The sequence below is a fragment of the Salvelinus namaycush genome, chromosome 29, assembly GCF_016432855.1.
Source record: "Salvelinus namaycush isolate Seneca chromosome 29, SaNama_1.0, whole genome shotgun sequence".
NCBI lineage: Eukaryota > Metazoa > Chordata > Actinopteri > Salmoniformes > Salmonidae > Salvelinus > Salvelinus namaycush.
The window spans coordinates 1,905,958-1,978,046 of record NC_052335.1 but is presented as its reverse complement, the minus strand read 5'-3'; the positions used below and the strand labels follow the sequence as shown (position 1 = coordinate 1,978,046).

General features: G+C 43.4%; 1 protein-coding gene across 1 annotated transcript; it reads left to right on the top strand.

Annotated features, from left to right (window-relative positions):
* Nucleotides 1–33,161: 33,161 nt before the first annotated feature.
* LOC120023920 (sterile alpha motif domain-containing protein 5-like) lies at nucleotides 33,162–60,668 on the top strand. The gene is made up of 2 exons (XM_038968023.1): nucleotides 33,162–33,668; nucleotides 60,597–60,668. The coding sequence occupies exons 1-2, from the start codon at nucleotides 33,162–33,164 to the stop codon at nucleotides 60,666–60,668; spliced, it is 579 nt and encodes a 192-aa protein (XP_038823951.1).
* Nucleotides 60,669–72,089: the final 11,421 nt, after the last annotated feature.

Genomic DNA, 72,089 nt, shown 5'->3' with positions numbered 1-72,089 from the left:
GAAGTTTCCATAGAGCAGAGAAGAGGTGTGTATACACACATGTACCTTGTGGGTGCTGCTAATCCAGACTGAGACATTTTGGCCCTACAGGGAAATAGAGACATCATCTGTTCTTGATCCCTGTAAGCATCCCAGTAAAATACGTGGCTGTGATCATAGCCTCTTAATACTCAGTCATGTACACATTATATGGTGTTTCGAAGAAAGTGTGTTGCATGTTATTAAAGGAGGTCACATGAGGTTAGATGGCCAAATCAAACCAGATCAAACTGAAAGTACATTCGACATTGGTGCACAACAGGCCCACCGTAAACTGTTTGGCCAAGGAAAGACTAGATGTAAAATGTTCATTTTTGTGCTGTTTGAATTATAAATGGACTGTCAGATAATATATAGCATGTTAACAGTAGGGGCAGAGTTTATTCTAGATCTGTAGGACATGCCCACTCTCTCCTCTAATCTGGCCCTCATGAGGCAGGGGATTTGCTCCTGTGTGATTGTGCATATTTTACACACCTCCAAATGAAGTTGTATTACTCGTATGAAGCCACACAGATCAGCTGTAAATAATGCTTCCTCTTCAGGGAAGGGCCTTTGTGGACAGGTGACAGAGCTGATAGTGGCAGCTTGAATTAAATGGCCCTCTTTGTTCTCCTTGATTTTCTCACAAGCGGATTCTCCTTCTCTTGACTAGCTGTCCATGTGACAGATTGAGATAGCACTGGGAAAAAGACACGAGAAGGGCTATTATTAACATTTCAATGTGTGACTATTCATTATACAGTTAACCTGTTCTTTCACTGCCAACATATGTACTTGGTTGCATTTAGCCTGAGATCTCTGTACAGTAAATGTCGTTTTGGAGACTTCAAAAGTGTTCTGGAGGAGAGGCTATTGAAGTTGTTGACTGCGAAATGTCCGTCCCCACAATAGTACTGCAGTATCATTGGTATTAAAGGTGAAGATTGGAGAGTCTAGGTCTTCCTACCCCTCTCTAGTACAGCCCAGCCCAGTGACTGCTGTACTTCTAGGGCTCTATGGATCTAGTGCATCTGACCAGACTTTCTGTGAAGCAGAGATGACACACTCTCTTGCCCACATTCTACGGCCAACCGTTGACTCACCAGTCTTGCTGTACTCAGTCATGATGCCTATCCATTCTGCTTTCGAGTGCCTCATTTTCTACTGGATCCATGCAATCATCAGTTAGTGATAGCTGTTTATATCACTGCAAATCTAGGCATAAAAGACGAATCAATTCATTATAAACATTTAGCTCAACATAGCCTTGTAGGAAATGGCGTAGATGATTTTTCTATCCTGTTTTCCTTAAGAACAGTCTGCTATAAAGCCAGCCACAGCTGCAAAAGCCATTGAAGGAATCTCTTTAGATAACAGACGCATTCTTGAAACAGACTAAGGCGATGTGGCGCTCAGGGCAGTATTTTGGAATGAGACCAATATTTTTACATTTTTCTTTGACGAACCAACAACAACAAAGATAGGCAGAGAAGTATGAAATTGTTTCTTCGAAAAAAGGGGAAATTACTTTTTTAATGTGAAGTACATTGCCTTCTACGAGTGACCTCTTTAGTATACAGAAATTCACCATATCGGGGTTAAGTGAAAGATCATTACAAATGTCCAAAATATGGTTAATCCTCAAAAAGACAAATATTCTACACTACTTAATTAAAGGGTTAGTTAGACAACAAAATGAAAACAGTGCCATCCGTTTGAGATGCCAAACAGTAGAAACTCACTGGTCGTTCAAATCATAAGCCTTCACATTTTAATGAATGGGACAGCCAGCAGCAAAGCATTTACAGTATTTATGCATTAAATCAGAATATTTTTATAATGTTGGATTGGTCTCATTTAAAAGCCTGATGATCCATCAGTCGGTTAACTGTTCCATTTCCCACTGATGTGTCTGTAATTGGTCAGAGGGTGCTGAATCTTTGTCTCTGATCGGTTAGGGTTCTGGATGTATGTCTGTGATTGGTTAGAGGGTACTGATATGTGTCCGTAATTGGTTAGAGGGTTCTGGATGTGTGTCTTATTGATTATATGGTGCTGGGGAATAACAGTGAAGACAAGTGACTACAAGATCCCGGTTGCTGAGGGTGTGTGAGAGCTCCACCAGACTGTTCAAAACCATTTCTTTGCTTAATCATGAAGGATGTTTAAAGGAGCTTAGCTGAGCAGAACATTAGATACCAAAGTCATTAGACTCATACATTATCTATAAGCAAGAGGACTGGGCGGGCTGAGAGCACGGAAGAAAGAGGTGCTCAAATACATTAGGTACTGTAGGAGATGAGGAGATCACACAACAAGCACAGCACTTACACAAATGACTGATGATGGGCTGAGAGAAATTGATGATAAAATGATTGTGGGGGCTGTCTTGTTCGACTTCATGGCAGCTTTTGACATTATCGATCATAGTCTGCTGCTGGAAAAATGTGTGTATTATTGCTTTACACCCCCTGCTATAATGTGGACAAAGAGTTACTTGTCTAACAGAACACATAGGGTGTTCTTTAATGGAACCCTCACAAACATAATAAAGGTAGAATCAGGAAATGTTATTAGTCAAATGTGCCGAATTCAACAGGTGTAGACCTTACTGTGAAATGCTAACTTACAAGCCCTTAACCAACAGTGCAGTTCAAGAAATAGAGTTAAGAAAATATTTACTAAATAAAGTAAAAATAAAAAGTAACACAGTAGAATTATATAACAATAACGAGGCTATATATACAGGGGGCACCGGTACCGAGTGAATGTTTGGGGGTACAGTTTAGTCATGGTAATTTGTACATGTAGGTAGGGGTATAGTGACTATGCATAGATGATAAACAGCGAGTAGCAGCAGTGTCAAAACAAAGGGGGGGGGGTCAATGTAAATAGTCCGGGTGGACATTTGATTAATTGTTCAACAGTCTTATAGCTTGGTGGTAGAAGCTGTTAAGGAGCCTTTTGGACCTAGACTTGGCGGTCCGGTACCGCTTGTTGAGCAGTAGCAGAGAGAACAGTCTATGACTTGGGTGACTGGAGTCTTTCACAATTTTTGGGGCTTTCCTCTTACACCGCCTGCTATATAGATCCTGGATAGCAGGAAGCTTGGCCCCAGTGATGTATTGGGCCGTACGCACTACCCTCTGTAGGGCCTTACGGTCAGATACCGAACAGTTGCCATACCAGGCGATGATGCAACCAGTCAGGATACTCTCGATGGCGCAGCTGTAGAACCTTTTGAGGATCTGGGGACCCATGGCAAATTGTTTCAGAGTCCTGATGGGAAAAGGTGTTGTCGTGCCCTCTTCACGACTGTCTTGGTGTGTTTGGAGCATGATAGTTTGATGGTGATGTGGACGACCAAGGAACTTGAAACTCTCGACCCGCTCCACTACAGCCCTGTCGATGTAAATGTGGGCCTGTTCGGCCCTCCTTTTCCTATAGTCCACGCTCATCTCCTTTGTCTTTTTCACATTGAGGGAGAGGTTGTTGGCCCGGCACCACACTGACAGTTCTTTGACCTCCTCCCTATAGGCTGGCTCATCATTGTCGGTGATCAGGCCTACCACTGTTGTGTCATCAGCAAACTTAATGACAGTGTACGATAAAGGTCGACCGATTAATCGGCATAATTAGGGTCGATTTCAAGTTTTCATAACAATCGGTAATCAGCATTTTTGAACGCCGATTATGGCTGATTACATTGAAGTCCACGAGTAGACCGCGTGGCAGGCTGACCACCTGTTACGCGATGTGCAGCAAGGAGCCAAGGTTAGTTGTTAGCTAGCATTAACCTTATAAAAAACAATCAATCTTAACCTAATCACTAATTAACTACACATGGTTGATGATATTACTAGTTTAACTAGCTTGCCCTGCGTTGCATATAATCAATGCAGTGTCTGTTAATTTTTCATCGAATCACAGCACTGTCGTTGCACCAATGTACCTAACCATAAACATCAATGCCGTTCTTAAAATCCATACACAAGTATATATTTTTAAACCTGCATATTTAGTTAAAAGAAATTCGTGTTAGCAGGCAATATTAACTAGGGATAATTGTGTGTCTTCTCTTGCGTTCCAATGCAAGCAGAGTCAGGGTATATGCAACAGTTTGGGAAGCCTGGCTTGATGCGAACTGTGTGAAGATTTCATTACTTCCAAACGAAGATCGTAATTAATATGCCAGAAATGTACATAATTATGACATAACATTGAAGGTTGCAATGTAACAGCAATATTTAAACTTAGGGTTGCCACCCGTTCGATAAAATACGGAACGGTTCCATATTTCACTGAAAGAATAAACGTTTTGTTTTCGAAATGATAGATTCCGGATTTGACCACATTAATGACCTGAGGCTCGTATTGCTGTGTGTATATTATATTATAATTAAGTATTTGATATTTGATAGAGCAGTCCCAAGATTATGCTGGCAATACTATAGTACCTAGAAGAACATCCAATAGTCAAAGGTATATGAAATTCAAATGGTATAGAGAGAAATAGTCCTATAATTCCTATAATAACTACAACCTAAAGCTTCTTAACTGGGAATATTGAAGACTCATGTTAAAAGGAACCACCAGCTTTCATATGTTCTCATGTTCTGAGCAAGGAACTTAAACGTTAGCTTTTTTACATGGCACATATTGCACTTTTACTTTCTTCTCCAACACTGTGTTTTTGCATTATTTAAACCAAATTAAACATGTTTCATAATTTATTTGAGACTAAATGGATTTTATTTATGTATTATATTAAGTTAAAATAAAAGTGTTCATTCAGTATTGTTGTAATTGTCATTATTAAAAATATATATATATAAATCTGCTGATTAATCGGTATCGGCTTTTTTTGGTCCTCCAATAATTGGTATCGGTATCGGCAATGAAAAATCATAATCGGCCGACCTCTAGTGTACGAGTTATGCTTAGCCACGCAATCGTGGGTGAACAGGGAGTACAGAAGGGGACTAAGCACGCACCCCTGAGGGGAAATGGTGTTGAGGATCAATGTGTTGTTGCCTACCCTTACCACCTGGGGGCGGCACGTCAGGAAGTCCAAGATTCAGTTGCAAAGGGAGGTGTTTATTCCCAGGGTCCTTAGCTTAGTGACGAGTTTAGTGGGCACTATGGTATTGAATGCTGAGCTGTAGTCAATGAACAGCATTCTCACAAAATTGTTCCTTTTGTCCAGGTTGGAAAGGACAGTATGGAGTGTAGTGTGATTGAGATTGAGATTGCGTCATCTGTGCGTCTGTTGGGGCGGTATGCAAATCGGAGTGGGTCTAGGGTTTCCAGGATGACGGTGTTGATGTGAAACATGACCAGCCTTTCAAAGCACTTCATGGCTACCGACGTGAGTGCTAAGGGGGGGTAATCATTTAGGAAGGTTACCTCCGCATTCTTGGGCACAGGAACTATGATGGTCTGCTTGAAACATGTGAAGACACTTGCCAGTTGGTCCGTGCATGCTCTGAGTACACGTCCTGGTAATTCAGAACAGCTGGTGCTTTCATGCATGCTTCAGTGTTGCTTGCCTTAAAGCGAGCATAAAAGGCATTTAGCTTGTCTGTTAGGCTCACGTCACTGGGCAGCTCGCGGCTGGGTTTCCCTTTGTAGTCTGTAATAGTTTGCATACCCTGCCACATCCGACGAACGTCAGAGCCGGTGTAGTAGGATTCAATCTTAGTCCTGTATTGACACTTTGCCTGTTTGATGGTTCGTCTGAGGGCATAGCGGGATTTCTTATAAACATCCAGATTAGTGTCCTGCTCGTTGACAGTGGCAGCTCTAGCCTTTAGCTCTGTGCGGATGTTGCCTGTAATCCATGGTTTCTGGTTGTGATATTTACGTACAGTCAATGTGGGGACAATGTCCTCAATGCACTTATTGCGTAGCAAGGAATAAACTAGTCCTAAATCATTGACTAAAACCTAAATTTTAACTACATCTCGGAATGAATAATGTGGAAATTTAGCAAGTTGAGGTGACTAAACTGCTTGAAGTAACCCTGGATTGTGAACTGTCCCGGTCAAAAAACATATTGATGCAACATTAGCTTAGATGGGGAGAAGTCTGTCCATAATAAAGCGCTGCTCTGCCTTCTTAACAACACTATCAACAAGGCAAGTCCTTAAGGCCCGAGTTTTGTCACACCTAGACTACTGTTCAGTAGTGTGGTCAGGTGCCACAAAGAGGGACTTGGGAAAATTGCAGTTGGCTCAGAACAGGGCAGCATGGCTGGCACTTAAAAGTACACGGCGAGCTGACATTACTGACATGCATGTCAATCTCTCATGGCTCAAAGTGGAAGAGAGATTGACTTCGTCACTACTTGTTTTTGTATGAGGTGTTGACAAGCTGACTGCACCGAGCTGTCTGTTTAAAATACTAGCACACAGCTCGGACACCCATGCATACCCCACAAGACATGCCACCAGAGGTCTCTTCAGAGTCCCCAAGTCCAGAACAGACTATGGGAGGCGCACAGTACTACATACAGCCATGACTACATGGAACTCTATTCCACATCAGGTAAAAATACACCTTATGGAACAACGGGGACTGTGAAGAGACACACACAAAGGTACAGACACATGCATACGCATACATTGTGATATTGTTGTATGGTGGTATTAAACATTTTGTGTTGTAGATACTGTATGTAGTGGTGTAATAATGTTATATGATGTACTGTTTGATCTTTGGTTTTATATGTAATGTAAGTGCTTTAATATGTTTGGACCCCAGGAAGAGCAGCAGCAGCTAATGGGGATCCCTAATAAGTACAACTACAAATACACACAGACGTATGAGCCTATGTTATTAAGAGTTGGTGAGGAGCTGCATGTATGATGAAGTGCTTAAACTAGAAGCTATCTATGAGAGTATCATTTATGTATCTGCCCATGATTAGAATACCACTTGGTAACCTATTCAAAGACACACTGGCTTGTGTTTGTGATAATTACTTGATTTCAGTTAATTATGTTAAATAGAAATCTAAAGTCAAATTAAATCTTGAATTATTGGATTCTTTTTCAAGGGAGAGTGGGGTAAATTGAGTCACAGGGTTAGTTGAGCCACTCAATTTTTCTGGGAGACCATACACAAAATGTATCATGTGATCAAATATTTAGGAAGAGGTCATCATTTCAGGGAGGCTGTGAAGGAGGAAACCACATGGAAAAAGTGGAAGGTGTGTTGTACGGCATTGAAGCTCGTCTGGAGGTTTGTTAACACAGTGTCCAAAGAAAGGCCAGAAGTATACAGAATGGTGTTGTCTGCGTTAAGTCAAATGTATGTATTGGGTTATAGGTTTTATGATGCTGGTATCTACACTATTGGTCAAAAGTTTTAGAACACCTACTCATTCAAAGGTTTTTCTTAATTTGTACTATTTTCTACATTGTAGAATAATAGTGAAGACATCAAAACCATGAAATAACACATATGGAATCATGTACCTGGAATGCATTTCCATTAACAGGTGTGCCTTCTTAAAAGTTTGTTTGTGGAAATTCTTTCCTTCTTATTGCGTTTGAGCCAATCAGTTATGTTGTGACAAGGTATGGGGGTATACAGAAGATAGCCATATTTGGTAAAAGACCAAGTCCATATTATGGCAAGAACAGCTCAAATAAGCAAAGAGAAATGACAGTCTATCATTACTTTAAGACATGAAGGTCAGTCAATTTGGAAAATGTCAAGAACTTTGAATGTTTCTTCAAGTATAGTTGCAAAAACCATCAAGCGCTATAATGAGACTGACTCTCATGAGGACTGCCACAGGAATGGAAGAACCAGAGTTACCTCTGCTGCAGAGGATAAGTTCATTAGAGTTACCATCCTCAGAAATTGCAGTCCAAATAAATGCTTCAGAGTTCAATTAACAGACACTTCTCAAAATCAATTGTTCAGAGGAAACTGTGTGAATTAGGCCTTCATGGTCGAACTGCTGCAAAGAAACCACTACTAAAGGACACCAATAAGAAGAAAAGACTTGCTTGGGCCAAGAAACACGAGCAATGGACATTAGACTGGTGAAAATTTGTCCTTTGGTCTGGAGACCAAATTAGAGATGGTTAGTTCCAACTTCCATGTCTTTGTGAGATGCAGTGTAGGTGAACAGATCTCTGCATGTCTATTTCCCAATGTGAAGCATGGAGGTGGAGGCGTTATGCTGTGGAGTGCTTTGCTGGTGACACAGTCAGTGATTTATTTAGAATTCAAGGCACACTTAACCAGCATGGCTACCACAGCATTCTGCAGCGATATGCCATCCCATCTAGTTTGGGCTTAGTGGGACTATCATTTGTTTTTCAACAGGACAATGACCCAACACACCTTCCGGCTGCGTAAGGGCTATTTTACCAAGAAAGAGAGTGATGGAGTGCTTCATCAGATGACCTGTCCTCCACAATCCCCCGACCTCAACCAAATTGAGATGGTTTGACATGAGTTGGACCGCAGAGTGAAGGAAAAGCAGCCAACAAGTGCTCAGCATATGTGGGAGCTCATTCAAGACTGTTGGAAAAGCATTCCAGGTTAAGCTCGTTGAAGAATGCCAAGATTGTGCAATGCTGTCATCAAGGCAAAGGGGGGCTATTTGAAGAATCTCAAATACAACAAATATTTTGATTTGTTTAACACTTTTTTTGGTTACTACATGATTCCATATGTGTTATTTCATAGTGTTGATGTATTCACTATTATTCAACAATGTAGAAAATAGTAAAAATAAAGAAAAACCCTTGAATGAGTAGCTGTGTCCAAACTTTTGACTGGTACTGTATGTACTTGTAGGCGGGGATTAGGAGAAATTGATTGGTAACAGGAACCATAATAATAATAATAATAAAGTAGTTAACAGTAATAGATGGATAAACATAAAAACAGGGCTGAAAAGTGACTGGTAGCAGGAATATATAAATACTATGGTAATATACTAATGGTAATATATACAGTACTTGTAAACAGGAGTAATAGTGACGAGTAGCAGATTCAAATAGATAGGTACTAATGGTAGTAGTAAATCTAATCAATAATAATTTTAGCAGCAGCGAATGTGTGAGGTGGAGCAGCAGTTGTTAGCCATTTAAGTCTTATGGCCAGGGGATAGAAGCTGATTAGGAGTCTGTTGGTCTGGGCCCTGATACACCGGTACAGCCTGCCAGACGGGAGCACGGGTCCATATCTCGGGTGGCTGGAGTCTTTGTCAATTTTTGGGGCCTATCTCAGACACTGCTTAGCATGTACGTCCTGGATGGCTGGGAGCTCACCCGCAGTGATGCGCTGGGAAGTCCGCACCACCCTCTTTAGGGCCTTCCGGTCGAGGGCGGTGCAGTTGCCATACCAGATGGTGATAAAACCAGCCAGAATGCTCTCGATGGAGCAGCTGTAAAAGGTATCTAAGGATCTGAAGGTGTTGAGGGTCAGCGTAGCGGAGGTGTTGTTGCCTACTATTAGCACCTGGGGTTGGCCAGTCAGGAAGTCCATGATCCAGTTGCAGAGGGAGGTTGTTCAGTCCCAGGGTCCCGAGCTTGGTGATGAGCTTGTATGCTGTTCAGTGTTCACTCCCTCCCTAGTGTTAGAATAATGGTTTATTTTGATTCAGTTGAATTAAACAGGGACAATATACAACAAAAACATAAGTCTTAGTACACTTGAGAAAATATGCTAATAACTCATTTCCGTCTCTGTAGGTGAACTACAGCGCTTCAGAAAGTATTCACACCCCTTGACTTTTTCCACATTTTGTTGTGTTACAGCCTGTATTTAAAATTGATTCAATTGAGATTTTGTGCCATTGGCCTACACACAATACCCCATAATGTCAAAGTAGAATTATGTTTTTAGACATTTTTACAAATGAATAAAAATTTAAATCTGAAATGTCTTGAGTCAAAACGTTTTCAACCCCTTTGTTAGGACAAGCCCAAATAAGTTAAGGAGTAAAAGTCACATAATAAGTTGCATGGACTCTGTGTGCAATAACCTGATCAACTTCTTCAACTTGATTTTTGAATGACTACCTTATCTCTGTACCCCACACATACAATTATCTGTAATAGGTACTAATCAGTCGAGCAGTGAATTTCAACCACAAAGACCAGTGAGGTTTTCCAATGCCTCGCAAAGAAGTGCATTTATTGATGGATGGCCCAAAAATATATACAGTATGGTGAAGTTATTAATTACACTTTGGACGGTGTATCAATACATCCAGTCACTACAAAGATACAGGCGTCCTTCTTACCTCAGTTGCCGGAGAGGAAGGAAACTGCTCAGGGATTTCACCATGAGGTCAATGGTGACTTTAAAACAGTTGAATGGCTGTGATAGGAGAAAACTGAGGATGGATCAACAACATTGTAGTTACTCCACGATACTAACCTAAATGACAAGAAAGAGTGAAAAGAGTGAAAAGAGTGAAAAGAGTGAAAAGAAAGAAGCCTGTACAGAACAAAATATTCCAAAATATTCCTGTTTGCAATAAGACAGTAAAACTGCAAACATTTTGCAAAGAAATTAACTTTATGTCCTGAAAAAAAAGTGTTATGTTTGGGGCAAATCAAACAGAACAGTCACTGAGTACCACTATTCATATTTTCAAGCATTGTAATGGCTACATCATGTTATGGGCAATGTTCCCTCTACTGTATGCTGCGAGCGTGCCATTTTGAACCATTTCATGTGTCTGAAGGTGCAAACTCTGCCTTCCCGGTGGGCCCAGAGAGCAAATCAAGTGCACTATAGGCCTACCGCTGGCCAATCGGATGGCTCAGATTACCGTGTCTGCAGTAACATAGCAGGCATAAGAAATCTACAGCAAAGTTGATACTTTGAGATTTCAAACATTTAAAACCATGACTAGAGAGACTGTCAACGAATACAGCAAAAATATGCTGTTTTTATAAGTGAGTTTATGTTTAAGTTCTTACTCAGCACTGTCAACACTTTGTATTCATCACTTTTATAAGCCATAAAATGCGCGTTCTTCCTATTTTCACTCAGCGCTACAACAACCACTGCAGCAGTAAGGAATGAGTAGTAAAGTGTATCTATAGGTTTGCGTGGTTGTTATTATTAGTGGATTGGGTCTTTTCTTAATATTGAGGATTATTTCACTTTCTCTGTTCACAGGAGTAACAACATGAATTTGTGCATGAGGCAGAAATGCTGCTCTCTCCCTCCCCTGCGACTGACCATCAGATGCAGGCACCATCAGCTCAGTAAAATAAAAAATAACAAGCAAATTATTGAAATGTATGCTCACTCAGCTGTGCCTCACAAGTAATACAACAACGTCTCTATTACAGGTGTGATCATACAGCCTACCTCAAATTTTTAAGCACAATGAAAAACAAACTGGCTCTAACCAAAATAGAAAGAGGAGTGGGTGGCACCGGTGCACAACTGAGCAAGAGGACAAGTACATTAGAGTGTCCAGTTTGAGAAACAGACGCCTCACAGGTCCTCAACTGGCAGCTTCATTAAATAGTACCCGCAAAACACCAGTCTCAACGTCAACAGTGAAGAGGCGACTCTGGGATGCTTGCCTTCAAGGCAGAGTTCCTCTGTCCAGTGTCTGTGTTCTTTTGCCCATCTTAATCTTTTATTTTTATTGGCCAGTCTGAGATATGTCTTTTTCTTTGCAAAAAAAAATTGCTTTTCTTTCAAAAACAATGACATTTCTAAGTGATCCCAAACGTTTGAACGGTAGTGTAAATTGAACGCCACACATTGGCTGCTACTGTAGGCTGAATGATAGAACAGTTATTTCCATGTTACAATGTTATGGGATGCATTTTCTCCATTGCTTTTGATGGTAGGCCACTCTGGTAGGCCTACATTATGATCAAATAGGCACAGTAGCCTACATGGCCACTGTTAAAACTGTAAATTAAAGCGGGTACAGCCTCAGTGTTCACAGTAAACACGCCTTGGAAGTTGCACACAATTTTCACAACGTTCAAGTTTGCGCTCAGCAGACCTGAAATGTGCTCAGTGCCGAAAATATCTTGAGTGAACATTGGCCAAATCTACACTGGAGTTGCTTACCAAGATGACATTGAATGTTCCTGAGTGGCCTAATTACAGTTCTGACTTGAATCGTCTTGAAAATCTATGGAAAGACTTGACAAAGGCAGTCTAGCAGTGATCAACAACCAACTTGACAGAGTTTGAAGAATTGTGTACAATATTGTACAATCCAGGTGTGTAAAGCTCTTAGAGACTTACCCAGAAAGACTCACAGCTGTAATCTCTGCCAAAAGCGATTCTAACATGTATTGACTAACATGAGATATTTCTGCATTTGATTTTTTATAAATATGCAATCACTTATAAAAACATATTTTCACTTTGTCTTATAAGGTATTTTGAATTCAGGCTGTAACACAACAGAATGTGGAATAAGTCGAAGGGTATGAATACTTTCTGAAGGCACTGTAGATCAGGTCTTTTTTCACTGCCAGGTGTTTTCCCTGAGAAGTCTTGCAGGAAACAAATGATCCTGTGTTGCACTCTACCTCTGTGTGGGCCAGGAGAGGCTCTAATTGGCTCCCTTTACTCAGGAAAGGGATATGTTGGCTTCCTCAACACAGGGGCACGGATCCATAAGCTGTGTGGGAGAGTCTAGTCTACAGAGACTTGGTCAATACCTTCTCATTGGGAGAGACAGAGGGGGAAAAGGAGAGAAAGGAAGAGAATGGTGGGGGTTGTTTCAATACAACGTGGGTGAACCCTGAGCTGAGGGACCATCAAGCATTCATCGCCATATTCTCATTTCTCATTCATATAACAGTGGGGGCTTTTTTTCTCATAGCGGTACAGCTTTTAAGTCTCTCTCTCTATCTCTCTGTCTCACTCTCTTTCTCCTTCTCTCTCTCCCTACCTACCTTCCATTCCTCCCCTCTACCATACATACAGTGCATTCGGAAAGTATTCAGACCCCTTGACTTTTCCCATATTTTGTTTACGTTTCAGCCTTATTATTTAATTGATTTTTTTATGTCGTAATCAATCTACAAACAATACCCCATAATGACAAAGCAAAAACAGGTTTTTAGGTATTTTTGCAAATGTATTAAAAATAAAAACTGAGATTATTTACATAAGTATTCACACCCTTCACTATGAGACTCGAAATTGAGCATCCTTGAGATGTGTCTACAACTTGATTGGAGTCCATCTGTGGTAATGTCAATGATTTGGAAATGCATACAACTGTCTATATAAGGTCCCACAGTGCATGTCAGAGCAAAAACCAAGCCATGAGGTCAAAGGCACAGATCTGGGAAAGGGTAGCAAAAAATCTCTGCAGAAGAACACAGGGACATCATTCTTAAATGGAAGAAGTTTGGAACCACCAAGACTCTTCCTAACTGAGCAATCGGGGAAGTAGGGCCTTGGTCAGGGAGGTGACCAAAAACCCGATGGTCACTCGGACAGAGCTCCAGAGTTCCTCTGTGGAGATGGGAGAACCTTCCAGAAGGACAACCATCTCTGCAGCACCACCAATCAAGCCTTTATGGTAGAGTTGCCAGACGGATGCCACTCCTCAGTAAAAGGTACATGACAGCCCGCTTGGAGTTTGCCAAAAGGCGCTTAAAGGACTCTCAGACCATGAGAAACAAGATTTTGTGATCAGATGAATCCAAGATTTGAACTCTTTGACCTGAATGCCAAGCTTCACGTCTGGAGGAAACCTGTAACCGTCCCTACAGTGAAGCATGGTGGTGGCAGCATCATACTGTGGGGATGTTTTTCAGTGGCAGGGACTGGGAGACTAAGCACACAGCCAAGACAACGCTCCCCATCAAACCTGACAGAGCTTGAGAGCATCTGCAGAGAAGAATGGGATAAACTCCCCAAATACAATTGTGCCAACCTTGTAGTGTCATACCCAAGAAGACTCAAAGCTGTAATCGCTGCCAAAGGTGCTTCAACAAAGTACTGAGTCTGAATACTTATGTAAATGTGATATTTCAGTTTTTCTTTTCAATAACTTTGCTAAAATTTAAAAAAAAACTGTTTTTGCTTTGTCGTTATGGGGTATTGTGTGTAGATTTATGAGGGAAATGTTTTTTTTTATCCATTTCAGAATAAGGCTGTAACGTAGCAACATTTGTAAAAAGTCAAGGGGTCTGAATACTTTCCCGAACGCACTGTATAATCAACTAATCTCTGATAGATTTGTCGTTCTCCTGTTGTAGGGAAATGGTCCTTGCTTTGTTAGAATCCCTACACTCTTAGAAAAAAAGGTACTGTCTGGAACCCAAATGGGTTCTTCGGCTGTCCCCATAGGAGAATCCTTCAAATAACTATTTTTGGTTCCAGGTAGAACCATTTTGGGGGTGATGTAGAACCCTTTCCACAGATGGTTCTACATGGACCCTGGTTCGATTCCAGGCTGTATCACAACTGGCCCTGAGTGGGAGTCCCACAGGGCGGTGCCCAATTGGCCCAGCATTGTTAGGGTTTGGCCGGGGTAGGCCTTCATTGTAAATCAGAATTTGTTCTTAACTGAGTAGCCTAGTTAAATTTAAAAAATAATATAACTTTTATATCCATTCCATCTGTTATACTGTAACTGTCAGACAGTAGAGATTCATAGCTGTTCGCCTCTGTGGTTGATAATCCATTTACTGTCCATCATCTCTTATTATCTGGAATCCTGTGTTTTGTCAATAGATACTGTAGTTATGGATGTTTGATTGTTCATTAATACGATACGTATATCTTGAAAAACCTAGGGATTTCTTTCCCTCCAGGTCAGTAGTTGTATTGTGAAGAAACTCTTGTATGAGGCCCTAAGAGCTAAGAATGAATAAATCAAGCAAGTCAAGGGACACTGGTGTGGTTGGTTCTATATACTCTGGAGGTGGAGCTGTGCTTGTGAGGGAGTTTTTCTCATTCAGCAATGGCTAAGTAAGGAATCCTGCCTCTTCACTCAAGGATGGTTCTCTAACAATGGAAGCCAATGGTATGGTGGCCTATATAACACGATCCATCCAGTCCCTACCTCATTCCCATTAATTTGGTGTTTAGCAAGTATTTTATGTTTTCAATTTGATTTTTTTAGTTGGAATTAATTTTTCTCGCTGTAGAGGAGTGTTTTGTCTTCAGTTTCCAGACGATATTGGTCATTCTGGTATTGCTTCCGCTGTGTGATGTTTTGTCTCTTTCTTCAATCATCTTGTCTTAATTATTAAGGAGAATGAAGTCTGTAGAAAGAGAGCTAATCTATATTAATTGGAATTTCTGTGCCATTGGGTCGCTTTGGGGATTGGTATAAAACATTCTCTGAAGCCACATGACAACAAATATTTCATCAATTAGCCTGGAAGCCTGGAACGCACACGCGCACGCACGCGCGCACACACACACACACACACACACACACACACACACACACACACACACACACACACACACACACACACACACACACACACACACACACACACACACACACACACACACACACACACACACACACACACACAGACCACTAAGCAATTTGTTCACACTACAGACATGATGTTTCCTTCGTGATAGCAGGTCTTAACATTTCCCATATCAACATGCCTGAAATGACATAATGAGTTTCTAACGTAACAGTGTACAAAACAATGGCTAGACAGGCAGGAAAATGGGCATCATACATTTGTTACAATAATTATAATTTCTCTTGTCATTGTCCACTAAAACAAAAACAAACAATAAAATAAAATACCCCCCTTAGCCCCAAAGAAAAAAATGTAAACGACAACACTGTGTACACCCAGCAAACCAAAATTGGTTAACATTTGTTAGTTTGCAGCAAATGCTCTCGTAAGACAAAAACTGTCCAGTTATGCTGATGATTATACAACGTTTGTATAAAACATTCGCCTGACGTTGCAAGAACATTCCCAAAACACATTTTGTCTGTTATTTTAAAGGTTCCCAGAATGTTTCATTAGGTTTTGGGAAAAGTCAGGTGGGAACATTGTGGGGACATCACAAGAAAATATGTTCCCAAAATACAAAAACTGTCCGGTTGTGATGATGATTACAATGTTTCTATTAGGTTGAAAAAAACAGTTGCCTGATGTTGCAAGAACGTTCCCAGAACAAATGTTTTATGCTCTTTAAAAGTTCCTAAAACATTTCTTTAGGTTGTGGGAACATTGTCGGGATAGTTTGATAGCTTGTTTTTGGTCGCAGGTTCAGGAATGGCTGAAGAATTGCAACATTTACCTGGAGCTAACTCTGCAAATAGCAGTGCTGGGTGATTTAAAAAGTAATAGCAAAAAATGTTTTCCTCATTTACAATACATAGAATCTATGAGAATAGAAAGGTTCAGAACTTTTGTGAAACATTACAGCACAGTAGAAATCAAAACTGGATGGTGTTCAGAGATAGATGGCAGAGGTTGAGTGGAGCTGAAGGATGGGACTAAAAACAAACAAAATATAACTATTGTAAAATATATTGTAAAAATATATGTCCGTACAACGTATATAGTATGTATAAGCTGGAAGTAGAAGCCTAAGTGTTGTTGTCCATCCATTTACTTCAATTAGGGGAGGGATGGTAGGGTTAGGGGAAATAATAAAAGAAAATACATATATATTTACAAAAAATAGATGGGGGATTGGAAATGATGCAGGCAATTATATATTAAAGCTGATCAACCCCCCCCCCCCCCCCCACCCCCAATAAAACAAATAAATAATTGAATTATTTCCCAAAAAACATCTGTCCAGTTGTGATGACATTATTACAATGTTTGTATCAGGGTGCACAAAACATTGCCTCAGTGTTCCTTGAATGCTATTCCTCTGTTCCCAGAATGATAAAATTAAGATTTGTGTTAGTGTTATCTTACTGGTGAGAACGTTAGGTGTACAACGATCCATGTAGAAACAGATATGGCAGTTATCTGGAATCACATGACAATTTATTAAACATTTATTGTAAAAACATAGTTTTACCATATTTTGTTGATAGTCACAAGTGGGGGTTGAACCTATGAGCTTTGGACTGTTATCTCTGGATTTAATCCACAAATGGAACTAACACAAATATAAAGCTGTTTACACCTTTAATCTGTATTCCAGGTTGTGGTATTTGTCTTTGCAAAAGAGAGGGTACCTACATCTTGAAAAATAAGTGTCCTCTATTATGTTCAATCTTCTATAAAAACTATGAAGTTGGGATGTTTTCCCTACGAACTTTATTTCAGAAATCATGTTAACTTATTTGCCTGGCAGATTGTGGTGAGGTGTACATAGATGTGCATATGTACTAAGACATATAGACAAACTGTGGATCCTAATTTAAGGATTTCAGTACAAAAGGAAATCCATGAGAAACATTAGGTTCCTGGTGGTGCAGCAGACTAATTCGCCTACAGGGCTTGAAGATGGCAAGATTGCAGGTTCAAGTCTACTTGATTACAATTCATAAAACAAGTTATAGCTATGTTTGGACAAGACCCTGATAAAATAATGATGTAAGAAGATCAAAATGAAATTTCTTTAAAAGTTTGGTATCTTCATATTATAATGTTACATTGCATATCAACATTAGCAGAACATTGCAGCAGTGTGTTCTACTTCCATTATCGTTGAAGTATGTTTTTAGAACAATATGGGATCATCACAGTTGTAAATGAGAACTTGTAATCCAAACAGTTGTAATGGTTCGTGGGTACGTAAAGATCAATTACATCAGATCAGTTGTGTTTTGCGATCTCATGAAGGACAGTATAACAACATAACAGTATCTCTGAATGTATATATTTCCCAGTTGTCAGGGTCACACCCAAATGTTAGGGAACTTATATGATTAAATATTAAACTATTTGTGAGAAGATGTAATGTGATGTTAGCCTTTTTTCATATGAAGTCTTAACCAGTCAGTGACCACACCCATATGAGCACAGACATTACGACAAAAGGAGGGAACGCCCCTTTTTCCCCGAGTGCTTAGATAGGACTCATGACAAAATCTACATTAGGCCAGCGAGACCGACAGCGTGAACTGAAAGGTACGTAATGTCTAGAAACTCTGAAACTTTCTAGAGTGAAGAAGATGAAGGCTACACAGGAACATTCAGTCTGCAGCTGTTAAAGTACTTTAGTCTGGTAAACGCGACCAAGAAGCACCGGGTGGTACTCTGAAGGATCCATTCTAAAAAACATTCCCATATCAAACGACCATTGGTACGTCTGATGTATCTATTATAACAGAGCTACGACTATGAAAGACTTTGATCTCTGGTGGATAAACCAGAGACTTTCTGTCAAATTACTCCCCAGACGGATCAAGTGTTTTCAACGGAGATAAAGGAAAGACATACACACATAAATATGTGCATTGCAATTCTTTCAAATAAGCGGCCGTTCATGTGCGAAGTATTTGCATTTCCATGAGCATAGTTCTCAGCTGTACGTAGTGGGTCCATTCTGTCTTTCCCGCTCTTTATCTGGCCCCACCCCTCTCCATTGTCTACCAAGCCTGTTATATCGGGTTTAGTCCACTAGGGACTTTTCATTGCATTATGTAGTAATCAATGTGTAAGCTATTCTGTTTGTGTGTTTATGTAATTCTGTGGGATTTTTTTGTTAGTTAGTAAATAAATAATTAAGCCAATTTGAATATCGCTGATTCATCATTTATGCTAGGATTCATGCAGATATCCAAGGATTTTGCGACATTCAGAATGAGACCGATAGAAGGTAAATAATAATTAATTAATTGATTGTGAATGATGTAAGAGATATTTATATCTTTAGAGTTTAGGCGGGACATAGTAACTCGTTAAATAACTTTTTACATGGTGCCCCAGATGACTACTTAATTAATTCTTACATGAGTAATTTAATCGTGTAATAATTTAACGTGGTATATAATTGTTTTATAAAATAACAGTCAATCACATTAATGATAGTCAAGACACTACACTATTGATCCTTATAGTGTTGGGTTTCTCTCTCATCTCTCAGCGTGTCATTAGGCTGGCAGGGCAGGGCAAACAGGACAGTATACCTCCGGGTGCTATTATGTTTACGACTGCGAATAGATCACCAGGTGATGTACCCGTTGTCTGTCTTTCAATTGCTTTACTCCAATATCCCAGAGTCAGCGATTTCAAGATCCTCTCGTAGCACACATAAAACACTCACAAACACACACTCACAACTCATCGGCCCCTCCAGCCTGTGGCCCAACCCCTGTCCTCTGGATTATCCATCTGTCAATGATCTCAGGCAAAGCTGTGCATGGGTGAAGGAAAAAGGAAACCGCACACTGCTCTTGATAGTAGCACTGATCTTTAATAAGCTTACATATCGTCCTCACGGCCTTCGTCAGAGCTTTTGTGAGTAACATTTTTTTTGCACCCTTATGTAGACCTAGCCCCACCCACATCCGTTCCATGCTGTGAAAGGGGTTGGAGGCGAAGGAAAAACAAATAAGTGCTTTTACTTGTATGCTACTACTGTACTACCTGATGTAGAGTGTGTTTATTTGTGCATGCTGTCCATAATTACTGTAGATATTGATTGTTGACAGTTGACAGTGATCGGACGTTGACAGGGTTGACTGTGAGTTGAGTGTAGGAATACACGTACTCTCTGAATCTCTCAAACCGCCTTCTCCACTGCTGGAGACACAGGTCACAGGTTAGACTGATGCTATTACACAACTAACTGCCAGCAGCCACAACACAATCCCTGTCTGTCACTTCTTCCTCACTGGATGTCTGTTGCAAGATGTTTAAGACCTCAAAAAGCAATATGATTGTTTGACTCAAAGAGTTAAACTCTCTGATGCATTGAAGAAAAGCGTGCAATTTGATGGCAAAACTTGAGTGTACAGAGACAGGGCTGTTGTTCTCTGCTGCTGTGTGATCGTTAGGAGTGTGTAGTTTAGCAATCACTGGGTAATTAGAACTTCTGTCTGAGTGAAGCTCCTGGTGAGATCACCACCCAGCTCTCTGATTGGATAAGAGTACAGTTCAGTAGAGTACAGGCTTAACGGAATGAACAACAAAGACGGAAAGCAATATGACAATTTATTAAATAGTTGGCCTGGTCTCCCAGGGAAGATCCTCAGAGACAGATTTTTTAAATTTAATTTGAAACTTTATTTAACTAGGCAAGTCAGTTAAGAACAAATTCTTCTTTACAATGACAGCCTACACAGGCCAAACCTGGACGACGCTGGGCCAATTGTGTACCTCCCAATCACAGCGAGTTGTGATACAGCCTGGATTTAAACCAGGGTGTCTGTAGTGATGCCTCTAGCACTGAGACGCAGTGCCTTAGACCACTGCGCCATTCGGGAGCCCAAATGAGGTGATGTCAGGTAGCCCTATGCAGGGCCGCTGGCATCTAAACTCCCCCGCTGGGGGAAAGGAGTTCCTATGATGGGCTACAATTATGCATGGAAGATAACGTTCTCATGTCAAATATGAATGACTATGCCCACAGACTTTAGGAAACATGTTGTCTCTGATTATTATACCATGAAAGACACACCGGTGTTATGTGGCGTTCAATATGTTCTTATATAACCCCGAAGGTCAATGTCCGCGCCCCAGCGGAAATCAAATTAGCAAAATACAAAAATCTCCATAAAAATCGGTCAGTTTAAGCTAGAGATATCTGTTTTTGCATTGGATGTGCCTAAATTCTACGGCATTTTCCTATGTCGCTCTTCCGCATCTGCAGTGAAAGGTAACAGATATGAGACATCCCAAAAATGGGTCTTTCACAAATCGTCTCTAGCGATTATGACCCCTCTGTGGAAAGAGGAGACTCTCACGAACACGGTGGTGTTCTCCGTTTTGCTCTGTGATGAAAAGGATACTCTGTAGCCTAGCCTTTTTAAATATGACTGGATAGCCGCCAGCACCGGGTCATTGGTAGCTGAGGAAAAGCGGGCCCGGGTGGAAACGATCGAGGTAGATGCAGGGTGGAGGAAGAAGGACCAGCCTAATTGGAGACAGCCATAGGCTTCGGTGGTGGTCGGTGCCATTTAAGATGAGAGAGGACAATTTTCTTCATGAGCATGGCCTTATTTCTATTACAGCAAATTGGATGACTGCCATTCATATTCACCCAGTTCAATGTAACATCAATAGGTTTGGGCTAGTACATGATACTCAAATTTTCCCCATACCCGTCATGAGCTTGCTACAACCTAGCTTATGAAATACATTTTACAACATAGGTGCACACAGGTCGAGAGAAAGATTTGAGGTGACAGACAGTGACACATTCAATACCGCCCTGCACACTCTTGCCTGCAACTAGCTGATCTGTGTAATCTTTAGTCCCACAGTTGCAAACGAGAGTTTCTATTGGACAAATTCAGGTATGTTTATCCCCGTTTCGTTCCGTTTGCTTATGTTTAAGAAATGTTTTTCAACAGAATCGGCGAATGAATACACCCCGGATCACACGCAAATAGTTCACTTTCATTTCCACATATGAACAGCTCATTGTATTCCTTCTTGCATCTATGCGTTCTCCTCCTCTCACCTTTTCACTTCGCTTGTGGACTTTCCAAGCCAAACCTTCATACCATAACCGCTACACACAGCCTTCATTGTTGTCACCATATTAGCTAAAGTAACGTCATAGTCAACATAGCTAATTTAACTAACGCGTTAGTAAACCCGCTACAATCATGCTGTACAGTGTACAGCTAGTAAGCAGCTTAGCAGTTACACAGGTGGGCCCCGGTGGCAATACATTTGTAAAACCAAAAGCTTACCTTGACTTGGAAGAGTTCCAGTGTTGGATAGTCATAGCCAGCTAGCTAACATAGCATCCCTCTGTTTGAGCCCGGTGTTTGAGTAGGCTAGACTAGCTAGCTGCATTTGCTAGCTAAGTAAGTGAAATTGAGAAAAAAATTACAAAATATTGCTCTCATATCTCTCTCGCTCTCTCTCTTGCTCCTCCTTCATTTTTGAAGAAATACATTTGCTCAAAACTGTTCAACTATTGTCTTTCTCTCTCTTTGAGTCAACTACTCACCACATTTTATGCACTGCAGTGCTAGCTAGCTGTAACTTATGCTTTCAGTACTAGATTCATTCTCTGATCCTTTAATTGGGTGGACAACATGTCAGTTCATGCAGCAAGAGCTCTGATAGGTTGGAGGATGTCCTCCGGAAGTTGTCATAATTGCTATGTAAGTCTATGGAGGGGGATGAGAACCATGAGCCTCCTAGGTTTTGTGTTGAAATCAATGTACCCAGAGGAGGATGGAAGCTAGCTGTCCTCCGTCTACACCATGGTGCTACCCTACAGAGTGCTGTTGAAGCTACTGTAGACCTTCATTGCAAAACAGTGTGTTTTAATGAATTATTTGGTGACATTAATATATTTAGTATAGTTTTATCTAAAAAGGTTTCACTGTTTTTATTTTCAAGAAATTCTCTGAGGAGGATGGCCCTCCCCTTCCTCTGAGAAGGAGCCTTCACTGATAGACTCACATATAGCGGTTTTCCCCCTCGCTGACAAAGCCAATATCTGGAGCTTTTTACTCCCTCTGGGAGAACCGACCACTTCTCCCGAGGAAAGGATTCCGTCATCTGGGAGTTGTAGAGATGCACATTAATAGTAGCCAGTTGAAGGAGCTCATGCCTAGAACCACTGTGATGCCCTTTTCGGCCAGGATTCTCAAAAGTTGAGGCTCAGAAAATGGGCCCACTTTCCTACTGGCAATTCTCTCACTTCTTGTCGGGGAAATCACAGTCTTGGACGATTCACCTGGATCGCATGGGAGTGTGTGTTGATCGATCGCTGGAACAATGGACGTATCCTCTCCCTCGGGAAATTTTGCTGTCTGACAAGACTAGCCAACACGAAAGGTAATGACCGTCATTTGAAAACTTTTAATGAAAAAACGAGGGTATGAGGGTAAGTAGAAATATAAATACCTTCAGTGGTGACCCATCATTCTTTTCTTTTTTTTACTGTTTTGCATGTTATTTTATCATTAATATGTGTCATACATCAGTTTGCAAACAATGTAAAAAATATGTATTTTTGAGTTAATAAAGCTGCATACAAACATGCTCTCTTTTTTGCTTTCTTGAGTAAGGCAGCTACAAAATGCAGGTGTTTCAGCCTACCTCAGTGCATTCTGTGGTGGTGAGGCAGCCAGCTGAAAATACTGAGCGTAGGGGTTAATGTTCTATACTTGGCCGTGATTGGCTCAGTGTTCTGTCACTCATGAGGACACTACGTCACCGCAAAATCTATAGGTAGAGCTCGAAAATTCAAGCCCCTTGGGTGCTGCCATCGAGTTACATTAGAAGTGCCCATCCAAGAAGGCTAAAGGTCATTGGCCACAGATAAATTACATCAAATCACGTAATATATACCGTAGCTTTACCGTAGTATGATCAACATCATACTTTCAAAATATTTTCTAGCAAGCTAGCAGACATCATCATAAATCGTGTCGACAATCTACTGGAAAATAATTTAAAGAGAAATTATAGATAAAACGTATCGGTGCTACTGGACATAAACATTACACAATTCGTTGGAAATCGCAAATTCAACAATGAGTGGTTTGGAAGGAATCAGTGGCTAACTGCAAGTGTTGCAAAGCAAACACTAGCCTGCTATTCAGTGGAGTGGGTGTGTGGTCCAAGTCTGGGTTTAAGGTTCTCTTTTCCAAGCTTAAAAGGATAAACATTCAACACCATGGGCCATAAAAGGTTGAATACATTAGCCAGGCTGTCAATCCAGCATGACTTCTGCTGCGTTCAAAAGAACTGGAAAATTTGAACTGGGAAATCTCAGACTTCAGTGAGATCAAGTCAACTGGGAACTCTTGCACTGAGTTGCAGTGTCGTAGACCACTGCGCCATTTGGGAGCCATGACCTTCCTGTTCAAGTGGGCACAGCACAACAAGGTGAGTCCAAAAATCTATTCTTCTATATTGCTGCATAAAGGATGTAATATGCCAGGGAGATATGTATACTGTAGCTAAGAAAGTCATACTAAGTGTGTGTAAACTGTTAGATGCCCATGTGCCTCACTCTAATAATTTGATCCCTTTCCACCTCATAATTTAGCTTACTGTTCTGACTTGGTTGTGCACATGTAGCCTATAGCCTGTTTGTCACCGTTATAGTGCAATTAATGTATTGTTTAGTGTTTTGTTTTGTTGTGTTGTGTAGTGGCTTTGCTGGCATGCATCTACATATATTTTGGGGAGTTTGGTCCACCAAGATTTACATGCTAAAATCACCACTGAATTACATTCCAAGATTTACACTCATTGGTTGAGAGAGAGGAAGGTTAAACAGCAAGTGTGAGGAATGTGAATTATTGTGCTTTGCTTATAGGCTATTAGTTAAATAGGTGAATGACATTCTTCACATGGAGAAGAAATAAGACGCTGATGATGATACGTTTGTATTCATTCCCACTATATCCGTATAATAGGAAACAAAGTGAATTACGTTATGCTTACTGAATTAAGTTAAACGAGCATCCAGAGCAGCCTTCCTGATTGAACTTGAGCTGCAGGGAAATGACAAACATTCCCAAATAGGATGCCAAAAATGTAATATCTTTTTCTCTTTTGGTCTAATCACTTCCATTGTGATCGTGAAGGTGGAAACAAAGATGGGAAATTGGCTTCCGGAAGGTTGTGATTCTGATGGATTCTGTCGGAATGATTGACAGCAGCTTATGGCCCCTTGTGCATAGGCATGTGGCTCACTGCATTAACCATACTCTGCCCTGAGTGAGGTGAGCTCTCTCTTACTCCTTTCTATGCACAGAAAACATTTGACCTTTTATGAACACATTTCATGCAATTTTACTACACTTTATATAACTGGACACATCAACAGAATATTTATTAATGCGACAAAAATGACTGGGTAGCCTACTCTACTGACACTGACAAAACGATCAATTAAAGCAACACTGTCTGATCCATATACTGTAATATGCCTACGAGAAGTGGAGACAAATACAATATGATTTCCGTCTCACCGGGAGGAGGAAATTATTGTCCAAAAACAAACATTCAAGTGGCACTGACCCAACAAGGGATAAAGAGTAAATATGCACACTCAATGGTGATATGGCCGATGCTCTCCACTGGTGCCAATAAGACACGTTATACTGTTCACTTAATTATGTTGAGAATTTTGATAACTAAAAGACAGATTAGAGCCTTCTCTTTACAGCAATAGCCATTTGCTTTCCAAACTACAGTATGTTTTCCCACGATTGTATTTAGAAATATTGCAATAAGCCTGGCTGGGCCTCTACTTTTCATTGACAGTCAACTCATTTTGCGGGGCCTTTCCGACTGTAGGCAAAGCGATTCAAAACAAATGACAGCTTATTTGATCATAGAAGCTAATGATCGTCTGTGGCCAAATCATGCTTTCTGGTTTAGTAGCCTATTTTGAATGATTGTGTTTATTTCTGTATAGACAGGAGTAGGCTAATTAGGCTATATAATAATGGACATTTAATTCAGTTTACTGTCGAGGAAGCTTAGCTTTATGGACGCGCCCCTCTGCCAGTTGGTCTCTGGGGATTAGAACCCTCCCAGCTGTGTGTAATTAAAAGAGCATAAAGACAGATCAAGTGCTTTCCTCAACTCCCAGTTCCAGTTCAATGTACTGGGAGGCTGATAGAGAATCCACTGGGTGCCCTGTCTGTCCATGACGCAGAATGGGAAAATATCATTTTGTTTTGATTCGTTTATCTGAGTGAAGGGTAGCTAGCTGTCTCAGGCCCTGCTGTTTTACCCTGTGTTTTCCTTTACCCGTGGGCTATTTTAATAATGCAGTCAGTGAGGGGTTATATATTTAGCAAACCTATTATTCAATTTTACTCGAAGGACTCTTAACCCCCAGGCAGACCTCTCAGCAAATTAATTGGCTCACATTTTTAGAATTGAGTGGCTGCAGACTATTCTAAGACATTGTCAACTTTTATTATTAACCCACTCAAAAAGACAGCCAGAAGTTTGTTGAATTCCCAATGTGTTATCATCATGCTTTCAACCATCTAAAAGCAAAATCAAATTCCAATAGAAATAAAATTGTCATCGAAGTTGAAATGGGAATATAACTTCAGATATTTTGTATTTACAGTATACAACAACTTAATTTGTTATCATTGTGCTTCATCTAATAGCACACCTGTCACGCCCTGACCGTAGAGAGCTTTTTATGTCTCCATTTTGGTTTGGTCAGGGTGTGATTTGGGTGGGCATTCTATGTTCTTTTTTCTATGTTTTGTATTTCTTTGTTTTGGCCGGGTGTGGTTCTCAATCAGGGACAGCTGTCTATCGTTGTCTCTGATTGGGAACCATACTTAGGTAGCTTTTTCCCACATGGTTTTGGTGGGTAGTCTAATTTCTGTTTAGTGTTTTCACCTTACAGGACTGTTTCGGTTATTCTCTTCTTTATTTTTGTTATCGTGTTCAGTGTTAATAAAACAAGCATGAACACTCACCACGCTGCGCTTTGGTCCGATGATTCCTCTTCTTCAGACGACGAATATCGTTACAACAACCAAATGACCTGGATTGCAGTTAAGGTTACACTAAACGTACATAGTGCAAGTGATCAATGCTGTTCAAGATATTGCGCAGATTATTACAGCAATTGTGAAGATCCCCACAGACCTGTGACCTTTGCATGCTATCTTGAACATGCACGCTTTCAATGATTGCTTTCATAATTACAGTAAGCTAACCTCAAAATGTGGCCATTGAGGTGTTACTCATTTTAAAGATGCACTATGCAGAAATCGCTCCGCCATTTCCTGGTTGGTACAATTCTAATAGTTCATCTAATTTCAGTTTATGTGACAAAACAAGCAAGTATAGTGCAGAGAATCATTGTACCATCTAAACTGCTGTGAAATATATTTTCCATAACCAAAATCGTTGTATTTTTAGCTGTTTGAAGCTGGTGTACAAAACCTAAAGTAAAATATGCAAAAATGAATTTAAGAATAGGAAGCAAAGAAATAGTGCACATAGAATAGATCTAACGCTTCTTAAACGTGCTTTCAATGAGAATGACAGATATATAACAAACATTTCTATGTGATTTGGTCGAGTCGCCCCTAAAAAGTTACACATCGCAGCTTTAAGGTTGAATAAAAAGGGGTACTGTTACATTAGGTTGAAAGAAAGCCTTAACTTTAGGCTATTTACTGTATTAGAAAAAGATTGTGGAATTGTGTTAGGTTGACAACGCATGGTAGTTTCATCTGAGTCACTGGCTTAATACTACTATTCTTTAACTTTTTTTGATTTAGTTGGAGACGTGAATCTAACATATATTTTGTTAACTTTTCAATAGGTTATTTACTGTATTGCAAAAGCGATATTGAATTGTGTTTGGTTGTCAACAAATTCCAGTTTGTCTACAAATTTAAAAAAATGTATCTCAACCAAGAATCAAAGTTAAAGAATAGGATCACTACCTCAAAACACAACCCGAAAGAACAATCCTTGGATAGCTTTTCAGAATTCACAGATAAATTGGTCAACATGGAAAACTAAAGGCATAGAAATCAGAAATTACTTTGTAACAGGGAATACATTTATTTCCATGAGAGAATTAAAAAGCCATTTTGGACAGACCAATGTAGATATTTTCAAATGCATGCAACTTAAAAGTTACATATCACAAAATTGTAATTTGAAACCTTTTGGACATCAGAGCAACCTTGAGGGAATTTTATTTGAGTCAGAAAAGGATGTTGATATGATAGGTAAGATATACAAAACCTTGCAGAGAGCCTATCCAACTGACAATCTCTTTGAAAAAAATATAAACTATTGGAACCAAGACAAAAAGAACTGATGTTGGCAAAAGAAAATGTATGCTTAATCCAGTATAAACTAAACTAAAATTCACAAATGCTACAACGGCAGAGTCTTGTCTTAAGTGTAAAACTAACAATGACTCAATAATGCATGCTTTTTAGGAATTCTCCAAAAGTTATGGGCGTTGCTAGAAAGGTGGCTGTCAGAAGTATTGCAATGTAAACTTACTTTTAATCTGTCTGTCTTCATATTTCAAGACATGGCATAAGGAGAGCTCTCCAGTAGTTACCAAAACATTCAAAGGCCCTTTTCTCAAAAGTGAGTTTACAAGTGAATCAACTTTCAAAGCAAGATTACTTTCCCATTGTTCCTCAAAAATGCAGAGTATGATATATCATTTTGTAACTCTGAGTCTCTACCTTTTACCAATGTAAAAAACCCAATTTAAAATGTTGATACATAAGACTGAATCCAGGTGGCGAGTCACATATGGGGGTGTAGTGAGATACCCAATGGGCTGGAAGATTCTCTTCTCATCTTGAAAAAAATGTATACTAAAAACATGGAAATCAAGTAAACCGCCATCATTAACACGATGGAAAAATCGAACGATTGATTATTGAAATATTGAAGTAGCATGTGTCATGTGGCAGACAATAATGCAGGAACTAGGGATGGGGTTGTGAGCATGTGGGTCTGGACAGATGACATGTAGCCGTTGTTTGTGTGCGTCTTTAAGTTGCTTGTATGTGTATGTTCGTATCTGGTGTGAGAAGAAAAAAAAAATATATAAATAAAAAATATATTTTTTTTTTAAAGACAAAAGAAACGTTGACAAAGTGTGTAAATGATAAGTAGGAGACGTGAAGGGAGGGGGAAGATGAGCAACAGCTACTTACAAAATCTATGTAGAGAATCCTGCACAGAAGCTTCGGGACCTTTAGCCCCCCCCCCCCCCCCCCCACAATGGCCTTTTTTTAGAAACTATTTCCGTTTCTCATTGAGCTGCTACTGTGCATATGCTGAGTAGAATATGCATGCTTTTTTAGAAGAGGACAGTCTTTTGGGGAATTCGTATCACATTAGCTGTGGACGATCATTTTTAACCAAACGTCAGCCCTGTATGTAGAAATGGAGCAGAGTCTAACAGAACTGAGGCAGCAATCACAGGCAATAATCAGCTCTGGGAGCCTCTACACTGGCCTGGGCAGCCCCTGGAGACACTACCGTGGCAGCAATCATAGGCAATAATCAGCGATTTGATATCTTCTCCCACAAAGGAGAGCTCGGATACAGCAGGGAGCCACAGAGCATAGCAGCATACCATGCGGCAGGGAATAAGAAGGACCTAATCCACATGCACCTGTGTGGGAGAAGGTTAAGGACTTCTCAGGCGATAACACACCTCTCTTCTGACATCTCTCTCTAACACTCCACCATCCACTCTGAGTCAGATTGCCTTCTCCCGGCTCTGCCAGAGTAACGTCTATCCTTCACCTGTATGGATGATAGAGACCCACCAGTGAAAACCAAGAGAACTGCCCAGCAACATGCACAACGTCATTCATGGTCTTCTGAAAAGAGGTGATTCTTGGGGTTTCAAAGGGTTTCAGAATGAGGTCATTCAGGGAATTCATGGAGGGTTTCACCAATGTATCTGTAGCCAAGGAGACCCCAATCCTCTCCACTCCTACCATCAAAATGAAAAGGCACCAGACAGTACTATTAGCGTGGTAGAAGCCTGGACTCTGCTTGTCTCCAGTCCCAGGCAGCTCCTCTCCTCTACCCTCAGGCTGCGTCTAATAGATCTGGCTGCTGTTAACCTGTCTGACCCACTCTCTCTCTCTTCTGTCTCTCTTCATTACCACGACCCCATCCTTAAATCACCATCCCCACCACCTCTCCACCACATCCGTATTTACCAGGCCTTATGCTAATATGGGTCCCCTCATTCTGAGGTGGTTAAGGGAAGGTTAGAGAAGCGTTGTGCTGATGTGACAGAAGGCTTCTCTCCTCCAGGGCAATGGCAATACACATCTGCAGTTCTGGAAGAATGTGGCTAATGCATAGAACAGGCCTTTCACAGTAGCCTACTGTATATGGACTCGAAGACACTAATAGCAACACTGTTGTAATGGTATATCGGAGCTGTGAGTCAATGTATGGTTCTCTGTACCCTGATTTGACTATATTGTGCAGATATCAAGGAAACTAGTCTAGGCATTGCGTAAAAATAGATGTACTGTAACAGTTAGATAACCTGTCCTTTGGAGCTCAGTTGGTAGAGCATGGTGTTTGTAACGTCAAGGTAGTGGGTTCAAGTCCCAGAACCACCCATATGTAAAGTGTATGCATGCATGACTGTAAGTTGCTTTGGATAAAAGGGTCTGCTAAATGGTATTAAGTATAATTGTATTACAGAACTGAACATCCTAATTAATTATTTACAGTATAGATACAGAGCGATGAAGAGTGTATGTGTACTGTATGTGTATACTGTATGTATTGTGCAATAGCCCATGCAGTCTGCTCCTACATCCTTCCACTGTGTTCCACCTGGGTAGCGGTATGGAAACATGGTATTCCTGGCACTACCAGCACTGCCAGCCTTGCGTCCTGTGTCCTGCGCTCTGAGTCCACCCAGCGTGGCATGCACCATGTCCCGTGTCCCATCTGTCACTACGTGTCCTATAATCCTGTGTCTGTAACTGATCTAATGATACTCCAATGTCACTCAGCTCCTATGACAGAGGACTGAGGACAGGAAGGGGAAGAGTAAGTAAAGCGAAGCCCTGTGGATGAGTTGTAATCCTGGCTGTCAAGAGATAACAAGCTTTTTTAATTGGACACGATTGATATTTACTGTCGGTTGATGTAAAGGACGGTGTCAAACATACAGTGAACACACACAAACTTTATTGTGTAAGCACCAGATGTCCCTCCCTCTTCTTTACTAAGACTCCTTAAGCAGACGTCAATATTATTGAGTACCTTTGTACCAGCTCTTGGCCGTGTTCTGTGTTCTGTCTCCTGAAAATCCTGCTTTCAATACGACTCTCCCTAATTTCCTCCCGTGTATGCCTGGCATGTTTCTGACATTCCGCTCCAAGACGAGGTTATTTGAAATGCATCTCTTCTCCCCCCGACTTGTGTGTTGTGCTTATACTACGCAAATGGCATGTCATGAAGCGAAGCACAGCTCAAATCACTCCCAGGCAGCAGCAGCACAGTCGTGGTGATTGTATCAAACTAAACTCTAACAAGCTGTCAGCTCTGGTTTGATAGAGCATGCATCACTGCTGATGGGCTGGGCTGGCCTCCACATGGACAGACAGGTCTCATTCGTAACGTGTCAACCAGTTGTTTCCTCTCTGTCTCTCTCTCTCTCTCTCTCTCTCTCTCTCTCTCTCTGTCTCTCTCTCTCTCTGTGTCTCTCTCTGTCTCTGTGTCTCTGTGTCTCTGTCTGTCTCTGTCTGTCTCTGTCTGTCTCTGTCTGTCTCTGTCTGTCTCTCTCTGTCTCTCTCTCTCTCTCTCTCTCTCTCTCTCTCTCTGTCTCTGTCTCTGTCTCTCTCTCTCTCTCTCTCTCTCTCTCTCTCTCTCTCTCTCTCTCTCTCTCTCTCTCTCTCTCTCTCTCTCTCTCTCTCTCCTATCCCTTCCTGTTTGGTTTCAGCAGTGTTTCCTTCCGCTCCAATATTGCGTCTCAGGTTGATGCTGTCCTGTGATGCAGCAAAGGCATGCAACTAGACAGGGAGGGAAGAGCACTGCACATTGGATTGGAGATAGGGAGTCATGGAGAGAGTGGGGAAATGAGAGAAACACAGTCAATAGTGTCATACTGGCAGCCGTCCATGTATGGGAAGGGCCCAGTGTGTGTCTTTCCCTGTCTGTCTGCAGGGGACTGATCCTATGGGCCAGGGTCAACAAAAAGGCAAGTAAAATGGGAGCAAACAGTCAATATGGCCCTAAAGTATTTAATTCCCTGATTTGGTATGGAGAGAGAGAGGCAACGTAGTGGTCAGCATCTGAAAGCCTTTGGTGAGGCAGAAACCTGCTCACTCTCTATCTCCCTCCCTTGCAATAGCAACATCAAAACAAAGAGTGTAAATAATTATGTAGTCACCATTTTCAATGTAATACCAGTATCAGGTAATAATATAGGAGACTGTGGGCCTACAACCTACAACCAGTATTTCAGTACCTCGGCTGTTAGACAGGGAGTGCTAGTGCATGATAAGAAACGAGACCAGGGAAATACTGAATGAGAGAGTGTGAGCGAAAGAGAGAGAGAGAGAGAGAGAGAGAGAGGGAGATGATAGAAAAATCAGACAGTAAGGGGAGAGACGTGAATCAAACTAGCAACGAGACTGCTCGTTTAAACTGTATGAAAGGCAGATGAAATGAGCTCTAATGAGCATCTTTCTCTGCCTCTCGTGCTAAACTTTGGACTCCGTGTGGGGGGATTCGTTGACGGTGACAGGTTGTAAAAGAAGGAATTCCATCACTATTTTTAAAGTCACACGCGGATCTGGGGGGCGTGGAAGGCTGAGCACACAGACCATTTGGCTCGTGGAACACCACACTGAAAGTGGTTTAGCCTATGTGGATTGTTGTACCGCTCGACCTGCTTGTAGTGCTCCGGCATACCCAAAACCTTTGGACACAACGCGGTTCGTGCGGTCGTGCTCATTGGTACGGTATTACTTTGTTTTCAAATGATATTTTCTGTCAATTTCCCATCAGTGTTAAAGCCTACGGCTATACTTTCTAATCCCACTGTATGGAACAATTCTTCGTTTTGACAAATCGTGTTCTCTGCCTAAAGCTATTGTTTATGGTGACCACTTGTGAGCCAGGCATGTCAATATGGACGAGTAACATCGATGACGAAATGACTCCGGGGATTTAATAGCTGTCACCGCAGCCGCTGAAATCATATCCTGAAAATATTGGCAGGTGACAAATTCACCTGAAATCAGCCTACTTCTTTTCACTGAACCTTTTCAACAGACGGGTGTATTGGATATAGCACAGGGACCGCATATCTTCCATATTCCCTAAAGGAAATAGTACGATTTTGAACTGCATACAGTTTATTGGGATTGAGTCATGGATTACAACATGTGCATTGTCCATTATTCGTGTGTTCTCGATGCTTAGACCGCATTATTTGCCAACAGATTTGGTGATTTTCATTTGCATTCAACGATGAGATTTCAAATCCGTTTGGGAAAGTAATTATAGGTGAAGTGCTCTGTTCTGCATTCTCTACATTACTTACAACACCCAAACATGACAAGCACCGGACCCGTTATCGTGTTTGAGTGGTTGAAGACCCTCCAGCTCTCTATGTATGTGGAGTCCTTCGTGGATAACGGCTACGATGATCTGGAAGTTTGCAAACAAATTGGAGACCCCGACCTGGATGCTATCGGTGTATACATACCGTACCACCGGCAACGGATCCATGACGCGGTGAAAAGGCTGAAAGACGAGGATAAGGAAACGGCGGCGGGGCTGTATTTTACGCTTGAGCCGATGCCCCCGGCGTCTGAAATGTACACCAGCCATCTGGTGGACCAGTACGATTCCAAACTGCGGGCGTCCAAGTCTTGGACCGAATCGAACAGTGACCGGGTAGGGGGAAAAGGGGGCGCGTATCTGGGCGCACAGAGGAACCTGACGCTTGGCAAGCGGAGGGAGTTGGTGATTTACCCCAAATTGAAGCTGAAGATCATGATTAGAGATAAACTAATCAAAGATGGAGTCAACCTCGCCAGGCCGCCATACTCAAACAAGGTAAGATCACCATCAAGGCTACCTCTTACTGGAAAGCTTTATAGCCAATGCATAACAACCTTATACTCAATCTCATGCCACTCAAAGGATCATCCATCAACCAAAGCTTTTTGAATCAGAGCAAGATACTACTCATGAAATACATGTCGGGTTTGGGCATCATAGATATGGGCAGTTTCATTGTAACGGAATTGCGCTGAGACTCAGATGTTGTACTGGTATGCCAAACAAAAACAAATTGTTCCTTACAATGTTCCCTCATATTTTTTTCGGCACTGAGCAAATTTCAGGTCTGCTGAGAGCAAACTTGAACGTTGTGAAAATTGTGTGCAACTTCCAGCGCGCTTACTGTGAACAGTGAGGCTGTACCTGCTTGGAATTACAGTTGTAACAGTGTCCATGTGGGCTACTGTGGCTATTTGATCACAATGTAGGCCTACCAGAGTGGCCTACCATCAAAAACAATGGAGAAAATGCATCCCATAACATTTTAACATGGAAATAGCTGTTCTATCATTCAGCCTACAGTAGCACCCAATGTGTGGCGTTCAATGTAGGTCTACATTCCTTGAGAAATTAACCTGTTTATTTATTTGTCCTTCAGACAAGGAAGTGACTGAAAATGTTGTTGTGTTGTTTGATGCAACATACCACTCTGCAAAATAAAATGTAATATTATTTCCATACCATTATTACAGAGAATCAGACAAATTAGGCTACCCTCTGCCTTTTGGCTACTTAGCTTATTCAAGCCTGTCTCAAAATGCAATACTGACCCTTTAATAAGAAAAAAAAAAGCTCATTATCTGACTTGCTTTTCAAAGATGTCAAGAAACGTACATGTTTTGTGCTCTTGTAGGAAGCAATCACTCCCTTATTACTGACTACAAATGATCTATAACTGGGCTAATAACTCACTAACTAGCAAAGGATATGAACAAAATGTGCACACGTGGCTACATGCAGCTCTCTCTTTGATCTCAAAATAAGCGCATCTACTCACTAAAGCTCATGCTGTAAACACAGTCCAGTTCAAAGTAAATGGCACCGATCCATATATGGCAATGGTCTATTTTCATATAGGCCTACTGCAGCTCTGATTGTTTATGAGGCACCAGTGCGTGTCAATGCAATAGAATCCTACTCCGATGCGTTCTGCCTACAACGAAATATATTGCATAGTTTGTTTTGTTTCGGTATGTTGCATTGAAAGTGGCCAATATTGCTTTGATTTGATCACAATTGCCACAGTAAAGGGAAACGTTGATAGTGTTAACAGGGAAAAAAATCTAGAATAGTGGTCACCAACCTTTTCTGAGACGAGATCACTTTGAGTCAAAATGCAAGATGAGATCTACCGCTCAGATTTTCTTTAACATGACTTAAAAAAACACATGCTTATGCAACATTAATCAATTAAAACGTGCAGTAAGCTATAGGCCTAATACATTGTCACTGCATATTGGCTTTGCTTGAATTGTCCTGCCAATGCATTGTAGTTCGGGACATTTAAAAAATATATATTTCAAAATTTGAGGTCGACTATATGATCACACCCAGTGGCGTTCCTTCATTCAGGCCAGGTGGTGCAGAGCCACCAAACATTGTTTGCATGTTATTTTGGCATTAATACGTGTCACATATCATTTTGCAAACAATGTAAAAATTAAGTGTTTATAAAGCTGTATACTAAGATGGTCTCTTTTTTGCTTTCTTAAGGCAACTCCAAAATGCAGGTGTTTCAGCCTAACTCAGTGCTTTCTGCGGTGGTGGGGCAGCCAGCGGAAAATATGAAGCGCAGGGGTTGGTTCTTGCGCCGTGATTTACTCAGTGTTCTGTCACTCATTGGGACACTACGTCACAGCAGTGGTTGTTGTAGCGCTGAGGAGAAATAGGAAGAACGCGCATTTTATGGGTTATAAAAGTGTTGAATACAAAGTGTTGACAGTGCTGAGTAAGAACTTAAACATGAACTCACTCATAAAAACAGCAGCTTTATTCGTTGTATTCGTTGACAGTCTCTTTCTAGTCATGGTTTTAAACATTTTGAATCAACTTTGCTGTAGCTTTCTTTTATGCCTGCTATGTTACTGCGGACACGGTCATCTGAGCCATCCGATTGGCCAGCAGTAGGCCCATAGTGCACATTATTTGTTCTCTGGGCCCGCCGGGAAGGCACAGTTTGTACCTTCAGACACATGAAATGGTTCAAAATGGCAACAGTTTGCCTACCCAGCTGAATCGGGTGCACCTACCGCCAACAGCCTGAGACCTCCCCAAAACAATAGGAACATAAGGCTTTATCGTTGAGTTTTTTACAGAAATGTTTGGCGATCAACTAGGAATGTCTTGGAGTTTTACGGTTGGTGACCACTGCTCTAGAAAGTTGAGTGAAGTTCAGTCTCGTGCTTCAGTCTCTGTGCGCTGATATTTCTGTGTGCCAGTCCCTGGGAGCTGTGCAGTAGTCTTGGCTGCTGTGCGCGCACACAGCTTAGAGGGAACATTGGCTATGTCAGGACACCTTGAGGTAGATTATCTTTTTTAAATTATCTTTTGGTTATTGAACTACAGTAAATGAAGTGGATTTACACCAAGTAACAGAATTGACGAAACATCATTTCTTTATGAGTCCCTGATCTGTACTACACAGAAATGCATAATTATGGTATGAATGTCATGCTCTTTATGGTGATGTATCCTATAAAGCTACACAAAGGTAGAAATATGCAATATCCTACTTTGTATATTTGGGTATTATTCTACACACTGGCTATTATTTTAATGAGCTGTGCCCCAAACAAGACCACATTTGGTTGGTCCAGAACCAATCATAGACCTCTGTGTTTCACAGGTTTGGACATCAAAGTACAGCTCAGTACAGCACAGCACAGTAGAGTAGAGTTCAGTACAGTAGAGTAAAGTAGAGTATAGTTCAGGACACTACAGTAGAGTACAGTACAATACAGTACATTATAGCGTACTCAACTCTAGTGTGCTAGACTATACTCGACTGAACGTTAACATTTACTGTATTGTACTCTACTGTACTGTACTGTACTGTACTGTACTGTGCTCTCCAAACTTGCAAAACACAGGCATCTATTGGTCTAGTGAAGCAATCATTGATCTACGTTTGGGCCTAAGCAAGGCCGGTCCAGACCGTACCAAAAAACAATGTCTGTGGACGTTGAATTCAAGGCCATGGCAGACTGACCAAATTTCAACTACTTTTCAACGTCCATGAACATCCGGTGTCATCAGTGCTCATTGGGTAAGGATGCTGGTTACAGTACATGGAAAGAGAGGGGGCTCACGGTGTCACAAAGAGAGGTGACGTTCACTGGGGAGGGAGAAGAGGGCGGCAGAGAGAGGGAGGGGTTGTCCAGACGGTTTTCACATTTGCTTTGACCACCAGACGAAAGAGAAAGAAGACCGTTATGAGCTGAACATAACATGTATGCAGGTGGAAGCGAGAACTGTAGCAGGTGACCCAACTGTGGTTTATGACTACTATCATTTCCCATTTGGTAACGGAATTTCGAGTTTGAGTCACTTAATAATTCATAAACCAAATAGATATTAGTGAAAACACTGCGACTAATTGGTAGGTCTACTTTTAGTTGTTACTTCAGTGAATTTTCATTATCCTCTCCCCTCGTGAGGGAGAGAAATTGGAACATATGTTTGTTACACACTTTAAAACAAAATATAAGTGTTGATATTAGTTGGCAGGGGTCTTTACTTCAACATTATTGTGTTTTGATGTATTTCTGATACATTTTGAGACTTTTTCTGGTAGTTGTTTTTAAGACCCATTTTCCATCTGTTTGAGCAGAAATCAAAGCTAATTTGCTTATTTCTACTATTTAGGAAATAACATATTGAAACATGTATATCTGCCTTAATAAAAATAAAAAAAGACTCTTAGCTTTCATATGACACCAGATTTGACATGCTCCTATGAATTTCACGTTGGTGCTCATGAGTCCTTTTACATGGAAATGCCCATATGCATCTCAGATGAAGTGGTTATTGATCAGAGGCTGAGCCATTTACTGTATGTCAGGACTCAGGAGAGCCCTGTCTGGCCCTATTTTCCCCTGGGGTTGTGTGAGTTAGTGAGTGCTGCCTTGGTAATGGCTGACTGCTGTGGATCAATGGTCAGGAAGAGCCTTCATTCACTCTCTGATTTCCTGTATGTACAGAGAGAGGGACGGACTTGTACTTGGTTGATTGATTCACACTTACCTGTCTAGGGTTTCTCACCTCGACACAGACCCCTTTGAGGAATTGGTGGATCAACCTGCGACACGCCCATAATGGTCCAGGCCATTTGAGTTGATTATTATGTGTCGTCAATGATTAGCAGCACTTTAAATGGAGGGTGTCCAAGCTGCTGTTTTTCTGCTGGAACTCATGTGAGGAGGCAGATCGAGAGCATCTTTATACCAGATCACTAGCTCAACATCAGATGCTCCGCCTGTTGAGGGCTTACTCAATGACAACTCTGTTAGTAGTGAGCGAGCGAAACGCACACACACACGGCTTTTGTCAACACGGGCGTGCATTTCATGTCGATAATTAGATGAGAGATGTCAACCATTCCTGAAGAGATCAGTGTTTTACTCTACAGAGCATTTCAGAGGATTATCCTATGCACATGTTTTTGGAAGCTTTCCACTAGAATTTATTTGGGATTTATCCGGGATCAAATTTCAATAAGTCTGGAGACTGTTAATTTAGGTGTTTTGTCAGCACTTCTTCTGCTTCGTTTGTATTCCGACCATTATCCTTTTCTCATAAATTGGAATCCCACCGAGATTTGGGATTTTTATGGGATTATGGGTTTACATCACCCTGAAACAAAGTGTTGCCTCCAGAGGGTTAAACTATCCCTCCCTTTGAAGGCTATATTTATTTAGAGCTAAAGCTTTGACATTGAAGCTTTGGAGTGGAATGAAAGGTTCAAGGTCTTTGTGTGTGTGTGTGTGTGTGTGCGTGTGCGCGTGTACACAGTATTTGTGTGTGAAACCCTGCAGTAGAATGTGATCCAGACCAGTGCTTTTCTCCTCAGGATCGAGTTAAGTGTGAGGAGCCCTCAGTGATGGAACTGTCACCAGCTGGCCTCTGATTGGTCAGTGAACGGTTCTCCTTTCTCTGCCCTTGAGACGAGACATCTACTCGATGGAGATGGTAGTGGGGGAAATAGACCAGAGCTACTGACAGTCGACAAGATAGCTGTCTCAACGAGGCTTACACAGTATATCAGCATAGATAAGCCAGTATAGGTTGTGTAGAAGGTTCAGTGTCTGGTGTTCAGCTGTTTGCGGTGTTTCCCTGTTTGCTTGTGTGCTAGACACAGTACTTCCGGCAGCATAGCTCAGTGACGATCCTCTGAAGTGTCGTTGACTGCCACGTTCTTGTGAGGCTATAGGACCGTAAGCCAACGCTTCACTACAAGTACTCTACTGGGAGACATAAATACCCATGATCCTTATCTCGACCACAGGGAGCCCTTGTCTAGGAGAGAGAAACGGGTTATCATTGCTCCTGAATGTAAACACATCTCCTATGATTGCACTGTTCTAGATCTCTCATTGGGGAACGATACTAGCAGTAAAGATGGTGTTTGGCGTGTAATTGATGTGTGCGGTGCAGCCATATGACTTGCTAATAGCTACTTAGATAATACGCTTATACTAGTCCTTTCGAATTCGTCTTTGCATTTTCCTAACTGAGAAAAGACTTTGACACCATGAACGACAAAAGCTTTTAAAAAAAAAAGAGGAAAACCAATAAACTGAAATTATATTTTCTTCCCATACCGGTGCCTGAGGTTAGGGAGGCCTACAATTAGAGCTTTGTTGCTTTTCTCTGGGAGAGCTGCAGCAGTAATCAGGGATTTGGAGCGCCATGGCTCGTCCCCTCGCTGTGTTGTGGTGACACTGTTGCCATTCCAGAGCATGGAGGCTGAGGAGACAGAAGGAGGGGGGGTAGCATATTCTCTGTATCCAGTCTATGCTATCTACAAGATACATCTAGCCATATTGAACCACATACCCAGTGTAACTCTGCCCCTAAAACACAAAGAGATTTGTGGTCAAGTCATGGCATTTATGCAAATGAAAGTGGAGCTGTTCAATTGAGTTCAATGGAGCAATTTGAAAGATTGCCCTGTCTTCATGCGCCAAAAGGGATGCATAAACAGCAGCAGTAAACGGGATGGAGCTCGAGCCTATATTTTCTCTTTAACACATGAGGTGGAATGGATAGGAAGGATAGCTGGTTAAATGTTATGGCTTCGCTACGCTGATTTGAATCTCTCCACTTTTAGTTACAGTGGCGTTCACAATCTGGCAGTCAATGAATGTTCGTGTTGTAGGGTTTTAGATATAGCAGCCCCTGTCCTATCTTCCACCATAATAATCTCTCTCCTCTATAAGCCCTGTGTCTGTGTGGTTAGGAAGTGGAAGTGAAACACATGGAGATGCCACCATTGTTTGGCTACAGGCTGATGGAGCCACATCTTTTCACTAGTGCTGTGTTTTGGATTTCCAATTTCCGCCCATTGAATACCACTGGAAGGCAAGTGTCCAGCATTGTCCTGGTAGGATGGTGATAAAACCATTGGGTGTCATGCAGCGAGGATGATTGTAAAGAGATAACACATTGTTTTTGCTGCTCAAACAGAAAACTGGGCTGGAATCAGTGAGTGGAAAGAGGATTGGGCTGCTGAACTGATCTTAGGTCAGTTTAATGATTAAGGTTAGAATTTAGGAAGGGTAAGCTGTTTCTAGATCAGGGGCAACTTTACACCATTTGTTCAAACCTGAGAGCAGTTGATTCAGTATGCACGGAGTTCATGTGAGGCTTGTGGCTTAAATGCTCCTTGCCAATTTGAGATCGTCACCTTGCATGCTTCACTCTCACCTCGCTTCCTTTCTTAGTTCTCTAACTATAATTAACATCCCAGCTTCCTCGCCTTTCAGGAAATTAGCTTTCTGTTGGAGATGGCCTCTTGTTGGCCTAATGAGAACCTGACCACGGTCCACCTCAGTACCCCTGCATTGTGGCTATAGAAACCAGACTGAAGTACTGCCAAGCCATAGTGTGAAAAACCGGGCTTGTCTATAGGGGCTTAACTTCCAGAATGTTTCAGATATTAGTATGGTGGTCATACCAATGTGATACTAATGTGTTATAGTGTAGTACTACCTAAAATAATAGACATTTCTATATTACAATTGTATAGCATGCATCATCCATATCGTTCTTCCCCACTGAATATAGCCCCAGATAAACTACACCTCTTAACCATCTCTCTGCTTTCTCACAAAGACGAGACGTTAGGCTCCGTTTTTACATAATAAAGAGCTTTTTCATTATTGATACTGCAGGCAGCCGAGTCATTCGGTAAAGAATTTTCATTCAGCCTATATTTCTGCCAGCAATTTGTGTTCTCCATGTTGCACTGCACCGTACTGGATGGCTTGCTGCCACGAGATGGGAAGCGGAGGCCCATCAGAACAAAACGGCTCTGGTGTTTGCCATGGCTTCGGCTTTACCCTTTAAAAGGTGTAATTAACCACTGGCTCGTAAAAAGGAAGTCATAAAATGTCAAGGACGGCCCTTGCGGTCTTGAGTCAGGGAGAGAAAGTCAATTGGTGAGGTGAAGTGCAGTCATTGTTTATGTAAAGGATAGAGTAGGGGGAAGGAGAGGATGTAGGGTCATAGAGGGATGGACCACACTCATTCCTTTCAGACAAAACACCCTCAAATTATTTTACTCCTAGTCTCCTTTAAAATACCACTTAGAGGCCGTTTAATATATCCCAGATCTGTTAGTGCTATCATGCCAACTCCTACGGTCATTGTATTTTCATCTTCTATAGGAGTTTGCGATACAGCACAAACAGACTTGTTACCAGGCTTGGTACCGTGTAATAAACACCAGCACTTGAGAACCTGAATAACATCTGGGTGTGTTGTGGCTAGGTCGCTAGCTAGCTCCCTGATCTTTGACCACTAGTGGGTTTGACCTGCTTGTCAAACACTAGCTGAGCTGGGCTGATCCTGATCAGAGTTGACAAGAGGAAACAGACCATACAGTAGTACAGCCCCTCTGGGTCTCAATGGTTCTAGCTCCTGTACACTACCAGAATGTAACATTATCATTTTGGCTAATGTGGCCTCAGGACTGTGAACTCAGTGCTGTACAGAATGTGAAGCTCTTCCCCAGCTGCCATAGGAACTGGAGAAATACTCAAAACATCTGATGTATATGCACCTTCAGTCTTGTCAATTCATTGGCATTTTCTGGCAATTGAAGGAGTAGCCTGCCACGGATTTTCACCATTGAGAATGGCGTGTCTGATTGTTTTATCAGAGCACGACAGGATATTTTAATGGCTGGCTTTCCGTCCAGGCGGCCCACAGACAGACAGTGATGACACCCCTTCTCCAGAGAACAAGTGAAAATGTGGGAAAGCAGTGTAACACTGTATGCAGCTGGCCTTCTCATTTCACTGGGATGTTCTCCCACTGTTTTTTGTCTCACGTGATCGAGTGGCTTTTAAGCAGCTTCTGTCATACTTGAATACCTGGTTGTGTGAAGTTGTGGACCTAAATAGACTGTTTGAATTACCCAGAAACACAGTGCAAATGCATCAAATGCTCTATCTAATAATTGACTTAAGCATTTACAGGTACAAAAAATGCAATTGTTTCAAAATATATCATGGCATATTTGCTGTGAAGTTGAAGCCACAGTACACACTCTGCTGTCTAATTCTATACTGGCAAGATATACAGTGCCTTCGGAAAGTATTCAGACCCCTTGACTTTTTCCACATTTTGTTACGTTACAGCCTTAATCTAAAATGTATTAAATCGTTTTTTCCCCTCATCAATCTACACACAATACCCCATAATGACAAAGCAAAAACATTTTTTTAAACATTTTTGCTAATTTATTAAAAAAAATATGAATTGGAAATATTACATTTACATAAGTATTCAGACCCTTTACTCAGTACGTTGTTGAAACACCTTTGGCAGCGATTACATCATCGAGTCTTCTTGGGAATGACACTACAAGCTTGGCACACCTGTATTTGGGGAGTTTCTCCCATTCTTCTCTGCAAATCCTCTCAAGCTCTGTCAGGTTGGATGGGGAGCGTTGCTGCACAACTATTTTCAGGTCTCTCCAGAGATGTTAGATCAGGTTCAAGTCCGGGCTCTGGCTGGGCCACTCAAGGACATTCAGAGAATTGTCCCAAATCCACTCCTGCATTGTCTTGGCTGTGTGCTTAGGTTCATTGTCCTGTTGGAAGGTGAACATTCGTCCCAGTCTGAGGTCCTGAGTGCTCTGGAGCAGGTTTTCATCAAGGATCTCTCTGTACTTTGCCCTGTTCATCTTTGCCGCTGAAATACGTCCACACACCAGGATGCTGCCACCACCGTGCTTCACCGTAGGGATGGTGCCAGGTTTCCTCCAGACGTGATGCTTGGCATTCAGGCCAAAGAGTTCAATCTTGGTTTCATCAGACCAGAGAATCTTGTTTCTCATGGTCTGAGAGTCTTTAGGTGCCTTTTGGCAAACTCCAAGTTGGCTGTCATGTGCCTTTTACTGAGGAGTGGCTTCCGTCTGGCCACTCTACCATAAAGGCCTGATTGGTGGAGTGCTGCAGAGATGGCTGTCCTTTTGGAAGGTTCTCCCATGTCCACAGAGGAACTCTAACTGTCAGAGTGATCATCAAGTTCTTGGTCACCTCTCTGACCAAGGTCCTTCTCCCCCGGTTGCTCAGTTTGACCGGGCGGCCAGCTTAGTAGGAGTCTTTCTTGGTGGTTCCAAACTTCTTCCATTTAAGAATGATGGAGGCCACTGTGTTCATGGGGACCTTCAATGCTGCATAAATGTTTTGGTACCCTTCCCCAGATCTGTGCCCCAACACAATCCTGTCTCGGAGCTCTATGGACAATTCCTTTGACCTCATGGCTTGGTTTTTGAACTGTCAACTGTGGGACCTTATATAGACAGGTGTGTGCATTTCCAAATCATGTCCAATCAATTGAATGTACCACAGGTGGAATCAAGTCGTAGGAACATCTCAAGGATGATCAATGGAAACAGGATTCACCTGAGCTCAATTTCGAGTCTCATAGCAAAGGGTCTGAATACTTATGTGATAAGGCATTTCTAAAAACTTGTTTTCGCTTTGTCATTATGGGGTATTGTTTGTGGATTGCAAAAAAAAATACAAATTCATCCGTTCTAGAGTAGGGCTTTAATGTAACAAAATGTGGAAAAAGTCAAGGGGGCTCAATACTTTCCGAATGAACTGTAGGTCCATCACATGGCACATCCGTATCACTTACAGAGATGGCAACACCTTTAAAGAAAGCGGCCAGGCTGTGTTGTCGCTGGCCACTGCAGTCTTTTCGTTTTCCACTCTGTTCTTCCTGATCAGTTCCTGATCAGTCATAAATGACGGATATATTATCAGATACGTAATCAGAGCTATTCTGGTAATACTGGGATGGCTTCAGCAGCCTTCAGACTGGCTGTTTGCGTGAACATACAGCATCATGGTCTGTGGATGAGAAAGCTATGTCCATGATCAATATCAGAGCAAGGGTCCCCAAACTTTTTTGCTTCGTGACCCACCAATTGAGGTGTCTTTTGAGTCGAGACCCACCGTAAGGGTTGAGCGGTGAAAAAACATACACAGACCAAAGAGTAAGTAAAAAATATAGTCTTGGCAGTCGTTTTAAAGCTAATTTCCTGCAATTCTACACATTTTGCAATGGAGCTTAAATAAAATGTTGCAGTTTGACATGGCTAATGCTGTGTTCTTAAGCTTAAATATTATACCAAAATCAATTCCTATGTCACGCCGTGACCATAGATTGCTTTGTATGTTTCTATTTTTTGTTTGGTCAAGGTGTGATGTGGGTGGGCATTCTATGTTTGTATGTCTATGTTTTCTATTTCTATTGTGTTTGGCCTGGTATGGTTCCCAATCAGAGGCAGCTGTCAATCGTTGTCTCTGATTGAGAACCATACTTAGGTAGTCTGTTTTCCCACTTTGAGTTGTGGGTGGTTATTTTCTGTTTAGTGTTTGTTGCACCTTCCAGAACTGTTCGTTGGTCGTTTTGTTGTTTTTGTTCGCGTGTTCATCTTTATTAAAAGTATTATGGATACGTACCACGCTGCACTTTGGTCCTCCTGTCCTTCTCCCGACGACAATCGTTACATCCTAACTATCTCAAGGTATCACAAATTAGTTGAAAATACATTAATCTGTACATTCACACTAAAAATGTACTCTATTTATACACTCAGTAATGAATTTATGAATTTCTTTAGGTGCATTTACTCTTTCTACAGCGTGTGAATAAAATAGGCCTAAATTGAAAGGTCAGGAGGTCATGGAGCTATTTAGATACAGTATTATAATCCATGATTTCCATAACAGTGGTTATTGTGCTTTTTCAGGAAGCGGGTGGAAAATGCCTGAAAAGGGATTAACAGATTGGAATGACAGGCAGGATAATCCATGCATACCCTTCACTATGAGGTGAAGGCTCTACTTTCCCCAGGGGTTTCTATTAGAGCCTGTGGATACCGAGAGCGAGAGATAGAGAGAGAATCTTTGCTCACAGGCAGCCGTAAACATGTATTTATTGTGACTCTGCTCCAGTGTCAAAACCAATAAATATCCAGCTAGGTTCATGTCCAGAGGTCGGATAGCAGTTCAGTTAACATTGCTGAATATGAATCATAAGTGGCCTTGATATATACAGTACTACAGCTTCAACATCGTAAGGAATCAATCCCGTTCTGCAACGTGGATGGGAAAGCAAATGAAGCAATCAAGTGCCCCTGTAGGATAGAGATTGACAAGAGAGCAGGCTCCAGCATCTGTCTGTGTCAGGAACCAGATTGCACACATCCCGATCGCCTGTAGATCACAGTCGGGTTGATTACAGAGGAGATCGTTATACAAATCTATTCTGTTGCCAATGATTGGAGCTCACAGAAAATCACTTAGTGTACAATCAAAACACACAATCGTTGCGGTTATAGTACATAGTCAGGGGTCATGCACCGGGGACCTTGGCACGGCACAATTTGCCATGGAGGTAAAGATTAGTTACCGTGCTTGTCTTGCTGCATGTAGCCTGGGATCGGTGCCATATTAGGGGGTTAAGTGGCAGAGTGCAGGTTGAGATTATTGCGGATTATTGCATAATTCTGGCAAAGATGCATAATATTGCACACCGTACCGACCTACAAGTTATAGCCTAGTATAATGTATGATAATGTGTTCTTTCAGAAGGCCTATTCTTTGAAAATTGCAATATAGTTCTCAAATGAGTCCAATCTTTAGGATCAAGTGTCTGAAGAGCTCAATCCTATATTAATAATGGTTTTCTATGAAGGTTAGTGGTGCATGTGCTACATGCCTGCGTGCATGTTTTTACTGCATAACCATGAAATATTGCCCCTCTTTTTCATAGTCTTATAAAACTTGACAGAGCACGTTCTCCGGCGTGTTTTCCCAGCCCTGGCCCCTGTCTCCCCAGTCCCCACGGTCTCTGTGTCAAATGGATGGTGTAATCCATTCCCTGTGAAGATAGTGTTAAGCAGAGGGGATGAGGGAGGATGGTGCTCCCTCCAGAGCACTGGCCCAGCCTGCAGCGTCATACATCAGCAGCAGTAAAGCAACATAGACAGGATATGATGTTTGGATGACCTTTCCCATGTCCCTGGAAGGATACCATGGGTGTTCAGGTAGTTAGCACCACCACCAGGGTGTAAGACCACCAACAGCAGTCCGACTGACACAGTGACACTATCACCCTTCCCTCTTTAAGACACATCTAAGACAGCATGAGACATCTGAGTCGTTTAATAGAATGACGAGAGGGCTAGGCCTAACCCGCTTACCTACCAACTGCCCTGAAAAAAATTGTCATTTATTTTGACCTACTCAACGTCAGAATGGTTCCATGGGCCACAGGGTGAGAGTGAGTAATTGTGTGTGTGTGTGTGTGTGAGCGATAGTGAGAGAGGGAGAGAAATAGAGAGAGGGGACCATGATTAGCCTGTCTGAAGATAATATAAGGGCAGGGGTAAGGAAGGTAAGGAACGAACACAACTGTGCCATAGAATCCACACCCATCTCCCCCTCCCCCTCTCTCCTCTCTAATTAGTCAATTTCCAATGCATCGGGGCAGGGCTGTGCTGTGCTGAGAGGCTTTGATCATGGGGACCACACAGGTGTTGATGTGCCACTGTACCTGACTGAGTGGCTTTGTAGTGGCTGTGCCTGGCAGGAATTAACCTGTAATAAACCACACTGTGTCTGTCTGTGGCCTAGGCCATGTCCCTCAGGCTCTACATACCTGGCTGGATCCAAACCTTCATTAGCCTAAACAACCAGTTAGTACATTCCTCTGACACACTCACACACAGCCATGTGTATATCTCACATTACGTTTTGATATAGATATACCACAGGCATTTGATGTGTTTTGTGGTTCGCCACCTCTTATACCGTAAGCATTTATCGAACATGTATGGGTTTGTCTAGAAGAGTAAATGCTGGTGTGTGTGTGTGTGTGTGTGTGTGTGTGTGTGTGTGTGTGTGTGTGTGTGTGTGTGTGCGCGTGTGCGCGCGCGCGCGTGTGTGTGTGTGTGTGTATACATGTGTGTGTGTGTGTGTGTGTGTATACATGTGTGTGTGTAGCACACTGCACAGCGTGCTATGCCACAGAGCTGAAGCTAATTATCGCAGGTGCATAACAGGTTGCAGTTTAATGCATGCTGCGAAGACATTTTCCTCAGAGGCTCCCTGGTAGTAATAGCCTATTAGGCTTGTATCCAAGCGGATGGATTCTATACCCTAGTTAATCGATGTAATATGCATCTCTTTGATGAATCCCTTTTGATTGGCCTTTTTTTTTTTAAACTTCATTGTCAAAATGATTGTGCCATTTGGGATGGAGCAAGAGATGGAGAGCGTAGAATGCAGATGTATATGTTATGACGGTGAGCTCATCGGGCTTATGTTGTGGCTGTGATTGGAGAGTCTAGGGTTTAGCCAATCAGGTGCTATCGTTAGCAGTGCCAGTGAGGGCATGCTCGGTATGAAACGTCAGCGTTCACTGGAGTAATTGTTTCTGTGTGCCCTCTCTAAATGTTACGGTTAATTGTTAAATTCATTAAGTAGACCTACTAATTGCTCACTACTGTGCTTTATGGGAAGTTGAGGCAGCTAAGGCTCAACTCAATTCACACGGTTTATTTAGTGGCCTGGAGCCAGGAAATCATATTTTAGTCTTTTAAATCTCTGGAATCTTCTGTCCAAACGGCTGACCAACTGTTACTATTTGGCAGTAGACAGGCCATTATTATGCTACGTCAATGCTAAATGGTTGACATGCTAGAGCAATGATTCCCAAATCCAGTCCTCGAGTAACCTCAAAAGCACACATTTTTGTTTTAGCCCCGGACAAACTCACCTGATTCAACTCATTGAGTACTTGATGAGTAGATGACAAGTTGAATCAAGTGTGCTTGACCGGGGCTACCACAAAAAAGTGCACCGTTGGGGGTACCGTAGGACTGGAGTTGGGCATCACTGTGTTAGAGGGTTGAAGGATTCTCCTGTGGCTACTTGAGGTCACTGTGCGTTAATGGTGGAGACTGAGACGTGGACTGTGGAGTTTGGTGCCGTCTGATCTACCAGCATTGAACCACAAAACCACCATTTTGTGTCAGCAGATCTTTGTTGCAGGACAGTGCCAAACCAACCCCTTGTTTATTTTAAAAACTCTTGGGATTTGTTCTAAGGGGAGGAATTCTCTGAAGATGAATGTGGAAATGTGTAGAAGGCTCCTACTTTTCTTCTCCTCTGATTCCAAGGCTCTTTTCTGACATGCTGGGTTGTGCCTCCAGGGGTTGGCCCTGTCTCTCTCTGTACTCTCTCAGTTAAGGCCTTCCCACACTGTTCGTCGGATTCAGTCTTTTATGATTATTACATGTCACACTGTGCAACGTGACCTTGTGCAAGGTTCTACCCATTTGCTTCAGTTTTGTCGTCACGTTCTGCAATTGGCTTGCGAGGCTACGTCAGTTGATGTAGGCTATGTCAACTGCTATGGTGATGATTGATAGACACGGCTCCTTCTACCTCTGTGACCGTGCGCTCCTCGTAATGAAAAGCTTAACTCTCCAATTGAAAGGCACATCACAACATGGAAACGCTGCATGTAAAGGCCCATAGCCATATCCACCTCCACACAGTCACTACTCAATACAAGCGTTGTGCTTTTGACAATCGAAAACCAAAAACCGAATCAAATGTATTGGTCACAATATATACATATGAGATGAGAAAAGCAGTATGTAAACATTATTAAAGTGACTAGTGTTCCATTATTAAAGTGACAAGTGATTCCATGTCTATGTATAAAGGGCAGCAGCCTCTAAGGTGGTAGCCGGCTAGTGATTGCTATTTAACAGTCGGATGGCTTTAAGATAGAAGATATTTTTCAGTCTCTCGGTCCCAGCTTTGTGCACTGACCTCACTTTCTGGATGATAGTGGGGTGAACAGGCCGTGGCTCGGGTGGTTGATTATCTTTTTGGCCTTCTTGTGACATCGGGTGCTGTAGGTGTCCTGGAGTGCAGACAGTGTGCCCCGGGTGATGCGTTGGGCAGACCGTACCACCACGATCAGCTCCTTCGTTTTGTTGACGTTGAGGGAGAGGTTATTTTCCTGGCACCACTCCTCCAGGGCCCTCATCTCCCCCCTGTAGGCTGTTTTGTCATTGTTGGTAATCAAGCCCACTACTGTTGTGTCGTCAGCAAACTTGATGATTGAGTTGGAGGCGTGCTTGGCCACGCAGTCATGGGTGAACAGGGAGTACAGGAGGCGGCTGAGCACACACCCTTGTGCGGCCCCTGTGTTAAGGATCAGCGAAGTGGAGGTGTTGTTTCCTACTTTCACCACCTGGGGCCAGCCCGTCAGGAAGTCCAGGACAGGAAGTCAGGAAGTCCAGGACCCCTCACGGGGCGGGGTTCAGACCTAGGGCCCCGAGCTTAATGATGAGCTTGGAGAGTACTATGGTGTTGAAGGCTGAGCTATATTCAATGAACAGCATTCTTACATAGGTATTCCTCTTGTCCAGATGGGATAGGGCAGTGTGCAGTGCAATGGCGATTGCATCGTCTGTGGATCTATTGGGGCGGTAAGCAAATTGAAGTGGGTCTAGGGTGTCAGGTAAGGTAGATGTGATATGATCCTTAACTAGCCTCTCAAAACACTTTACGATGACAGAAGTGAGTGCTAGTCATTTAGTTCAGTTATCTTTGCTTTCTTGGGTACAGGAACAATGGTGGACATCTTGAAGCAAGTGGAGACAGCAGACTGGGATAGGGAGAGATTGAATATGTTTGTAAACACTCCAGCCAGCTGGTCTGCACAGGCTCATTTATGTTATTTGTAACTAGACAGCCCTTTACTGGCACCAAGTTTTCATTTTACGATGTGTCAATTCTATAGTCGAATAAATAAATGCATGGCTTCATTGTTCCTATTGGGCAGTCACCGGGATCGGCTCATGACACCAGCCACAATACACGATAAATGCTCAACATTAAACACTGAGCGATCCAAGACGTAGTGGTACTGAATCAGCAGACCTAGACCCTGTCACACTGAACGAACCAAGACGTAGTGGTACTGAATCAGCAGACCTAGACCCTGTCACACTGAACGAACCAAGACGTAGTGGTACTGAATCAGCAGACCTAGACCCTGTCACACTGAACGAACCAAGACGTAGTGGTACTGAATCAGCAGACCTAGACCCTGTCACACTGAACCAGCCAAGACGTAGTGGTACTGAATCAGCAGACCTAGACCCTGTCACACTGAACCAGCCAAGACGTAGTGGTACTGAATCAGCAGACCTAGACCCTGTCACACTGAACGAACCAAGACGTAGTGGTACTGAATCAGCAGACCTAGACCCTGTCACACTGAACGAGAAAAGACGTAGTGGTACTTCATCGGCAGACCTAGACCCTGTCACACTGAACGAGAAAAGACGTCTGATAATCATTTACGCCGAGTCTGCCCACGGCGTGACCATTTTGTCTGGGACATCAAATCGTGGCATAAGATGGCTAAAACCGCACAGTCTAATTATTATTTGTTTTTTGACGCAGGGGTTTTCAACGAAAAAGGCTGCTTTTTTTTCATGTAACTTTTAGATGTGTTCCCCTTGACTGCTTTACAAGACTGGGACAGTTGAGAGAGACAGCTGAGTCTGTTGTTGTTGTTTGTTTGTGTTGAGGGCGGGGTCTGCTGCCAAAAAGGATAAACGAAGAATCTTTACTTAATGTGTGGTGGTTAGTTTGGTCACAGCTTTGTGGTGACATCCAGGAAACTGGTCTCTAATCCTGCAAATCACTGGTGAATATCCCTTCAAGCAGATTAGAACTGATGTCATCCACCTCTGACACTCGCACGCACGCGCACACACACTGAACAATGAGCTGGAAGAATGACAGGAACCATGGACGGACTAGTTAATGCATCAGGAACTGTCCCTTCGCTCTGCTTCACCAAACAATTGCCTGGACCCAGCTATACCTCATCACTCTGTGTAGACAGACAGACAGGCAGGCAGACAGACAGACCCAATACTTGTCAGACTGGCTGGCTATTTCACTGGAGGAGAATATAGGCTCCTATCGCATCTTTGCCGTGCATACCCATGTTATATTTACGACAGTCTGTTTTAATGTGTCTCCCTCTTCAAGGTTGTGTTTGTGTGCCTTAAATGTGAACAATGTATTCAATTACATTGGCAATCAATATACGCTTCATAGGTCTAGACTCTGAGTCATTATTTGAGGTGTATTATCTCATGGAAGAAGTTATGAAGCACAGATAGGATTGAGAGAGCAGGTAAAAAAACAATATAATGTTGCTATGTGGCTACTCCAAAAAATACGGATGGCTTGAAGAACAAGTGTCGTCATTATATACTTTCTACTGACAAAACAGAATGTTGTGGTTAAGAGTATTTCCTCAAATACGAACACCTTTCATTTGAAAAGAGAGACAGGAACAAAAGCCTTTTGTCATGTCACTTTCTCAAAAACAGGGGGACAGAACAATATTAAAAGCTTATCCGGTCCCTTTCTCTTTCATTGATGGCTTTAAATCACTCTATGCACTAATACACCGGGCCAGTATGAAAATAAACGCCTCTCGTTGGGCCTTTCCCTGCTGCACAGAGCTGTAAATATGATCCTTTGTCACACTGTGGAGGCTTAAGGAAGTATCCTCCCTCCTGTCCTGTACGGTAAGTCAGACTCCGACTCGGAGGCCGGATGAAAACGGTCTGTCACTCCCAGAACAATAGACTGTTAGGCTGCTCCTCCCAAATCCCCCACAGCTCCACTCTCGGTCCACTCCATTTATAGAACATTTGCATGCGAGAGAGGGGCCACAAACCCACCCTTTACACCCCCTAAACACCCAACCTGCCTCACGCCTCCCCACTCCACCCTCTCCCAGTGGCCAAAGCCAAAGTCCCAGACTAGGGGCCAGCTCAGCACAGGGAACACCAGCTGGCGTCCGTACTGAGTCTGAGGAGGGCTATAAAAGAGAGAAAGGGAGGCAGGCAGAGAGCGAGGGCGAGAGAATCCAAGCAGACAGCTGTAACGGGCTGTGTTTGGGAAATACAGTATGATGTAGCTGGGAGCATGTTAAAGGGCTTGTGTGATTATGCACGAAGACGAGTTTCATTGTCATGCAGGAATCCCTGCTCAGCTTATGTCTATTATTATGTAAAGCATGCATTCATATTATTTACTCTCTACTCTGAATGGAGATTCCACTTCTGGCTTTGTGTGAATGGGCTCTGTAGCAGGAGAGAGGAGCACATGACTGTAAACACGTTGACGCTACTTCCTCCCTTGTCCTGCTTATCACTAGACTGTTTTAGCACACACACATGCACACATACATAGGCACACACACACACACACGGACAGGCACAAACGCACACAAACACACACATACTCTAACCAAACAACAAACAATACCTTATACCACTTCCATTTGTTAAGGACGTTCCGACACCTTTCCTAAGATTGTTTATTCAAATCTTTATTCAAAATGAAACTGCAGCCGTGTGTGTCACATGGCTTGTTCTCCAGTCATGCGTGTATGATCATACATCTTGGCAAAAGCACAATACAGAACAGCACACATGTGTAGCTGAAGGGCCCTCATTGTTGATTACCACAAGGCTGCAGCTGCCTCCAGTCCCAATCAGAGTATTGATGATCAACCCTCTTCACCAGGAAATATCTGCATTCCAAATGGCACCCTATCCGGTATGTAGTACACTACTTTTGACCTAAACTGTATGGGCCTTGGTCAAAAGTAGTGCACTACATAGAGAATAGGGTGGTGCCATGTGGACATATCCATACTGTAGAGAGAGAGGGCTTTAGTTACCCACATTAACACTCAACTTTGTGATTCCAATGTGAGTATGTTAGAATAGGATTGTTCTCTTATTCTTAATCAAATCAACAGTTCCTGCTTTTTCTTCTCACACTCTTTTAGTCTCTAACACAGTGGTATTCAAACTTTTCACCGGGACCCCATTTTTACCACTAGAATTTCTCGTGACCCCACCACAAATCTAATGGCACAACCTTAAATCAATAAATTTGGATTTTTACATCAACAAATAAACTTAAATTCATTGCGTAAAGTCTTTTTCCAATAAATACATTTATTCGATTGTATTTTTCGAATTATCTTTCTCAAAAAATGTTTGTTTATTGTCCCATACATTAATCAGAATTTTTGTTCCTAAAATATAAATACAATTATATATATATATATAAATACCAATGCTCTAACAGTTTTTGTTATCTCAAAATGTTCCCAGTGTCCTCCTGGATACAGTGGAGCCCAGTGTTTTCAATGAAGGCCCCTAGTGTGTCTGTCTCACCATGTTCCATGTTGTGCCAGGCCTGAGGAGTCTGGAGTGGGTTTAAGGCTACATGATGCACATAAAATGTTAATGCATCACCTTATGTAACCTACTTATAGTCCTCTGTGTCCTGCTATAAGAGTGTCTTTCTGGAAGTTGGTCCTGGGCCGCCCCTGTGCATAATACAGCTTTTGTTCCAACTTTTTAACTTTTCTGTCATATCAATTACCTGATCACACGTTCATACTGGAAGTAAAACCTGCGTACGGAGGGGGGACTCAGAAGGACTGCCTTTTGACAACCTCTGTCTACAGTGGTCTTTGTCTCTGTGTGTCCCTTTTAAGGACATCAGTAGAGAAATGTCTGTGCTTTAGTCAGTCTCTCATGGTTGATTAGGTTATAGGTCCAGATGCTGATTGGGAGACCACAGAGAGACCATGTGGGTTCCTGCTAGGGCTGGGCGGTGAACCGTATTTTACTATAACCCGGTATTGATGCACTGTCCAGTTTGGAATTTTACTTTACCTTACATACCGGTATTTCAGTGTTTGGTTTGTTAAATGGAATATAAATGGAATAACTGAGTGACGGGACTCGGAAAATGATGGCAATCGTCCTTTCTTACAGTTGAGAACTGCTAATTTGATAGCAAGAGTGTCGGGTGCACACATATGCCTATGAGGCAGCATCACTGAGGTATAATAAGAACCGGAGACTGCGTCCAAGATGTCCGACCGTTGTTTTCAAGGTAATCTACTGCTGTTCGCTTACGCCGATTCATGGACCAGTCTATACCGGTTTATGCGGCTCAACATCACATGCACATTAGCACTCACTGCATGCAGGGAGCTGCGCGCAGGGAGCAGCACGAGCAACGACGACGTCATCACATCACAAAAAATGTGGGCCTCAGTGACAATTATTTTAATAATTCAATGGATGTTTTGTGCACAAAGTTGATGATTAAACTGTCTTATTAGGAATGTTCAAATCTGACTTCTCTATGTGGCCGTCTATGGAAATTGTCTTTCCGGCGTCATTTAAACTGCAGTACCGACGAAAAATTGTAGGAGCAGTCGAAACCGTGCTCTAGACCGGGAACCCTGGCCCCGCTGACCCTGAATGTATACATGTACTTTTTTGCCATGAATCTTGCCAGTGCTGGTGCCAAAAGCACCCTAGAAATTGTAACAAAAGAGGCATTTTTCACAGGCATGCAAAGACAAAACAAATGTGGTGCCCCTTGTGGCATAGGTAAGAACTGCTGTTGAATCCCATTGTGAATACTTAAAATATATATTTTTTTACCATTATTTAACTAGGCAAATCAGTTAAGAACAAATTCTTATTTACAATGACGGCCTACCCCGACCAAGCCCAAACCCGGACAACGCTGGGCCAATTGAGTTCGTAGAGGAGAATAATTATTCTGATAAAGGAAACGTGACTTTTTCACAAAATAGAGGCATACAAAGACAAAACAAATGTGTTACAGTGTGGAAAGTATATGAGTGAAAGAAATGTATGAAAATTCAGAAAATTATTTTTGGTTGAAATTGGATTGAACAGTATAAAACAATCATAAGAGAGAAAGCCCAATTAAAATTACTTAGAATTAATGTGTTGATATACTAGGGTCATGCTCTACTCATTAAGCATATTTAGAACTTTAAAAAAAAACATCAAATACTGTGAAATTCTGTCATAATGTAACGGTTTTCTTCCAGGGGTGAAGGAGAGGACCAAAGTGCAGCGCGGCTAGTGTTAAACATGTTTAATAAAGAACAAGTAAAACACTACAAACAACAATACAAAATAACAAATGTGCAAAAACCGACACAGACCTATCTGGTGCAGACAATCACAGAGACAGGAAACAAACACCCACAAAATCCCAACACAAAACAAGCCTCCTATATATGATTCTCAATCAGGGACAACGATTACCATCTGCCTCTGATTGAGAACCATATTAGGCTGGACATAGAAACAGACAAACTAGACACACAACATAGAATTCCCACCCAGCTCACGTCCTGACCAACTAAACACATACAAAACAACAGAAAACAGGTCAGGAACGTGACAGAACCCCCCCCTCAAGGTGCGAACTCCGGGCGCACCCCTAAAACTCAGGGGAGGGTCTGGGTGGGCATCTGTCCGCGGTGGCGGCTCCGGCGCAGGACGAGGACACCACTCCACCACTGTCTTTGTCCCCCTCCTTAGCGTCCTTTGAGTGGCGACCCTCGCCCACGACCTTGGCCTAAGAATCCTCCCCAAGGCCCCCACATGATTTAGGAGGTAGCTCAGGACAGAGAGGTAGCTCAGGACAGAGAGGTAGCTCAGGACAGAGAGGTAGCTCAGGACAGAGAGGTAGCTCAGGACAGAGAGGTAGCTCAGGACAGAGGGGCAACTCCGGACTAATGGCAGCTCCGGACTGAGTGGCAGCTCCGGACTGAGTGGCAGCTCCGGACTGGGTGGCAGCTCATGACTGGAGGGCAGCTCATGACTGGAGGGCAGCTCATGACTGGAGGGCAGCTCATGACTGGAGGGCAGCTCATGACTGGAGGGCAGCTCATGACTGGAGGGCAGCTCATGACTGGAGGGCAGCTCATGACTGTAGGGCAGCTCATGACTGGAGGGCAGCTCATGACTGGAGGGCAGCTCCTGACTGGCTGGCGTCTCCTGACTGGCTGGCGTCTCTGGCAGCTCCTGACTGGCTGGCGTCTCTGGCAGCTCCTGACTGGCTGGCGTCTCTGGCAGCTCCTGACTGGCTGGCGTCTCTGGCAGCTCCTGACTGGCTGGCGTCTCTGGCAGCTCCTGACTGGCTGGCGTCTCTGGCAGCTCCTGGCTGGCGTCTCTGGCAGCTCCTGACTGACGGACGGCTCTAGCGGCTCCTGACTGACGGACGGCTCTAATGGCTCGGGACAGACGGGCGGCTCTAATGGCTCGTGGCAGACGGATGACTCAGATGGCGCTGGGCAGACGGATGGCTCAGATGGCGCTGGGCAGACGGATGGCTCAGACGGCGCTGGGCAGACGGATGGCTCAGACGGCGCTGGGCAGACGGATGGCTCAGACGGCGCTGGGCAGACGGATGGCTCAGACGGCGCTGGGCAGACGGATGGCTCAGACGGCGCTGGGCAGACGGATGGCTCAGACGGCGCTGGGCAGACGGATGGCTCAGACGGCGCTGGGCAGGCAGGCAGCTCAGACGGCGCTGGGCAGACGGATGGCTCAGACGGCGCTGGGCAGACAGGCAGTGCAGGCGGCGTTGAGCAGACGGCCGACTCTGACCTGCGGAGGCGCACAGTAGGCCTGGTGCGTGGTGCCGGAACTGGAGGTACCGGGCTGAGGGCACGCACCTTAGGGCGAGTGCGGGGAGGAGGAACAGGGCTCTGGAGATGCACTGGAAGCCTGGTGCGTGGTGTAGGCACTGGTGGTACTGGTCTGGGGCGGGAAGGTGGCGCCGGATATACCGGACCGTGAAGGAGGACACGCGCTCTTGAGCACCGAGCCTCTCCAACCCTACCAGGTTGAATGATCCCCGTAGCCCTGCCAGTGCGGCGAGGTGGAATAACCCGCACTGGGCTATGCAGGCGAACCGGGGACACCACCTGTAAGGCTGGTGCCATGTACGCCGGCCCGAGGAGACGTACTGGAGGCCAGATACGTTGGGCCGGCTTCATGACATCCGGCTCGATGCCCAACCTAGCCCTCCCAGTGCGGCAAGGTGGAATAGCCCGCACTGGGCTAAGCACGCGTACTGGGGACACCGTGCGCTTTACCGCATAACACGGTGTCTGACCAGTACGACGCCCTCTCACTCCACGGTAAGCCCGGGGAGTTGGCTCAGGTATCCAACCCGGCTTCGCCACACTCCCCTTTAGCCCCCCCCCAAGAAATTTTTGGGTGAGCCTCTCGGGTTTCCAGCCACTCTGCCTTGCAAGCGCCTCATAATGCCGCCTCTCCGCTTTTGATGCCTCCAGCTCCGCTTTGGGACGGCGACACTCCTCTGGCTCTGCCCAGGGTCCTTCTCCGTCCAGAATCTCCTCCCATGTCCATTCCTCCTTGTACTGCTGCTGCTGTTGCTGCTGCCCGTTGCCACGCTGCTTGGTCCGGGTTTGGTGGGTGTTTCTGTAACGGTTTTCTTCCAGGGGTGAAGGAGAGGACCAAAGTGCAGCGCGGCTAGTGTTAAACATGTTTAATAAAGAACAAGTAAAACACTACAAACAACAATACAAAATAACAAATGTGCAAAAACCGACACAGACCTATCTGGTGCAGACAATCACAGAGACAGGAAACAAACACCCACAAAATCCCAACACAAAACAAGCCTCCTATATATGATTCTCAATCAGGGACAACGATTACCATCTGCCTCTGATTGAGAACCATATTAGGCTGGACATAGAAACAGACAAACTAGACACACAACATAGAATTCCCACCCAGCTCACGTCCTAACCAACTAAACACATACAAAACAACAGAAAACAGGTCAGGAACGTGACACATAACGTCAACATAAAAAAAAAAAGTGATATTGTATTTTGACCATGTCGCTCAGCCATAGTTCCTACCAGTGAAATTTGTTCCCATAAACTCAGCAGTCAGCCCTCTGCCCCTCAGATGGAATCTACACAGGCCCAGGATGTTAAAGACAAGCATAAGTGTGACAAAGTGAAGGCTCTTTATAGACTCTTTTGGCAGATGTGCTGTGTGTGTAGATGGGACACATGGATGGGCTGGATTGTTTTTAAAGGATGGTGTCAGGATAGGCTTTTGATAGGACAGCTGTAACATGTCACCAATGGTGCAAGGACAAACAGCAGCTGAATTCCAAATCGACCCCTAGCACCTTCTCCCTAGACCCTCTTTTAGTTATGAAACGGCCCAGGGTTTAAGCAGTATAGTGAAAATTCTACACAGCCAGAAGGTTCCAAACTCCAAACAGTCAGAAGGCAAGATGGTAGGAGCTAGGGGTCTAGTTGGAATTCACCTCAGCTCTTGTAAAGTCTTATAACTACACATCATATAATACAGGTGGGCATCCCCACAGTATCACATAGACTTCTCACATATGCTTCTCATAGCAGAGGTGAGGTATATGTTCCATTCAGGCCTGATACGAGCTGTGTTCTGGGTCTGATAAGCCAGTCATGGAGCAGCCATAGAAACATATGTGTTTTATGTAGCTGTAAGTGTGAGGCCCTGAATCAGGCAGAGAGACATACCGCAGTGTGCTATCACAGCAGCAAGATTTGTGACCTGTCGCTACAAGAAAAGGTCATCCAGTGAAGAACAAACACCATTGTAAATACAACCCATATTTATGTTTATTTATTTTCCCTTTTGTACTTTAACCATTTGTACATCGTTACAACACTGTATGTATACGTAATATGACATTTGTAATGTCTTTATTCTTTTGGAACTTTTGCGAATGTCATTTTTACTGTTCATTTTTATTGTTTATTTAACTTTTGTATATTTTCTACTTCACTTGCTTTGGCAATGTTAACATATGCTTCCCATGCCAATAAAGCCCCTTGCATTGAATTGATAGGAAGGAAAAGACAGAGAGAGAGACAGAGAGAGAGAGGTCATAAAACGAGGCAGCTTTTGGCGACCGTAAAGCCTTTTTCCAATTTGGCTTCCTGAGGGGCGCCTAGTGTACCTGATGACAGTGCCATTTGCTCTATTGCGTTAGCTTCCCAGTTGAAAAGGAACATTTAACCCTGGTTTTTCTATTGACAGTCTCCCAGCCATCAACACTCTTCCCCTCTTCATCTCCCCACCCCTTTCAAAGCAGTTCATTACGGGGTGTCGTCAGTCAAAGCTTTTTTTCCTGGTATCAACAGTGTGTTGTGACCATCATAGGTTGCCACGCACGGCAACGTCACTAACAGTTGTGGAGCATTTTTTCCGTCGGCGTATTGCATATGGCCGTCCGGACAAAAAGGCAGTGGATGACAGTTTGCACTAACACACAGGGAGGAGTAATCACAGTGACATGATGAATGGGGTTTCCTCACTCACTAAGACCTGGCGTCTGTGACCATAGAGATCCTATTAAATCTAGTGTTATGATTCCTAAATCTATGTGTGTGACTGTGTGCAGCGACATGGTTGCCTCAGGCCTGGACCATCCCTGTAAATGTGAACTACACCAGCGTCCTGCCACTAATGGGCATCAGGCTCTGTCTCAGACCTCTAAGATAGGGAAGAGGGCAATGCTTGGTAGAGACAGCAGGAGCTATAAGCTCCAGCCTCACCCACTCACATGGGGAATGTAAAGACCTCGGAGGTATGCATTACTATAGTTGAGGACCCCAGTCATCCAATCCATCCTGGGGGCGATCTCAGGCCTCAGGCATGCACCATAGGGGGGATTGAAGTGGGGGTCTCAGGCATAATGTCCCCAATGGAAATAACGCTGACTGGGTCAATCCCTGCATGCCTGAGGCTCAGCTGCTAATGCACTCCTAAGTGTGTGTCACCCTTGGTCAGAGGTCAGGTGGATCTGTCATTATTGCCCCATGCCCCATTATTGCCCCATGCTGCCGGAAGAGAGGAGGAGAAGATGGAATGTGTGGCGTATGCAGAGGGAGAGAGGGGGAGACAGAGAGAGAGAGACAGAGCGAAACAGACAGAGAGACAGAGACACAGAGAGAGAGAGCATGAGGGTCTGCTATACAAATGGATGGAAAGTGATGTTGGGGGGGAAAAACATACGACATTATAAAATCCATGTACACAAACAACAAGTGCGCTGTTAAACATTTTGCTGCTACAATTTTTTTTATCCTGCTGATCAGCCACTTTACCCCTGATTGTACACCTGTATGCAGGTGGCCCCCCTCTGTATGCAGGTGGCCCCCCTCTAGGGGCACCACCTGGCGTCCTACCTGGGCGCATACCTGGTTGACCGGGGTGCCGGCGGTGGAAGTCGGCTATGAGGGCAGGGTCCAGGATGTCTCTAGCGGGGACACAGCACCTCTCCTCCGGGCCATAACCCTCCCAGTCAACCAGGTACTGGAAACCCCTGCCCCGTGGTCGAACCCTCAGGAGGCGTCTCACCTTGTACACCGGATGACCATCGACGACACAGGGAGGAGGGGTGGGTCTGGAAATGGAAGACAAGGGATTGTCAGACACGGGCTTGATACGGGACACATGAAAGGTGGGGTGTATACAAGGGGTACGGGGCAACAGAAGACGAACAGCAGAGGGGCTATTGACCTTGGAGATGGGGAAAGGCCCGATAAACCGGGGGGACAGTTTGCGAGACTCCATACCTTCTGCCCGAGACGATACTGGGGATCCGCTTGTTGTTGGTACCTGGAGATGGTCTTGAGGAGGGCCAACCGGGCTCTCCTCCAGGTACGAAGACAGCGGCAGACAAACATCTGGGCAGAAGGTATGCTGACCTCCTCTTCCTGCTCAGGGAAGAGTGGGGCTGATACCCCAGGGAATACCCAAAAGGTGATAGGCCCGTGGAAGAGCAGGGAATGGTGTTGCGGCCATATTCAACCCACACTAGCTGCTGGCTCCAGGTGGTGGGGTTGGCGGAGACCAGAACGCGCAGGGTGGTCTCAAGGTCCTGGTTGGCTCGCTTTGACTGGCCATTGGACTGGGGGTGGAACCCGGAGGACAGGCTGGCTGATGACCCAATGAGGGTGCAGAACGCGTTCCAGAACTGGGACGAGAACTGAGGACCCCGGTCAGAGACCATGTCCACGGGCAGTCCATGGATCCGGAAGACGTGCTGCACCATGAGCTGGGCCGTCTCCTTGGCAGAGGGTAGTTTGGGGAGAGGAATGAAGTGGGTGACTTTGGAGAACCGATCCACCACGGTCAGGATGGTGGTGTTGCCATCAGACGGGGGAAGACCCGTGACAAAGTCCAGGGAGATGTGAGACCAGGGACGGTGGGGGACAGGCAGAGGTTGGAGGAGACCAGCCGGAGCTTGCCGAGGAGGCTTGTTCTGCGCACAAACTGTGACGATTGTGGACACGTCCAGGGCCATAGTAGGCCACCAAAAGTGCTGTCGCACAAAGGCCAGGGTCCGACGGGCACCCGGGTGGCAGGCCAGCCTGGAGGAGTGGGCCCACTCCAGGACAGCGGATGGACGGTGTCGGGAACAAACATCTGGTTATCAGGGCCCCCCGGGGTTTGGCTGGGAACACTGTGCCTCACGGATCTGCTTTCCTATTCCCCAACAGTGTTGTCGCCAGGCATGAGGTGGGAAGGATGGTCTCGGGTTCCGGGGTAGTAGTCGTGAGGCAATCGTGGCAGGACAGTGCATCCGGCTCGACATTCTTGGATCCCGGCCGGTACGAGAGGGAGAAGGTGAACCGTGTGAATAGCAGGGCCCATCTGGCTTGCCTGGAGTTCAGGCGCTTGGCGGTGCAGAGATACTCCAGGTTCTTGTGGTCAGTCCACACGATGAACGGATGTCCATCTTCACCGCGAGTAGCTCCCGATTCCCCACATCGTAGTCCCTTTCCGTGGCGTTGAGGCGATGGGAGAAAAAGGCGTAGGGATGTAGCTTGAGGTCAAGGGCAGAATGCTGGAACAGGACAGCCCCCACTCCGACGTCAGAAGCATCGGCCTCCACCACGAACTGACGAAATGGGTCCGGATGAACCAGGATGGGACCTGTGGTGAAGCGATGTTTGAGGTCCCGGGAACGCCTGGTCAGCAGCTGGGGACCACATGAACGGAAGCCAGGGTGCTGTAACCCTGGATTAAGCGGAGATAGAAATTTGCGATCCCCGTGAAACGTTACAGCTGCACCCTGGACATAGGCTGAGGCCAATCCATCACTGATGTAACTCAGAAAGTGGATGGTGGAGCGATGGAACTCACACTTCTCCACCTTCACAAACAGCTGATTCTCCAGAAGGCATTGAAGGACCTGCCGGACGTGGAGCACGTGTTCTTGAGGAGAGCGGGAGAAGGCGAGGATGTCATCAATGTAGACGAAGACAAACCAGTTCAACATGTTGCGGAGAACATCATTCACCAGAGCCTGGAACACAGCAGGGGCGTTGGTGAGGCCAAATGGCATGACCAGATACTCGTAGTGGCCACTGGCCGTGTTGAAGGCGGTCTTCCACTCGTCCCCCTCTCGTATCGGCACCAGGTGGTAGGCGTTCCGTAGATCCAGCTTGGAAAACACAGTGGCCTCCTGGAGCTGCTTGAAGGCCGAGGAGATGAGTGGTAGCGGGTAACGGTTCTTAACCGTAATGTCGTTGAGTCCCCTGTAGTCAATGCACAAGCCTAGGGTCTTGTCCCTTTTCTCCGCCTGCAGGAGATGAAGAGGGACGGATAAATCCAGCAGCTAGGGAGTCCCCAATGTAGGTATCCATAGCCTTGGTCTCCGGTCCCGACAGAGAGTACAGACATCCTCGAGGCGGCGTGGTGCTAGGGAGAAGGGCAATCCCGCAGTCATAGGGTCGGTGCGGCGGAAGCGACGTGGCGCGGGCCTTGCTGAACACCTGCCCCCAGGAAGACGTCCAGGGGCAGGTTGTGCTGACTTCAGGCAATGGGCGTGGCAGAACAGGCTCCAGCCCATGATGGCACCAGTAGACCAGTTAGTGAGGGGATTGTGTCGAGAATCCCAGTACCACAGGAAACAGACGGGACTTGATGAGCAAGAACTGGATAGCCTCACTGTGGTTCCCTAACACCCATAAGTGGATGGGAGTGATGTTGTGGGTGACTCGGCCTATAGAGCACCCATCCAGCGGTCTAACGTCCATGGGAATGGAGTGGGGCTGAGTGGGGAAGTTCAGCTCGGACGCCTGGGTAGCGTCCAAAAAACTCTTGTCGGCCCCAGAGTCAATGAGAACCCGGAGAGATTTGGACTGGTCTCCACACTGCATTATAGCATGAAAAGGGGTGCGGGCAGAGGAAGCAGGAACGTTGTCCATATGGCCCACCAGAGTCCTTACTCCTACCGGTGAGGCTGGCTTCTTTAGAGGACACGAAATGACCAAGTGTCCCGCAATACAGACAACTCTTAGTGTTGATCCTGTATTGCCATTCCACTGGCGACAGCCCAACTTTGCCTAGTGGCATAGGCTCAGGAAGCGGTGACTCGGCCATCTTCGGCAGCCCTTGGAGCAGGTTGGGAAGCCTCGGGTCCTTTCGGCATCGACACAGTCGGGAGCTTCCGGGTTGACTCGGAGGCAAGGTAGGATCCCTGGGCGTGCGAGCGAAATCAAATTTTCTCTCCCTCCGTCGTTCCCGTAGTCCCCCAGCGATTCGGATGGTCAAAGTGATGAGGGAATTGAGATCCGTAGGTAACTACCGAGCAGCAAGCTCATCCTTGACCTCCTCACTTTGACATATCGAACAGTGCTTCTTGGTTCTAAGCGAGGTGCGGAAATCAACCGCATAGTCAGCCACACTGCAGGAGCCCTGCCGAAGCTGGATTAGCCTCCTGGCAGCTTCTCTCCCGGAGATTGGGGTGTAAAAAACCTTCAACCTCCGCCACAAATCACTCCAGACAAACGCATATGGCCGGCTGCTGTTCCTCCCTGACCAAGGCCCTTCTCACCCGATTGCTCAGTTTGGGCGGGCGGCCAGCTCTAGGAAGAGTCTTGGTAGTTTCAAACTTCTTCCATTTAAGAATGATGGAGGCCACTGTGTTTTTGGGGACCTTCAATGCTGCACAAATGTTCTTGGGGACCTTCAATGCTGCAGAAATGTTTTGGTACCCTTCCCCAGATCCGTGCCTCGACACAATCCTGTCTCGGAGCTCTACAGACAATTCCTTTGACCTCATGTCTTGGTTTTTGCTCAGACATGCACTGCAAATGTGGGACCTTATATAGACAGGTGTGTGCCTTTTCAAATCATGTCCAATCAATTGAATTTACCATAGGTGAACCCCAATGAAGTTGTAGACAATGCTCAAGGATGATCAACGTAAACATGATGCACCTAAGCTCCATTTGTAGTCTCATAGCAAAGGGTCTGAATACTTCGGTAAATAAGGTTTTCGCTTTGTCATTATGGGGTATTGTGTGTAGATTGCTGATTTTCTTTATATACATTTTAGAATAAGGCCGTAACGTAACAAAATGTGGAAAAAGTCAAGGGGTATGTATTTGTTTGGGAAGTGAGCAGGGCGCCTACACACGGTAGACAAAGCACTGGACAGTAAGGGAACACATTGAGTAGAATTTGAAATCTGCTGTTTGCACCACAGAACAGACAGTAACATGTTTTAAAAAACCACTGTAGTCATCAGAAAGTGACACTGTACCAAAATACTGTTGACATAGATAAAACCAAGTGCAAATGCTATGCACAGATACATATTTGATGTAAAGTACATGATACATATGTGTATTTTGTCATGTATTCAGTTTGCTAATCTTGCGTATCTCTCTCTTTTCCTCTTTTCGTTGCTGACCCACCATGATGGACACGTGATTTGCTATATAAAAGGTAAGAGCCTAAAACATTATGTTATGTTTTCTGGTTATCTGTCCTTTATTCCTGTTATGGTATGTAACATTTGGAAGTGTGACAGCCCTTACTGGAGTCTCTCCATGTCAATCACCTACCACTGTGGGCCACGGGGTGCACCAGTGTAACCAGCACACCACACTCTGACCTAGATTTTTGGCAGGGGATGCCAGCCCTGATTCTACCCTCCCTCCTTCTCCTCTACTCCACATTCAGTTTAAACAACACCCATAGCCTTAGGGTGGATGAGTTGAGCTGGAGCTGCCGACTACAATATGGGTCATAGTGACACAGAGAGAGAGATTAACGAAAGCTAGCACCCACACATACGTTTGGCAGGAACGTTGTCGTCAACCTTAACGTAACCTTTCCTGCCTGACCCGATTGTGCCTTGGATAAACTGTTATTGCTTAGTGCATGCCTAATGTCTGTCATCTTAAAGGTCCGGGATGGATTGATCCTTTAAATGATGCAATCTAGCAATGTCATTTACAGTGGGATCAGTGTGTTCTCTGCCAGCGATGCACATTCACCATCAATAATGCACAGCTCTGTCTTTTGTCTCTGATTTTAATTCAGCCATTCATTCATATAAAGGAGCCCCTTTTTACTGTAATTATAGTAGAACAGAGCTGGGCACAGTATATTATCTCTCTCTCCTCTCTCTCTCTCTCTCTCTCTCTCTCTCTCTCTCTCTCTCTCTCTCTCTCTCTCTCTCTCTAACTCTCTCTCTAACTCTCTCTCTAACTCTCGCTCTAACTCTCTCTCTAACTCTCGCTCTAACTCTCTCTCTAACTCTCTCTCTCTATCAGAGTGCTGATGTTGAGGAAAGTGCTGCTGACATCCTCTTTGTTTCCTGGTTGCTCGTTAGAGATGAGTCTGGGTCGTACACGCAGATTAGAGTTACATTGAAATCCTATAGGACGGGCATTTTACAAACTGCTCAGATCCACCACGACCCGATTCATGACCCTCACACCCAGCCAAGCCAGACGCTGTTTAGTAAACAAAGGCAGTGGCGTAGTGAATGTGTGTTTTGATTTGTTTTGAGAGCGTGGTGGGGACTATATGACTGCAGCTGGCAGGACCAACCAGAATATGCTCTTTGTCGTTATGGGGGTTTTAAATGGGTGTTCTCAGCTGACCTTAGGTTAGTTAGTGAAGGAGGTGTCTGTGTTACGTAAAAGTTTTCAACTGTTCAAAGCTGACCCCAACACAGTGTCTTTACTAATAAACGTTGAACCAATTTGGCATGGGTTCTCAGATCCTCAAAAGGTTCTACAGTTGCACCATCGAGACCATCCTGACTGGTTGCATCACTGCCTGGTATGGCAACTGCTCGGCCTCCGACCGGAAGACACTACAGAGGGTAGTGCGAACGGCCCAGGACATCACTGGGGCCAAGCTTCCTGCCATTCAGGACCTCTATACCAGGCGGTGTCAGAGGAAGGCCCTAAAAATTGTCAAAGACTCCAGCCAACCTAGTCATAGATTGTTTTCTCTGCTAACACACGGCAAGCGGTACCGGAGCGCCAAGTCTAGGTCCAAGAGGCTTCTAATCAGCTTCTACCCCCAAGCCATAAGAGTCCTGAACATCTAGTCAAATGGCTACCCAGACTATTTGCATTGCCCCCCCCCCCCCTCTCCGCACCACTGCCACTCTCTGTTGTTATCTATGCATAGTCACTTTAATTAACTATACCTACATGTACTTACTACCTCAATTAACCAGTGCCCCCGCACATTGACTCTGTACTGGCACCCCCCTATATACAGTTGAAGTCAGAAGTTTACATACACCTTAGCCAAATACATTTAAACTCAGTTTTTCACAATTCCTGACATTTAATCCCAGTAAAAATTTCCTGTCTTAGGCCAGTTAGGATCACCATTTTATTTTAAGAATGTGAAATGTCAGAATAATAGTAGAGAGAATGATTTATTTCAGCTTTTTATTTCTTTCATCACATTCCCAGTGGGTCAGAAGTTTACATGCACTCAATTAGTATTTAGTAGCATTGCCTTTGAATTGTTTAACCTGGGTAAAACGTTTCCACAAGCTTCCCACAATAGGTTTGGTGAATTTTTGGCCATTCCTCCTGACAGAGCTGGTGTAACTGAGTCAGGTTTGTAGGCCTCCTTGCTCGCATGGGCTTTTTCAGTTCTGCCCACAAATTTTCTATGGGATTGAGGTCAGGGCTTTGTGATGACCACTCTAATACCTTGACTTTGTTGTCCTAAAGCCATTTTGCCACAACTTTGGATGTATGCTTGGGGTTGTTGTCCATTTGGAAGACCCATTTGCGACCAAGCTTTAACTTCCTGACTGATGTCTTGAGATGTTGCTTCAAAATATCCACGTAATATTCCTCCTCATGAAGCCATCTATTTTGTGAAGTGCACCAGTACCTCCTGCAGCAAAGCACCCCCACAACATGATGCTGCCACCCCCGTGCTTCACGGTTGGGATAGTGTTCTTCGGCTTGCAAGCCTCCCCGTTTTTCCTCCAAACATAGCGATGGTCATTATGGCCAAACAGTTCTGTTTTTGTTTCATCAGACCAGAGGACATTTCTCAAAAAAGTAAGATCTTTGTCCCCATGTGCAGTTGCAAACCGTAGTCTGGCTTTTTTATGGCGGTTTTGGAACAGTGGCTTCTTCCTTGCTGAGCGGCCTTTCAGGTTATGTCGATATAGGACTCGTTTTACTGTGGATATAGATACCTGTTTCCTCCAGCATCTTCACAAGGTCCTTTGCTGTTGTTCTGGGATTGATTTGCATTTTTTGCACCAAAGTACGTTCATCTCTAGGAGACAGAACGCGTCTCCAGCCTGAACGGTATGGCGGCTGCGTGGTCCAATGGTGTTTATACTTGCGTATTATAGTTTGTACAGATGTGGAACGTGGTACCTTCAGGAGCTTGGAAATTGCTCTCAAGGATGAACCAGACTTGTGGAGGTCTACATTTTTTTTCTGAGGTCTTGGCGTCTTGGCGTTTTTTCTGAGGTCTTGAGTTTGAAGGTAGGCCTTGAAATACATCCACAGGTACACCTCCAATTGACTCAAATTATGTCAATTAGCCTATCAGAAGCTTCTAACGCCATGACATAATTTTCTGGAATTTCCCAAGCTGTTTAAAGGCACAGTCAATTTAGTGTATGTAAACTTCTGACCCACTGGAATTGTGATACAGTGAATTATAAGTGAAATAATCTGTCTGTAAACAAATGTTGGAAAAGTTACTTGTGTCATGCACAAAGTAGATGTCCTAACCGACTTGCCAAAACTATAGTTTGTTAACTTCTACTTCATCACAATCCCGGATCCGGGAGCACCCCCATCAGTAAAAAAGCTGACTAGCATAGCCTAGCATAGCGTCACAAGTAAATACTAGCATCTAAATATCATTAAATCACAAGTCCAAGACACCAGATGAAAGATACACATCTTGTGAATCCAGCCATCATTTCTGATTTTTAAAATGTTTTACAGGGAAGACACAATATGTATTTCTATTAGCTAACCACGATAGCAAAAGACACAACTTTTTTTTCTCCACCATTTTTTTCCTGCATAGGTAGCTATCACAATTTCGACCAAATAAAGATATAAATAGTCACTAACCAAGAAACAACTTCATCAGATGACAGTCTGATAACATATTTATTGTATAGCATATGTTTTGTTAGAAAAATGTGCATATTTCAGGTATAAATCATAGTTTTACATTGCAGCCACCATCACAACTCTCACCAAAGCAACTAGAATAACTACAGAGACCAACGTGAATTACCTAAATACTCATCATAAAACATTTATGAAAAATACACAGCGTACAGCAAATGAAAGACAAAGATCTTGTGAATCCAGCCAATATTTCAGATTTTCTAAGTGTTTTACAGCGAAAACACAATATAGCATTATATTAGCTTACTACAATAGCCAACCACACAACAGCATTGATTCAAGCCAACAATAGCGATAACGAATAAACCAGCAAAATATATTAATTTTTTCACTAACCTTCTCAAACTTCTTCAGATGACAGTCCTATAACATCATATTACACAATGCATATAGAGTTTGTTCGAAAATGTGCATATTTAGCGGCACAAATCGTGGTTATACAATGAGAATAGTAGCCAAGCTGCCAACAAAATGTCGGGAGAAATCTTGGGAGAGGCACCTAATCTAATCAGTAACTAATCATAAACGACTAAAAAATACAGGTTGGACAGCAAATGAAAGATACATTAGTTCTTAATGCAACCGCTGTGTTAGATTTTTCAAATTAACGTTACTACGACATACAGCGTGCGTTAAAGCGAGACCGCACCGAAATTAATGGCGGAATAGGAGTTTTACATTTTTCAACAGAACAACGAATTAACATCATAAATAGTTCTTACTTTTTGATGAGCTTTCATCAGAATCTTGGGCAACTTGTCCTTTGTCCAAAAGAATCGTTGCTCGGTTGTAGATTGTCGCCTTCAACTTTGGAATTAGCAGTAAACAATAGCCATGTGGCGAAGACGTGCCCAACTCACTATAACGCAGCACTAAGAAAATTCCGAAAATCGCAATATACTGATATAAAATGATATAACTCGGTTTAACCTTTACTGCTTCAGCGTTCCGCCAGCGGAACTCCTCCCACATTCCACTGAAAAGGCAGAGCGCGAAATTCAAAATATATTTTTTAGAAATATTTAACTTTCACACATTAACAAGTCCAATACAGCAAATGAAAGGTACACATCTTGTGAATCCAGCCAACATGTCCGATTTTTAAAATGTTTTACAGCGAAAACAGCACGTATATTTATGTTAGCTCACCACCAAATACAAAAAAGGACAGACATTTTTCACAGCACAGGTAGCATGCACAAAGCCAACCTAACTAACCAAGAACCAACCAAACTAACCAAGAAACAACTTCATCAGATGACAGTCTTATAACATGTTACACAATAAATCTATGTTTTGTTCGAAAAATGTGCATATTTGAGGTATAAATCAGTTTTACATTGCAGCTACCATCACAGCTACTGTCAAAAATAGCACCGAAGCAGCCAGAGTAATTATAGAGACCAACGTGGAATACCTAAATACTCATCATAAAACATTTCTGAAAAATGCATCGTGTACAGCAAATGAAAGACAAGCATCTTGTGAATCCAGCCAATATTTCAGATTTTTTAAGTGTTTTACAGCGAAAACACAATAGAGCATTATATTAGCTTACTACAATAGCCTACCGCATTCATTCATCAAGGCACGTTAGCGATAGCAATAGGCACGTTAGCGTTAGCGAATAAACCAGCAAAAGATATTAATTTTCACTAACCTTCATAAATCTTCCTCAGATGACAGTCCTATAACATCAGGTTATACATACACTTATGTTTTGTTCGAAAATGTGCATATTTAGAGCTGAAATCAGTGGTTATCCATTATGCTAACGTAGCTTCTTTTTCCCAGAATGTGCGGATATTTCTATTAGACTCTCACCTATTCTGACCAAATAGCTATTCATAAACATTACAAAAAAATACATGTTGTATAGGAAATGATAGTAACACTAGTTCTTAATGCAATCGCAGTGTTAGAATTCTAAAAATATCTTCATTACGACATAAGGCTTATGTTATAGCGAGAGAGTGGCCAAAACCTGGGCGCAAAACTACTAGTACACAGTTCGACAGATATATGAAATAGCATCACAAAATGGGTCCTACTTTTGGTGATCTTCCATCAGAATGTTGGACAAGGGGTCCTTTGTCCAGAACAGTCATTGTTTGGATTTAGAACATCGTTTTTCCCTCTTGAATTAGCAAGCACACTGGCCAAGTGGCGCGAAGCTCCCCTTTCTGAACAAAGGCACACAACGCAACACGCCTAACGTCCCGAATAAATTTCAAAAATCTAATAAAACTATATTGAAAAAACATACTTTACGATGATATTGTCACATGTATCAAATAAAATCAAAGCCGGAGATAGTAGTCGCCTATAACGACAGCTATTCAGAAGGCAAATCCAGGTCCAACTTCGCGCCTTCCTGAAAACATGAAATGGGTGACACGTCATTCCAAGAGGACGTATTCCATCTCAGACCAAGATAAACAATCCATTTCTTCTCTCACTGCATCTTGACATCCAGGGGAAGGTGTATGACGTGCATGTATACTAATAGGTACCATGCCCATTTATAGGCAGGACCCAGAAGAGAGCATCGATTTCAGATTTTCCACTTCCTGGTCAGGAAGTTTGTGCCAAATGAGTTCTGTTTCACTCACAGATATAATTCAAACGGTTTTAGAAACTAGAGTGTTTTCTATCCAATAGTAATAATAATATGCATATTGTACGAGCAAGAATTGAGTACGAGGCCGTTTAAATTGGGCACGTTTTTCCCCCAAAGTGACAACAGCGCCCTCTGTCCTCATCAGGTTAAAATAACTACATTATGACGTTCTTAACACCTATATCGAATAAAATCAGAGCCGGATATATCTAAGGCCTATAACGAGAGCTTTCCAGAACGCCATCCTGAGGTCTGTCTTGCGTCATGGCGAATGTTGAAAAGAGAGCACCCCACGTTCCAAGACCCTTTATATGGCCTCAGATCTGCCTAGCAACTCCATTCCAATTCTCACTATTTGCTGACATCTAGGGGAAGGCGTATGCAGTGCATGTTGACCAATAGAAGACATGCAAATTAATAAACTGACCCTAGAACAGCCTGCCTGATTTCAGATTTCTCACTTCCTCACAGGAAGTTTGCTCCAACTTGAGTTCTGTTTTACTCACAGATATAATTCAAACGGTTTTAGAAACTAGAGAGTGTTTTCTATCCAATAGTAATAATAATATGCATATTGTACGAGCAAGAAT

Bases quoted from the DNA above. Each gene is read 5' to 3' on its own strand.
- LOC120023920 (XM_038968023.1), top strand. From the start codon at position 33,162: ATGACAAGCACCGGACCCGTTATCGTGTTTGAGTGGTTGAAGACCCTC. The intron at 33,669-60,596 runs GTAAGATCACCA...GCCCCCCTCTAG, and splicing joins GGCCGCCATACTCAAACAAG to GGGCACCACCTGGCGTCCTA.